Source organism: Pomacea canaliculata, linkage group LG9 (genome assembly GCF_003073045.1).
Source record: "Pomacea canaliculata isolate SZHN2017 linkage group LG9, ASM307304v1, whole genome shotgun sequence".
NCBI classification, from domain to species: Eukaryota; Metazoa; Mollusca; class Gastropoda; order Architaenioglossa; family Ampullariidae; genus Pomacea; species Pomacea canaliculata.
This window is the reverse complement of record NC_037598.1, coordinates 13580318-13643546: the sequence shown is the minus strand read 5'-3', so window position 1 is coordinate 13643546 and position 63229 is coordinate 13580318. Positions and strand designations below refer to the sequence as shown.

General features: G+C 40.1%; 4 protein-coding genes across 6 annotated transcripts; 1 reads left to right on the top strand and 3 right to left on the bottom strand.

The window, feature by feature from the left end:
* Window positions 1-15467: 15467 nt before the first annotated feature.
* On the bottom strand, window positions 15468-28624 carry LOC112572175 (FERM domain-containing protein 4A-like; the record flags this gene model as incomplete). The annotated part of the gene is given in 20 exon segments (XM_025251745.1): window positions 15468-15506; window positions 16017-16072; window positions 16438-16513; window positions 16895-17041; window positions 17362-17484; window positions 17880-18013; window positions 18284-18422; window positions 18651-18708; window positions 18710-18789; window positions 21335-21443; window positions 23736-23812; window positions 24146-24232; window positions 24655-24712; window positions 25093-25158; window positions 25427-25510; window positions 26288-26367; window positions 26561-26645; window positions 27267-27359; window positions 28085-28203; window positions 28601-28624. Coding segments are annotated over 20 exon segments (1734 nt in total), but the record flags the coding sequence as incomplete, so codon positions are not given.
* Window positions 28625-36364: 7740 nt separating this feature from the next.
* LOC112571452 lies at window positions 36365-38110 on the bottom strand. Its single transcript, XM_025250432.1, has one exon. The coding sequence runs from the start codon at window positions 37818-37820 to the stop codon at window positions 36906-36908; it is 915 nt and encodes a 304-aa protein (XP_025106217.1). The 5' UTR covers window positions 37821-38110; the 3' UTR covers window positions 36365-36905.
* Window positions 38111-39026: 916 nt separating this feature from the next.
* LOC112572747 (probable imidazolonepropionase) lies at window positions 39027-49265 on the bottom strand. The gene is given in 10 exon segments (XM_025252593.1): window positions 39027-39955; window positions 41505-41665; window positions 42302-42433; window positions 42435-42521; window positions 43482-43707; window positions 44439-44716; window positions 45676-45740; window positions 46193-46299; window positions 46556-46743; window positions 48939-49265. Coding segments are annotated over 9 exon segments (1311 nt in total). The 5' UTR covers window positions 46705-46743; window positions 48939-49265; the 3' UTR covers window positions 39027-39849.
* A 2680-nt stretch (window positions 49266-51945) lies between these two features.
* Window positions 51946-61723, top strand: LOC112571557 (universal stress protein YxiE-like). 3 transcript variants are annotated; one of them, XM_025250616.1, is made up of 5 exons: window positions 51946-52680; window positions 55355-55441; window positions 56177-56257; window positions 58620-58726; window positions 59820-61723. In XM_025250616.1, the coding sequence occupies exons 1-5, from the start codon at window positions 52596-52598 to the stop codon at window positions 60039-60041; spliced, it is 582 nt and encodes a 193-aa protein (XP_025106401.1). In that variant the 5' UTR covers window positions 51946-52595; the 3' UTR covers window positions 60042-61723. The 3 variants fall into 3 exon arrangements, with proteins under 3 accessions (XP_025106401.1, XP_025106402.1, XP_025106403.1); XM_025250617.1 differs by lacking the exon at window positions 56177-56257; XM_025250618.1 differs by lacking the exon at window positions 55355-55441 and having other exon boundaries at window positions 51952-52680.
* Window positions 61724-63229: the final 1506 nt, after the last annotated feature.

The window sequence follows — 63229 nt, the reverse complement described above, 5'->3', positions numbered from 1 at the left end:
CAATTGCTTACAGCCTGCTCATTGCTTTCTTTTTTTTGTGTAGAGTGAAACTCTAAGGCAGAAAAATTAGACAGCGACAGGCAGTGGCGTCTCAACCTGGTCTTTGGTTGAACTAAAGGAGTGGTTGTTGTCTCAAAGTGTGGTCCGGGGACCACTGATGTGGTCCGGAGGGGTCGCCGTATGCACGGCCCTTTGGCAAAGATGCGATGTAGGGTCGTGCCGTACGTGACGGAGTATAGACGTCAGGTGGTCCGCGGTGACAAGTTGTCAAATTCACAAGTGATGCAGTTAAGGTGATGCTTCCATCGTGATTAAAATGAACTTGACGATTTTAGATTACAAAGAACGAGGTAGATTTATGTAATCTTATACTAATTACTTTTACAAAGTACATTTAGTTTTTGAATTAAAAATGAAACAAATGCGGCAATTTAAATTTGAAATTCATGAGTACAGGCGACTAGATTTGTAGGCTTGGGTGGTGATCGCGTAGCTATAAAGCATTAGCGTAAAGTGCGCGGTCCGAGAAAATTTGAGACACTGAAATAGCACATGAAGATCCGAACAACTGGGCGATGGGGAAGAGAAACGACAGGAAGGCAGAATGAAGACATTAATTACTAATATTTGGCCTCTGCCAACACTCTGGTGGCTCCTCAAACATTCTCTTGCCCGCTGTGGTTTTGCCTATCCGATCAGCCCCGCACAACGGCCAGCGTGAGGACAAAGGAGCCAGGTTATTTTTTTCGCCACTAGCGCCCATGTACCTTTGTTTTCTGGTACTCGCAGTAAAACACGAGGCCTGAAAAGGACACCATACCGCAATTAAAGAGTTCGATGTGGAAATTAAGAATAGTTCTAGTTGGTGCTAGAGGGTGCAATGTGATTTGCAATGGACGCATGGGTTCATTTGTGTGTCTGTAGTATGGAGCTGTGTGCGTGTGCGCGCGCAGGGAGGGAGAAGAGAAAACGGGAAAGAAGAAATAAAAAAGTGAAAAGGTTTTGTGTGAGAGGTAGTGACTTAAATATGGGCACGACGGGGGGCCACATTGAAGGCAGGATGTATTGTTGTAGTGCTCAAAGAAATGCACTATACCCTTGGCAACACGTGATGCGTAGAGCCAGAACACTCACGGGTATCTCTTTCTGGAAGAAAGCCCGGGTCCGACCGCCTTTGAACACACAAAAATGTCAAATGAGTGGTCCAACCCACCTGATTGATCATGTGGATAAGGTTTAAAAAGGAAAACGAACAATAGTGATGAAAAAAGGTTTGGATTAATACAAGCCAAATAACCTCGTAGGAACATCTTCAAAAGCTAGCTGTCAGTCTGAGTCGTCTAATAGTTAGGTTTCACTTTTTCCTGTCGTACCAGTCGTCTTGAAAACTTGGTTGTCTTAGACCCTGTACATCCGTAGGTCACATGCGCATCTCTTTGCAACATGTGCGGTTTGTAACTGTATGCACAATATAGTACTTGCGTGAAAATAAATTGTTTTTAAACTCTTTTCACAAAAAAAGTAACGATACTAATTGGGGTCTTTTGTTAGCTTTTTTTTACTCTTTGCATAGTGCAATGGGAAGTAATCAAGTTTTCTTGCAGTTCCTCAAAATATTAAAAGAAACACTGAAGTTGTAGCTATGCATACAAATATGTAGTATTATGCAATAAATGTTTTGTAGGGCTTTTAAATAATTTACAATGCGATACTAAAAGATACACCACTGCTGTTAAAGGTGGTGAAAGCAGGAATAGAAACTTTCCTCCTAGAAGATTGTCGCTACGGGTCCGCTTATTTCTTGGGTAGAGCTATTTATTCAAATCAGCAACAAGCGAAGAACACATTTAAAACAATAGGAATTTAAAATTAGTCTTATCTCCCGATGATGACTGGTGGGTGAGTGATTGAGTAACGATCATACGGAATGAAGCGATTTTGACTATGATTATTGGTGGATTCATGATTATTTCGCTGATAATTTTTCTTTTTTGGTTCTTTTGTTGCTGATGATTGTTGTGATTCGTCAATACTTGGTAAAGCTCGCTCAGGTAATAAGGATATGTAATACTCTCACACTAGCTTTCCTTTTGGAATAAATGAAGAGTCTGCGCAAACTTCCCAAAGCGAGTCGTGATATCATACACCACTGAAACGAAGGCGTAACCGCGGGGTGATACCGGATTACGTAGATTGCAGGCGTGGCGGAATGAGAACCGAGGGATTACCTCGGAAGTGATGTAGCAAGAATAATTGAGGGATGGCATACTGTCTACACTGCGCTAACAATGGCAAACAACCTTCTGATGTGGTTGAAGCTGATGAAGTACTGTATTGTCAAGTCAAAGTCAAGATTTAATACTCCGAATGATGATTTTATCTACGTAGAGTAATAGACACTTATTATCGAATAAAAGCTAATTTTTAATAAATTTTAATAATATTATTGAATTGGCTGAAAAGCCATTATCTCCTCTCAAGAAGCAAAGTTATGAGTAGTTGTGAATGTCCTTATGTGATAGGATGATAACTGTGTATCGATGCCCAGGCAACAGTGATTGATGTATCAGGATATTGTGGTTAATCGGTTAGATAAGTTTTGATGTGTCGGATGATAAGATTAATAATAATCTTTGATGTTCAACCAGTCATCTAGTTGTTTGTCAGATAATACTTGATTGCTATCCAGAAAATCGTCACAGTACCCGTTCAGGTCGGCGTGACTTTTTGAGTCCTTTTTGTATTGCATCCACTGTCAGCGTAAATAAGTAAGATGTCATAACAAAAATTTTTCAGTGGTGCCGAGAGGTAACGACTTGCCTCCTCCCTCTTTTGCTCCTGATACGACAGACGAAAGCAACATAAATAAAAATAAAACTTATTTTAATGAAGGTCATTGAAACATGATAAGTTCACGTTTAAAACGTCGCTAACACTCCAAAGTGCGTTACACAATATTGGTGGAAGTATTTTTGGCAATATGGCATTCGTGTCCACAAGCCATGTGGTACCATACATTCACTACGACATGTGCAATGTCCAACAAAGAGATCCACGGACGTTTTGACCCTTCGCTCGGTGTAAAGCGAGAAATGGTTTCGATGTCTTATCATGGATCGGAAGGAATTTTAAGATTATTTCTTGTTTATAATTGGGGATTGAATGTTTTAATTCAGCAATCGTTGCTGCTCTGTGCAAGAGAACTTTCAGTAATCGCTGACGAGCCAGAATCGGTCTTTTAAACACCTCTTGGCCAGCCTCGAGTACCAAGAGCTGTACGGATGAAAACTAGAACAATATTTTCCCTCTTTTTAAAATCAATCATTTCTGAAAAATGAAGAGTTTAAAATAGTAAATGTCATATTTGACAGGAACGATTAGCTAACATTTGTGACATCATCAATCAGTACGGACTTACTTGATGGAAGGTGATTTTCCTCTTGCCGACGCTTATCGCATTAAAGGTCATAGTGGCACTGCAGACGTTACCATCCAGGGAAATAAACTACAAGAAGGCAATGATGAAATCTTTTAATAAACCCGCGCGGTCGAAAGATTTATGAAGTACATTTAGTTAACTACTGAATTCTAGTTACAATTACCGGGTGGGGGGGGGAAGGGTAAATACTTCTGAAAATAGAATATTTGGCGCACAGTATTCATGATTACCAGATAAAATGGAACCAACACAGTCATTCTTAATTAACTGCAAACGACAAGCAGTTACAGATGAAAGCTGTGGCGTTCGAGCGTAACAGCTTCAAGCAGGTTGGCGAGGCATCCAGAGTCTTTACCTAACTCTAACATGTCGAAAATCAGAACCCCGCAGAAGGATGGAAGGGTTCCCTTTCTCTCGACATTTCTCTTGTGTCTTATAAAAAAATAGATGAAAACGGCTCCCTTATTCTCTCGTTGGATCTGTTCCCTCGCCTACCAATTCTCTCTCGTCTTCTCGCGGATATTGCGCGCCACGCAACGCACTGCAACGATAGCTAAAGTAGCTTACCTCTGTAGGGCTTCTTGCACACTTGAGCTCGGGTCTGAAAATTTGTTAAGGAATGCATCCTGTAATACTTCAAAGGACTGTAAACTTATATAGCTACTACAATACAAATAATTTTTTTCTCTTGATCTTTTGTGAGCTCCATAAGAATAAACTGCGTACATACATTCATGTCACACCCCCTCAACACTGCACACTGAACCATGCCAGCGACAACTGTGCAGAGAAAAACGCCACCATGGATTATTGTTATTGTGCAACAATTTAAAAAAAAAAAAAAAAAAATAGGTTCGTTTGCAAGGTCCTGTTTTGAAGACTACTGTCACCCTAGTAAAAATACTTAGCGGAAATCACTCTTCTTGGTGATCCAGTTGCTTTTCCATCTGCGACATGGGAGGTAACATTCGCTTGAACGATTCTGCCAACGCGTCCGACGGTGGTCTCCTTCAAAGGAGCGTATAAATAGAAAAAAAAAAGATACCATTTTTTCTTCCACATAGACAATTTTCAGCTGGAGCATGATAGGACTCTGACTTCACTGTCGAAGAAACTGTAACAAAGGATGGATTGCTTGTGTCATTTTTGTCATATTTGCTGCATTCAGCAGCAAGGAATGGAACTTATGAAATTTTCACGAACCAAATGAGTAAGAGTAAGTCTGAAGACCGTCTGTTTACACCTTATAAACCAATGTTTACAGACTGCATGTTTCCTCTTTACTTGACCATTGACTAGAACTAATGCACGCTTGGATAAAGTCAACGCCTTTTTGTCAAATTACAAAAATGGTTTACAACCAAATCGAAATTACATTCACCCTTCCAACCTCTTGTACAGTCCAGCTCATTGTCCCGAACATCAACCGATTCTTGTATAGCTTACAAGCCTGGACTCTTGCTCTTCTTAACAAGACAAACAGGGACCAACGTTTGACCAAGATTGGTAAAAGTTTTATTTGAATGTCATGCAAAACAAACAAACAAACAAACAAACAAAAAAAAACAACCAACCAACCAACCAAACAAAGAAAGTAAGTTATGAAATTTCTTACAGATGAAAACCAACTCCTTACAACTGGGTGACGAAAATCATCGTCGTCCAGAGTTGATGTGAGGTCATCTGGATCCAAAATGGCGCCACCCTTGCTTTACGACCTCGTACACTTTTGTCTCTCCGCGCAGCCGACCCTCCCCGAGGACTCCCTGTAGTACTTGCGCAAGTTCCCTCCCCAACCACTGCAGACACCGCTCGTTGCCTTTCACGGCACGGCGAAACCAATCCCTCGCACACAACGACAGCTTCATTTCTCTTGATAATTAACTTGCTAGAAAACTGCAAATATACTTCTTTACGACCAAGTAGCATCGACAGTCCGTTCCCTTCGTTTTAAGATTCTTCAACTCTTGCTGTTCCTCGGACACAAACAAGACAGTACAGCTCCTTACAGACATGCGAGAGACGGTACAGAATGGTGCACCGGTGCGGAAGTTGTTATCAACGACAAAAGACGGGAGTTTTTATGTTAAGGATAAACACTTTCTGCGCAAATGCGGGGGGAAGAGAGCCTGTCACATGGGACAACCAGACGAACATCAGGCTACACACTATGGTCATCGATAAAACTACGATAAGGAACCCCTGAGTGGACTTTTTACCTGATTCATACAATTTTGGAGCTTACGAGGGTCAGTAACCTTTCCTTAGTTTAGAGCTTGAATTGTCTCCGGTATTTCTCTTTCACCGCTTTACTACCTTCTCGTCGTCTGGTACCGAAGTTTACCTAGTTAAGTTAATGACAAGAGGATGGTAATTAATAGTCGTAAGAAATGCCCCGTTTTCAGCCAACCGTTGTTAACAGGTGCTGCTTAACCTAATGAGAGAAAATATTTTAATAGTTTATTTAATCGCTGCTGCCTCTGGCAGAACAACCTGACAAACATCTTAAGCACCTGCGATCAGACACAATTCGGCGACTTTCTATACTACAGGAGTGTCTCGTGAACAGAAAAAAAAAAATATCGACAGCTGTTTGTACACATGACCGGCCGGTGCTCTCTTTTAGGGGAGGGGAGGCTACTGCTCTGTACTGTTCCACGTTTGGTCATCGCAATGTGTTGTCTTTGCAGATGACTGTTAGCAACACCTGAAGATGACAATCACTAGGCTAAGTGAAGACAAACCAATGTCAGGGTTAGGAGTTCAGTACTGAGTTGAAGAAATGAACGCAGAGCTAACCGGTTCCGGAAGACGTGAAGACGACGAATCCAGTTCACGCGTGTGATACTGAAGACACTCTGAAGGAACACCGACATTAGACACAAAAATGTCAAACTACCTTTCTGATGGGCTACATGTAACTAGTATGTAGTCTCTATAGACATCTACTATAGAAGAAAGCGTTATCTCATGTAAGAGGAATCAACATTTATGGCACAGAAACTTCAGACATTTTTACAGACAGGTGCCACTCGCTTTATCAGATTCAGCATGGCGGACATATAAGCTAATTGCAGCTCTAGACATTTTGACAAATCAATGTAAAATATAAGAGATTTTACTAATATTAGTGCATTGAAATATACCCTTAATTTCTGATGAAACTTGGCATCTTCTATACGGGGTATGCAAATTACCTGAAGCTTTCTGTCAGAACTGGGTCACCAAATAAATATCACGGGCTCGATGACGTATTTCAACGTGCCACAAAATATCGGTGTTCTGATCTCCATGGACTCTGGAATATACGCAGGTGATCTGACACATTTTAGTGTTTTCGAGTACTTTTGGGTAGATAACATGTTTATGCCTAAGTTTATGCCTAGAAAGTTGCCTTCTCTGTTTTCACACTCCACTTGCACACTTCTTGACACAGGTATAGTTCTCACAAGAGGCTCCCTGAACTTATCACATCTTTGCAATGAATTTATATACTCATGCTCTGTCTCACTCGCACACACATGAACAGCTTAGTGTTGAGCTCTATGGGACTTCAGCAAACAGGGATTAGGAACAGTCCAGCCGGGACAACACAAATATAGACACAAGTTTCTTGGTGGAGGAGACTGTTAAGGAAAAGGTCTCGTATCGCAAATTAGGCGAAACTCTAGAAAAAGTACTTACACAGTTACAGACCGCATGTCTGTGGATATTCTCACCAGAGAAAATAAGAGCGGTAGGTGGGGCAGCTTTTAGCTTATAGTTAGAGATGATTACAATAATTTTAATTATGCCGAGTTTATTCCAGATTCTTGGACGTGTAAACAATACTAAAAACAACAACAAAAGAATGTTCAAGACGCATCTTTCTGCTAGAGAAACCACAAAATGGAGATAGGAGGAGTTTACACTCAAACACACAATTATTAGAAGAATTCGATGTAACAATCTTATCTGAAACCACACCAGCTGTGTGTCTGTAGTTGTACAGAAATGCTTATGGAAAATAGTTCTTAAAAAGAAATTCATGCTTCTTTGCCATTTCTTAATGTAGATGGAATTTCCAAGCTAGAAGTTTTTCACGTCTTAATAGTGGTCTATGCTACCGTGCTTCCGTGAAAATAAGAACTAGCCCGAAACAACAACAAAAAAAAACAACAAAAAAAAAAAAACAAAAAAAAACAAACAAAAAAACCTCGAAATGAGTTTTCAGGATGCTCGTGATATAAACCTACCCAAGTATAATCCCTACTTAAGTTGTTACCCAGACGGACAGGATTCATTCGTCCATTAAAGCACACTGTGGACGTATTGAATGATAAAGTAATAATAGTAATATATAAATAATGTTGTGAGTTATGACGATGTTCCAGAAGATGATGGCATGAATGTAGCAGGCCTTCGCTCGAAACTGAAGATGCAGCATCACACATCCAGTCCTCGCATTCGCTTTGCTGCTTCTTGTCTTTGACGTTTAAAACCCAAGTACTGGCAGATTACCATGCCTTAAAGGTATTTAAAGGTGTGCCAAAACCTGTAACTGTAAGGTGTGGGGAGGGTGTTTGTCTTCGATAGTTGACAAAATTAAATATCCAATTCAAAATCCTCACAGAGCTATTAAGGAAAATGATGTTACACAAAAACAAACTGTCCAATATTTTTAGCAACCATACGAGCATATGAGACACAAGTAGAAGAGAACATCTTAAAACTTTTATTTTTTATTAATTCCCACAATAAGACGTGGAACGACATAATGTCCTATCCATTACATTCACAACACTCATGATAAATTCATGCTTATTTCAAGATGTATACCGTATATACTCTCATTCTTCGAATATTGTTATATCGACCCATACTTGTATAGGAAATGTCTGAAGCTGCTCATTAAGACAAATATTGCTTGTTCCATGCCAGTCTGGAATGTTACAAATCACTGCAAACCTGTGAAAGCACAAAGAATGCATGTTATAGGTTATCTGGCTTTTTTACCAGACCCTTCCAACACATAGCATACTACTGCATGCTATACTGACTAAAATAAAATTTGCTGATGAATATTTCACAAGAGATCCGCTAAAGAAACCTTAGTAACAGGCTATGATCAGACAAAACGTGTCAGTACTGACAAATGAATATGGGCTGTAGTACTGAAATGAACAAAGTTCTTTAAAGCAATCTTATAAAGGCAGCCTATAAAAAGAGACTACACATGCAAGCAAGAATTCTACGATAAAACAAGTGACCAAAAGACAAAATTATGCTAATCATGACAGCGTTCAACACAAAGGGCAAAATCGACTAAAGCGCCTTCTAGAACAGAGCTTTTATAGCCTTTTACTTTAGGCATTAATATCTAGGCTTTAAAATAGTTAACCAAACTTGAGGAAATCACAAAAAAACTGATTGCTAAGCTGCAGTGCAGCATGCAGAAATCACCATGGATGTGAACACACGCTCGTGCATGCACAACGTTAAAACAATGGAGAAATGTTCAAAATGCTATAAAATGCTCAATCTATCTGTAAGTATCTATCGGGTTGTACTGCTGTAAAATCAGAAATTATAAAGTTTGCAATCTGACATGTTGGTGATTTTGAAGAAAAAAAATGATGAGTGAGGAAGTGAGGAAGACATGATGGGGAACACAGGTAAATATGACTATAATATACTGGCACAGGAATTTATAAAACAGAACTACTGTTGTACTTGCATCACTTCAGTCAAGACCATTCCCAATTTTCACACCCAAACAACTTTTTAAAAGCCTGTAAAAAATATTGAATAAAATCTGTAACAGAAATGTATTCATTCCTAGCAATGGTTTTGCTCAGAAATAATGAAATAATTAACGCCCCACACACTGATTTCTCTCAAACATGCAATGGGCGTCCAATATACAAAACAGGATTTACTGAGGTACCAAAGTAGCTGACAAAGTGTCAGCAGTGGATTAGATAACATGACCCATTTCATTTTTAAAATCTTGTACCTCCATTATTGCTATATGCATTGTTACAGATGATAATATAATAAAATGAACTGACACGATCGTTTTTTAACAGTTGACCTATTTCAATCTGTAAACATTAACATTTTTGTCAACAGAAAGCCCTCCAGCCCATATTTTCGTTTCCAAAAGAACTTTTCTTGTGTTCTCTCCTTTCACTACAAACATTTTATACAGTTATTTCCCCAACAAACAGAAAACAGCTGAAAACTACAAAGTTAATACTATCAATGTATTTTATTTACAAATGGCACGTTAAAATCTCATACCAAGCTGAGTTTTGTTACCAGTTAGGTAACAAAATCTCTGATGCTTGTGACTAGTTTGCAAAAAGTGAGGCCATCAAACATCCTAAGTAAGCATGCCAACCAAAGCAAAATTCACATTCATTTTTGAGACAATCTCGTGACCTTTTAACATGAAACAGTAGCGAGTAGAAGTAGCCAGGGGGTGTCATGGAGAGATGCTGTTTTTGTGAGATTTCAGGAGAATAAGAGATTTCACTGTTTGCTCAGAGATCGGGCAGCAAAATCTCTTGCATCCACCAAACCACCTCTAACACACATACATGCTCTTATCCATGCACAAATATGCGCAACAGTGCATGACCGTGCATACCATGAACATAAAAGCAAAACAAAAACAGAAAAAGCAATGCTATATTGCTTATGAAGACCATGATGCCGCAATGACTGCGCAGGTGCCTCTTTTAGTGGTGGATGTATGTATTCTGGATACGAAACCTGACAAACCTGATTTAACTACCTTCTCAACACCATTTTTTGTTTGTTTAGGGCACAGTCACCACTCCCACTTCTCTTTAGGAAGTACAAGCTTTGAAACAGTTCACATAAATCTGACAAGACTAGAAAACAAGAAATCTAGCACTTTAGAAAGACCTCATTTAAATCAGGACTTTGACCAACCTAGGTGCACTACTTCCATCTGCAGCCGAAAGGATAATGGCAAAATTGCATGCAGCTTGAAAATAGGCACCAAGCTAGGGACATCATGATGCTTCAAATTTTTTTTTAAATTATAGCATCCACAAAAAAAAAGCTATATCCTTAATCTTGTCAAACAATTCCCCTGATTTATTAGCTACTACCGCCCAGGGCTTCTGCTTACGCAAAAAATTGCGTACAGTACGCATTAAAAGTTCGGAGGACCCTTTCAATTTTCGTCAATGGGGTCCCCTTCAAATTTGGGCGAAGAACAGGGACCCTTTAAGAATCTGAAAAAGGGGTCCCTGGGACCCCAAAGAATCTAGCCTTAGCAGAAGCCCTGACCGCCTAATCAGCCTTCCTTCTATTTCTTAGCTAATAATGTGCACATGGTCACGATTAGGGAGAATGATAGTCTGCTGATGTAGATGATTTCACATCCCAATCTGAGTTCACCAATGTAATGGAACAGGTGGAATTTTTACTACTGTCTTCTGTGTTATCTCCAAACTGATAAAAAATGATGAATGTGCAGTCTTATCTAGCTATGAAGTTCACAAAAAAATTGTCCTTATCGGAAGTTCTGGCTGATATATATATAAGTTATCCTGGAAAAAAAGACAAACCATAGTCATGGACACACACCCTGCTTCACAACACCACCAAAACAAATGCTGTTAACCAAATAGTGGCCATCTGTACATTGTAAGAAACAGCATAAAATGGAACAGCAGCAATTTTTTTTAAAAAAAGATATCCTATAATGCCTCCTCTGTATCAAACATTAACACATTTATTTACCACCTGCTGAAACAAAACTACGCCAGGTGAGTGGGGGGTTGGGGTAATAAATAAACCATCACCACTTTGTTTACAAAATCTCCACTGCCAGCAGCAAAGAAAGAGATGCTAAGGGATTCTTTTGTTGATGGCATCCATGCTGCTGTTCAGATCTTACAATGAACGAGAGGGCATAATGCACACTCCTAAAATTAACCACCAGACCTACTTGATGGCTTCTATTCAAAATAAAAGGGTTGAAAGGCTCTTGAAGTATTGAATAAGGCTGGCGGAAGTAAGACCTTTAGACGATCTAATCTTTCACATCAGTTTGTCAAATGAGACTGCCAAATGCTGACTTTTGGGTAGCTGAACGAGTGACAAGCTATTTTTGGCCAGGTAAGAGATTAACTGCCACCTGTTGAAAACAATTTTTGCAGTCTGGTGCTATTTGTATGGAGTATTTATAGATGCTCGCATTGCTGCACACCAGACTGGAATACATGTGTATGTATGGCTGTCGCTCATGTTTGATAGGATCTGCAAACTACAACAGGACATGACCATCATGCATTCGTCAGAGGTGATTAAAAAACCGCCAATAATGCTCTTTGTATTGCTCTGGTCCTTGCAACATAGCACAGAGGAGTATTATCTTTGTCTTTGTATGTGCTATAACACACTTAATTCAGGTCACTTGATCTCCAGGTAGCAAATGCAAGGCCAATTTTTCATATGAAGATGCTAGCCTAGAGTAGACTATTAGGCTAGCTTGGTACAGCTGATAGCTCTTTAGTATTAGTATTTTGTATGTACCACCACTATGACCTTCCATCATTAAAGGTATTTAAATGTCGACCAACACCAATAAAGCAGACATGATATTCAGCAAAATGTTATTGCAGCAGGTCAAAGAAAGAAAGAATTGAAAACTGCACTAAAAGATACCATTCTTCTTAATGGTACAAACACATTTAACTTTTCATAAAGTGTAGCTAATATTTTCTCCTCTTTTCTAACACCTCTCCATTGCAGCCCATTAAAAATAATAAGGTGCTTTTCTATATTATTTAATATTCAGCCACTAAACACACACATGCAAAGAAGGGGAGAGGAATGTAGACTACCTCCTCCACCACCCCCAAGAACACAGAACGACTGTTCTTTATCTTCTGTACCTCACCACATTAAATGAGTCAGACACTGTAGCATATATTAGTGGCATGCAAATTCTTGTCACAAATTCTCCAAGTGATTAGGCATGACTGGTCACTGATCAGCAAGCACTAAGTCCTCAGTTTCTCTTCCTGTACCTGTTGTGCGTATTTTCACCCCAAATTGGTGATACAAGCTGAGAATATTTTCTCAAAATTTACATCTCTGCATAGAATCCTTTACCTGAATCATTTCTTCTTTTATGCTGGTAGATCCTTTGCTCACTTTTGCTACATCAAACATGCAGCTTAGCCTGAAACTGAAGCCTGAAGCCACTAAACTGGTAATCGTGATGCTTGCCAAACTTCTCCTTCTGCTGCCATCTTTTCAGGAGAAAGATGATACTCAGCGATTCTTCTAGCACAGAAACTACCAGGGTCTCTTGCTGCAATACTCTACATGAAACACTGACAGCACAGAGGATGGAGATCAGCAATGTTCCCCATCTACTCACCAAAATTATAATAAAACACAAACTTCCCAAAAAAAGGAATAAGAGTAAGGTGCGGCATACCAAACATAATGAACAGACAAATGGTGCTGCCTATAATCCGTCCAACATGGCTACTCTACTCTCATTGGCACTGCACTTGAGCAGAACAAGGGATGTTTCTGAATCTGCTTGCATCGTAACATCATGGAAGCAGTGATCTTGACACAGACTAATCAGACACACCCAAAGGTGGTCTCACTCTAGTAAAATTAACAACTAAAGAACATTTTTGAAACACTGAAGCTGCTTAAAAGCACTGGTTTCAGAATATTACTTCACTGGTAAACATATTACAACCACTGCTTAAAAAACAAATAAGGGCATTGTTTATAAATATGAAGGACTGATATGTTTTCTAAATGACCGCCAGTGCCTCTGATGAATTTTTTGAATAATTTAACGGTCAAAGAGGATAAACAGAAGTATGGTGACTTTACTATTACAATACCCTGTTCTTTTTTATTTCAATCCTGCCTTAATCTAGACAATCCTAAGTTGTTTCTCTAACAGTATGTAAACACTTAAAGCAGTCACTATTCAACTACAAAGCCAGAGGATGGCACATAACCTTGCCCAGGTATTCAGCAATTTCACTTTAAGAACACATTGCACTTAGGAAAATATCAGACTGAAGCTCTTGTTTAACGATCAAGAATTTAAATGGATGCTGCCCACCAGCAGACAAACAAGTGACACTTGATGCGGGAAAAAAATTATAATAAACTGCATCTGAATAGAAGACCTTGCTATGGTCTAGCCCTTACTTCCACCCTGTTTGATTTTACTTCCTGGCCTCCGCCCTTAAATACAGTCTGATCTCTTACGGCTGACATGTCATAGGGGTGGGTGGCTGATAGTGCAGTGCTTAGCACTGGCTGCTGTGTGCACGTGCTGATCTCTGTAAGAAGAATGTGTCTGGCCTGTGGCAAAATGTAGAGATGGGCCTTGGCTCCTTACTGTCTGGAACTCTGATAAAGATGACGATGTCACTACATCTCGTGCGCTGTATCCAATGTAGGGGGGCTGCTCTCGAGCAGCAAGGGGGGTCTGAGTTTGATCTGCAGGAATGTAAGATCCTTGGTCAGGTTCATGCTTATGGAATTGGGGAGATGCTGGGTGGCTGTATACCAAGCTACCACCTTTACTTGGGCTGGCGAAAAAGGCAGTAGATGTGGCCGCCAGCCGCTGGGCATGGGAGAGAGAGGAGCCCGAGTGTGATGAGTACAGAGAGTGGGAATCGCTATCGGAAGAGTGAGAAGGTGTGCTGGCCCCAGAACTTCTGTCAAGATTTGTTGCCCCCATCAGCTGCCGCTGGTAGTTCTCAATAATGCGCTGTTTCCGCAGGCGTTCACTGTATTTGAAGAAATCAGAGATTTCGTATGGCTTGGTGACCTCCATGTGAGGCTGAAAGCGAGTCACAGTAACAAGAGTGCTCGGAGCAGGAGGGGGAGAACTAGGACTCTGCGGCTGAGATTGGCTGGGACTCATTGGGTGTTGTCGAGATTCTAAGTGCAGCACTGGGACTGGCTCGTACTTGCCACCGTAGGGGCTGGACAACTGCATCCTGGGGCTGGGAGTGAGAATGCTGATGGAAATGATGTGAGAGATGTAGCTGCTGCATCTGTTTTTGTTGAAGGGTTTATATCCCTTGACAGCCTAGCCTGCTGAGCTGTTTTCTGAAAGACGGGGGACTGTAGCTCTCAAAGGTATTCCCCGACACCCCCAGTTGGCACACATTGTTTCTGGAGAGCGTGCCAGTGAGGAAGGCACTGCATCGTGGTATGTATTTCCCTTCCAGTAACTGTTCTCAGGACCGTGGTGAGACTTCTCATGATAAACAGGCAACTTCTACTTTGCTGGGTGATTGTGAACTGCATTTCAAGTCGCCTGCTGTTGATGATACCCTGATTTCACATCTAGGAAAAGAGACCACTGCCAACCACATGATCTCTGCCAGTATCCTTGGCTCGACACTGTAAACCGTGCTGTCGTTTTCTTGCGGTCGAGACTGCCATAAGAATGGTCCCCTCTCTTGTAGGCTCTGTCCAGGCTGCCATGCTTGGATGGAAGTTGCAGTTGCTGTTCTGTGGCCTCACCGTATGAGTCTGTGATGGAAGATGAAGGAGACTTCAGCAAGTCATAACTCTCATATTTAGAGTCTGCTGCAATCCCAAGTTGTAAAGGTTGTTGGAAGACGAGTTCACACTGCTGCTGCCTGTACTCAGATCATCCTGAATGCTTCTTGTACTGGCAGGGCTCAGGGATGAGCTCGGGGACAGTGTATTACGCGAAGATGAGGAAGACATTGCTGGATAATGTGGGTGATATTGCACCCTGCTGTCAAACCCTGTGTTCTGGAGATACCCCGGAGGCAAATGTGGGCTGAAAATTACACAAAGAAACTTAATCCCTAGCAACACCAAGCATACATATACCTGCTTGTTATATTTTACCAAAGATGCAAGCGTATAATGCTAAAAATGAATTAGCAAAATGTGATGCAAAGCCTACCTCCCGTGTGAGGGACTGAGCAGACGGCTTTTGTTGAGACGGAGAAGCTGGCGCATCGACTGAGTATGTTTGATGATGCTTGTCTTGTACATAATGTCTGTGATGATCCCCCTTTAACAAAAACAAGAAAAGAAGTCATACATGTAATGCAACCTTCCAATCGATCATGACCAAACTGTTTCAGGTAAGGCCATTTATGTAGGTCCATTATCTCAAAAGATGAAAAAGGTTAGTGTTATTCTCTTTAATGACACCCTGTTGACTGACCCTTGTAGGTCCTCCAGATAGCCAGCATGCAGAACCTAATTCATATCTTGATTTGTATGGCCACACACTCATCACTATTTATTATTTGTTTGCTAATATGAAAACTACAGCAAAGGCTCAACTTTCGTTTCATCTTGCCAGTTCTGGAGGTGAGCTTTATTACTTCTTTTGGATTCATGGAATTTGTAAGTTTAGAAATTGTCAGCTGATCTTGTTCAAATAAGGGATAATAATAATAAAAAAAAAAGAAAAAAAAATGAAAAGAATGTTTTATGCAATCTATCACAGGGGCTTTGGAGTGTGGTGCTCATAAACATTCTATGGAAACAGAGGTCCAAGTTCACCACCACCTACCCCAATAATGTCATGGTCACCATATTTAGATTCACCGGATACAGCTTGGTTGTTTTCTGCAACAATTAACAAATACGTTTTCTGTGCTGGGAACAACACAGTTGTAGTTATGATCACGGTCAGATCTTATCATCATGCCTATCCCTGTGTATACCTATCTTATTCCTATTATTCCATGCAGGAACAACACTTACAAGAATTTTGTTTTTGCTGATACAAACAATTTTATGTTATTCCTGTATATTGAGGCATAGACTAATATAGTTACAGCTGTATCTATGTTTTACAACAAGAATGCTGGCTTGTTTTTTTTATGACAGTTTTAAGTAAAGGTGGAATTTTACTGTCTATTTGTCAGCAAAGAAACGCTATCTAAATGATGTTAGTGATGAAAGCAATGATAATGCAACATGAGTGATACCTTGTCTGTCATCTCTGGTCCTGGTCCTGCTGCTTTTTCTCCTGGCTTCTGTCAGCTTCTTTTCCATTTCTTTTAACTAAAACAAGAGAGATTTAAAAAACAAATGCTAATGCTCTCCTCTTTCAACCAGTTTTGTTAAAATGTAGAAGGCTGATGGGCAGAAGTGTCAATAAAAATAAAAAATTTTCATCTTAAATGATGTGCATTTGACCACAAAGTTCTAGTACTCTTTATCTATACCTATTTGTATTTATTTTCAAATCACAGGCTTCATTTAAGAAATTTCTGTTGAAATAAGTTAAATCCCTTAACAGTATTGTACATGTAACTAGCCCTGTTCATTCCTGAACACCACAAATAATACTCGCCAGCTATGTCCAGTATCTGAACATTGTTATATTCTGTTGCACATTTGTATACATGCTGTCTTGCGCAACAGACTCAAACACAAGCAAACCTTGGTGGAAGCTCGGCTGTATGCCTGTCGTCGTTGTTTGCGCACATACTTGCTGACCGACTTGTCATGGGCTAAACTGTGGGCAGCTGACGTTATCTTGCTCTGCAGCTCGTACTCCAATTCCAGTGTGGCAAGATGGTCCTCATTCTGCAGATTTAAGTAATTTTGTTTATCAAGCCTTCATGACAGCCCACTGTGATAGCAGTTCTACATGTTTAGCCTCAGCTTTGAAAGGGCAATTAGTTTTCACAAGCAAGTAACCTTCTCAAATTCATCTTGTTGCAAACAAACACATTTACTATTCTTATTCTTTAGAAGAGTTGGCAAGTATTACCCACAAATGACCCTAAGTAATAATCTCATTTTTTTTTCATTATGCTGAATAATTCCAGGCTTAATAATCTTATATGTGACAGCCATAAATATATTTCTATGAACTTATCACAACTGGATGATCTGAGTTTCACCTGGTCTTTCTTGTGAATTGTCTTTGGCGAAAGAGCAAATGATGTTCCAATACGCCGTCGAAATGTGGGAACTCGTTCACCTGCTTCTAACGGTGTTTCTTTTGGCAGCTCTCCAGTGAGCTCCTAAAGAAGCACAAGAAAGCAAACTTACTCATATTAAAATGTAAAAACAATTACAGTACAAAAATCACCACCACAATGTTAAGAGAAAAGTTGAACAAGTCCATACTGGTTATAAAAATTTCTCTTCTTAATGCTGAAGCTACATATTTTCTACTGAAAACAATGCATTTGAAGTTGTCAAAAAATATAACATTCAAATTTACAGCAGTTAACAAAAAATAATAGCTTACTAAGCTCTGGCATTTAAAAAAAAAATGGTTTTGGCTATACACAAAGGTGTCAGTCAGTCACGTGCATTTAACTATTAAGTCTGGAGGGTCTTCTTAATTTGTTTGAAGCATAGCAGTGAATGCTCTTTGTCCCTTCCAGAAAGCAAACCAGATTCAGTTTCTCACCCCTTCCTGAAAGCAAAGCAGCTTCAGTTCCTCAAGCTTGCTGCGCAAAGCCTCTTCAAGTGCTTCCTTCCTGGCCTTCAAAGCCTTGAACATTTCTCGCTCAGCCTTCTGAGACTCTAAGTTCTCCATGTTTACTGTATACCATTAAACACCACTCTCAGAAGACACGCAATCAAATCTCACAGGCTACATTATAACTTTGCCACAAAGACACCATTAAATGAACCCAAATAAAACACTAACTATGAGACAATCTGCACTATGATTCTTATTCATTATTAAGGGACCATCCTTCTCCTTTTTTCTTTCCACTTGCATTTTTCACCAGCCTTCATAAAAGTCTAAGGAAAATATACAAGCACTGATGAACAGAAAACACAGTAACAAGGAGAGAGCAAACTTACAATCAAATCTGGAGCCCCCAAGACTTGGCAATGATTGTGAACTGGCACTCCGGCTTAGATCCGAGTCAACAAGGGACGTGCTACTGCGACTGAGGTCTGCTGCAATCTCACTCATGCTACGAGCAGCTGTTAACGAGCTCTGTGGAAAATGTTTTGCTTGTTACAGTTTGCCAAAGTGCAAGCATTACAGTGATCATAAGATGCATGGTGAAGAATAAAAGCAGCAGTAACATGTGAGGCGACACCTAAATTACACAAAGAAATACCTGTCATATATAACTTAATATGCAAGAGAAGAAATTAATTCTCTCTCTTGCCTCCTTCCATTCAACATCCTTTAATCTTGCAACAGTTTCATAGTTACTACCTTGCTCTGCTTCCTGTCCAGGTAGAACTTGTGCTGGGCAACTGCCATAGACCAGATGCCTGGTCAGTTGTGGGCTGGAGGCCAGCCATGCATGCACATTGACACTACTGGTGCCAAACGTCCTGCGACTCACAGAAACCTGAAGGCAGGGCATGCACAGGCAGTGATCAGATATGCTGTGCTAAGGTCATGAAGTACAAGTAAAAAATATTTATCAAAACACAAAAAAAATTCAGGAAAAAGGTCTGGAAAAGTGTGTCTGTCCAGGGGTGGTTACAGCTGGAAGAAGGAATATAAATCACTCTACAAATACCCCGGAAGTGTTTTTTACAGATGTCAGTAAAAGGATGAAGAAAGTTTAGGGTTTTAAAACAAAAATCTGGTATAAGATGTAGCAGTGAGAACATAATTATACAATAAAAATAATAAATGTTTGTGAATATTATGTTACAATATACAACTTTAAGACAGTTAATGGGATTAAAAGTTTTATGCAAAAAAGCTGGCTGTGATAGGCTGTAAATATGGGACCACAGGACACTTAGTGTACAGATACTGTGAGGTTTTTTATGGCAAACCTTTCACTAAAGGTATAGAAGTTAATGGTCATTCTAGGATCTACCATGCATAGCCATTGTAACAGCAAGCATTTCATGGTTAAACTGTATTCTTTTTTTTTTTTAAAAAAAGACCACAGCCAGAAGCCAGTCATCGCTGAAGACTGCAGACATGCACTTACTGCACATATACACATGACACTGGCAAATTTAACGACAGCTGTTTGTAAACAGTGCTTCAAATAAAGACATACAAAAACAACCCCTTCTTCTCAAATATTCTATAACTCCATAACCTATTTAAAAAAAAAACAAACAGGGGAGACAGAAATAAAATAACAGATTGCACAACTAGCTTTCCCAAAGAATTTTACATCATGATGGATGATCAGTAAAGTACTAAAAAACAGTTTTTCTGACAACAGCATACTCTAAATAAACAGATATGAAGGGAAAAACTCAAGTCTTATATACTAAAATCTGTTCAGAGAATCACTTGTTGAAAGCTGTATCAAGGAAAAAACTTGAATGTGTGGAAGCTATAAAAGCTATGTCAGTTTACCACATAAATATTGTTTAACTCAATGTCTAAACATTTATCTTGTACCATGCAATTAAACAAAAAATTCATGTACTAAATCTGCTATTCTTTGAAATTTTTTATGCATACCTTTTAGAAGCAAACCACATAAGCCAACAGGTAAGCAATGTCTAGAGATACACTGCCACAATGACAAACTAAAATTAGTCATTTCACATGGCAGTGTTCCAGTGGCATTGTTATTCTTTGAACATTTTGAGTAAATAAAGCTGCATTCTATTAACACAAACCATTATTTCTTACACTGTGGTTTGTTTCTTTTAAACACCCACATGAATAGACACAAATCTACACCATATCTGAGTATACTATGCAGGCCTTAAAATATAAAACTTTTCTTCTTTGACTTTGCAAGATGACATGACTGTAGGTGTTTCACTAATTCTACATTGTCAGTTGTAGATCTCCTTCCCTAGCAGCTGAAGTTCTGACCACAAGTCTTCTTGGCTAGCACAGTCATGGTAGAGCAGAAGAAGCAGCAGTTCTACATAACGTCATCTGGTAAGTCTTGAGTATGATGTTGGAGAGCCAACACTGAACTGACTGAATCCTGAGAACCACTGCAACCATGACCTGTGGTCTCCAGAACTTGCTGACACTGCGCTAAAGTCTTCAATAGAGCTGCCTTCTTCCCTGCATTTGAGTCTCTGATGAATGCTGCGTGTGAGCTATGTGCATGAACATGCAGCATCCCTGCTGTAGCACAAAAGAATGAGGCCCTCTTGCAAAAAGTGGTTGTGAACCAGTGACAAATGCTTCACCACTGCTAAAGAGGCCATTGTTGCAAATTGTGTCGGTTATTGAACTGACAGCAATGTACACAGTAAAGTGAGAAATCTAGTAGTTGCATTTTAGCAGAGACCTTTCATACATGAAAATAATGATAGGTCTCAGAAATTGTATGTTTTCATCCACTGAAATTATTTTGCAAGAAAATACAAAGAAATAAAGGAAGAAGAAGCAGCATGTTGGTGAAGAAACAAAGGAGAAGCTGAAAAAAATAATAAAATACCCTCCTCAAATCTGCTGCATAAAAACAAAAGTTGAACTACAACTGAAAAACACGGTTGCAAAGCAACTGACAGCGAAAAGAATCAGTAGGAGAAAACTAATTGATAACAGTTGAAAGTACAGCCTTTTATAGACCAAAATTCAAGTAGCTAGCAAGATTAGCTATGCTCTCATTTAACTTTTGCTTTTTAAGAGAGGGAAGATCTACAACAGACTATGAAATGGATGGTGAAGCTCCTCTGGTCATGTCACTAAGTTAAGTCAAAGAAGAAATACTTTTTTACGGAGCAGATAAATTTGTCTGGGACCGACTTGGATTTGTTAATGTTTTCTGACATCAAAAGCTGTTATCTTCCATCTCTTCCTCGGTTATTTACTATTATTCCACAGCTAGTACACAAAACTAACACAAAAGACTACTCCAGTGCAGGCCTGTTATGAGTCTACTGCTATGGAATTGATCCAAGAAGGAGCTCTGATACCCAGAGTGTGCATTGGGGTGCAGTCTGGGGTACTTACTGAGTGGTGGGGTCTGTGATTGCATCGGACAGGTCGTCATATTGTTCAACGGGCTCACGAATGGCATCTTCATACAAGTTGAAACTGCTCAGTGTGTGCACGATACTAGAAGGGAGATGAGAGGATAGCTATGGTGAGGTCTTCCCAAACACTACGTATCAATCATCACTGAAGCCTACCTCAACAACTTGGACACATACATACAAAATCATCACCAAGGTTGACACAGAAAATCTGAACACACAGTCTTCTCACAAGGCCATAAACTGGCAGCACAAAAACATACACGGCATGCTCAAAGGTGAATAACATAACCAAATAAGCAGTGCCGGCAAAAAAAAAAAGGAACAATGCTCTTTAAGGCAGAGCTACAAATATTTAGTCATTATTGCACGCAGTGTACTCCAAGATAGTATTCTAAAAGAGGTCTCTTTTGTACAAAAATGCAAGCAGACTTTGTACAAAATGCAAGCAGGTGCCTCTTTGAACACAACACAAGCAGTGCTGCACACAAAACACACATATCTGCAGTATTCTGAAGACTTTGTCATACTCTCAGACAGATAAGGGGATGAAAACAATGATCAAGTTTTCAAAGTGACAAAAAAGAACACAGTTCCCAGAGACTTCTAATGACGCTCTCAAACTACTGCATGCACTTTTACAGATTGTTTTTTTCAAAGAACATGCTTCTCTAAAATCAAACATCCATTCTGTTCATTAATTCTTTTAAGCATCAACAAAATAATGGGGCCTTAAAAATTAAATATTTACCATAGTTTATTAAACTAAGCGAATTATGATTTAACCCTCTATCTCATTTTAAAAAAACATGCTGGAAGTGATTTGCTGTCAACACTTACTATTGGATTATAAGTGTATCACTTACTTTACTTGACACACTGAAGCACTTTCATACTTTGCAAATACTGTATGTGTACTAATGTATCATTTGTCATCTTATTATAAAACCCATACCTAGTTTTGTAAAGGGCCCATTTGATATAAAATCTGGACTACATTTTGTGCAGGCCATGCACAATGATGTTTTCAATATTGCAAAGATAAAGAATCTGAATATTGTATACAAAACTCATGTGTTTATCGGTGCTTAGTGGAGTAGACATGCCTAATCATGTATAGCATGAAGCAGTTATCGTGGAAACTAGCAAATTTCTCTAAACTGCTTTGGGAAATAATGAGTTGCTGGAGCACATTCTCTGGAGAAGAATGGAAAGGAACTGCATCAGTAAGAAGAGACTGGCACATTGTTGGTACAATGTTGGAAACCACAACATCATTTTAAGGGCACAGCCAGATAAAAAAGAAATGAACAGTTTTCTATGTACTCCTAAAAACAATCTTCACAAGAATATAACTCATCACCCAAAGATAAAGAAAAGGAATGCTGATATGCTAACAAGCTAAAAAATAAGCTAATTCAGGAAGCAGATCTTGGCTGGTACAAGAACAAGCACAAGCAAAGCAAGACTAAATCTATACAAAAATGACTTTGTACCTGCCCATCACTTTATGCATTTGGAATGCATAAAAAACAAATAATATAGGGTTCAGCAAATCAAATGATCAAGAAATGATGTTTGGCTGAAAGATTTATTAAATAAGATTCTAAAATGAAGTGCAGCTTCTCAAAGGGAATAGAAGTATGTTCAAAGGAAACCCAGTGTTTTGTGATTTTGCAGATTGTTTTTATAAAGGCAAGTGGAGTTTTGCAAGACAAAAAAATGACTTCTTTGTCATCATGCTCAGTTTTTTCAACATTACATGTGGCTCATATAAACCACAGAGACCATTGAGTGGCAAATGTCACTTTGCAAGAGATGCTGTTTTGTTTAAAATTTTTTAAAATTAAACAAGAGCTGAGATGGCAACCTTCTACACTTTGTTATTAAAAGCAGAAGTGTTTATAACCTACCACAATCCCCAAAGCCAAAAGCTCATGCAAGTAATTATAGAATTTTTTACAACTAATCTTGCAAACTTAATTTTCTTCAATGTGTTGTTAACATTTAAGTACAAATAAAAAATCAAATACACAACATGAATATTTACTTGTCCTCAACTCCAATACCGTAACTGAATTATGGTAGAACAAAGCTGACACAAATTAACCAACATTTATCTTTTTACTTTAATTGGCAAACCGAATATTAAATGCTACAGAAAGTGATCCATGGAATAACTAATTACTACATCATACATAATTCCACTTGATGACACACAAACTGAACAGGCTGATATTTCTCATGATTTTAAGTGTGTTTCAAGCACACAGCACCAACTGATTTTTTTAAAGCTTTGTTACACAGAGGATGTAGAGCAATAATATATATTTTTAATTAAGAATAATTTTACATGATTTTAAGTGCTTCTTACCGTTTGGGATCATGAACTTCTATTGAAAACTTTTTATCCCGATAATACAAGTTTTCTAAATGCTTCCAAGTGAAGAGCTATAAAAAGACAAAGATAACAAGCAATGATTAATATCAACAAGTCAAATACAAGCTAGTAAAAGCATTAAAAAGAAAACAGCATTTTCTGAAAATGGCTTAGCAATGAAGTCAACAATATTACAGCTCAGAAGATGCTGTGAATGTGAGCCTAGGTGCATACAAAGATGGAAATTACATCAAGTAATGTTAATTCAAAAATGAAAAATGCAGACTTCCCAGGAGAAAAATTTTTTCCCAGAATTAACCTACTTGGTTTCAATGGATTAGTGAGTGTATTTCTGAGCACCTCAAGATAATGTCAGAATGAAGACAGATAGAGAGGACACTTACCCTCCGTGGTGTTGTCTTATCATTTTTGTCATATACAGCTATTCCTTTGGGGCTAATGCCAAGCCACCATGGTATTTCTCTTTTGTCCTATGGCAAAATAAAAAAAAAAAACCCCCCTCCAATCAGTTTTCAACATAACTACAAACACCTATCTCTTTCATTTTAAACAGGAAGATGAGTCATGTAAGCTCTGCTCTAAATGTATACAACATACTATGCACACTCTTTTTCAAATGTAGTATTGCTGCAACTATTTTAAAGCATTCACATAATGTTAAAGGAATGAAGATTTAAAAGTATTGGTTATGTTATAGACCACCAAATGTGCAGCATGACACCTGAAAAAAAATTAGGCAAGAGAGTAAACAGAAAAAAAGCAACAAAAAAAAAAATAAATAAAAAAATAAATAAAAAGCCTCCATAACTAAAATGCAGCTTAATCTGTTTAATCCTGACATGAAAGATACTATGGAGCAGTGTAACTGGAAACAGAACATGAAGTTTCTTACCTTCACTTCATAGTAATGTATTCCATATGTGGGAAGTCTTTCTACAATTGTCATGTAGCTGTTAATGACAAAATTAAAATAAAAAATTCAAGGGTTAAAAACAAAACCCAAAACAACAAAGCAATCAAACAAACTGCAACAACTCCCCAAACAGTAGTCAAGTACAAAGTTACATGTATTTGCATAAAGAACAGAAGGATCAGCTGACAGCAAATGACCCTGCAATACTGTGATCCATTTATTGAACATAGATCATGTACTGAATGCTAGCTACATGGCAAAATAATATGTGCAAGTCTATAACTAAGGGGACTTTGGCTCAAATTATTTCGTACTATCTGAGATGAATTTGGCTAATAATCTGCACGCTGACAGAATACTCCAGGTTACAAAAGGCTAGAATACAAAGCTGTCATCAGCTTCATCTAAAACACTTACTTCACAATTGCGAGGCCTCTTGATGTTCCTAGGAGCTTTTTATAGTAACCAATGACTTTCTCTTCACTGGAAAAAAAAAATGTCAGGCTAATTATTATCTTCTAAGATTTACTGGACAAGATGACCATACAAGTGCCATTATTCATGACAACTTCTTCAGTTTCGCTCATGCTAATTGTAGATCTCCTCCATCAAGAGGACTTGTAGCTCTTATATGCTTACACCATATCAAGACTGGCAGACTTCAGACAAAACAGATAAAGAAAATAAAATAGTTGTGATAGCTGGGTTAAACAATATTTAAATATTCACATGCAACAGACCGCCACTTTACCAGTAACTGATTGATGGGTGTTCTTTTAGAGTGCGTGTTGGTATAACTGGTAGCCTTTTTAAGTGCTCCCTTGTTTCTTCATCACTGCAAGTAAAATCATTCAGATTTAAAATGCAGCATATTTTAAATCAATCCTTGCAAAAGATATGTGACATGCCAACACGAAATTTGTTCTAACTCTCACACACACACACACACAGATTTTATAGCAGAGGCCCGGAAAGATGATGATCATCTTTGTGAAGTTTCACATTTTTGTAAACGAATTCCTTGGTCATTAAACAGGGAAATATACTGTTGTGTCAACAAAGAAGTGAGAAATGATCTTAAAATACATTTTAACCAAGGTACCCCTACAGCAATCAGTCCTGGTTAGCACTTAAGAACACGAACAAGACATGGCAATATATATAAAAAACATATAGAGGATCTAAGATTTGGCTTATTGGAGGCAATTCGTTGCTTCCGCAAGTCTTTTTTTTCACATTTCAAAGTGCTGCGCAAAGTGAGAGAATGGTATAAAAAAAAAAAAGCATCTTTGAATTTTTTTAATATTGTTTTTATTTTTTTATGTGAGTAAGAACTCCAATGAAGTAACACTTTTCTTCCGCTGTTGTTTGTTTTACAAAATGGATAAGGTACTAAAAACTTACACGCAGCCTAAACTAGAGTACAGTGGCATGAGTCTTACTGTAAAACCCTGCCAAAGATCAAGTCTTTGGTCTGTGTCTTAGATAACTGAAGTGTAAGGTTCCATCTTGAAATGTAAAGCATGATTTTTTTTGATAACGACTGTCATAAATATGATCCCAACCTAAAAGGCCAAATATTTAATCTGTGTGACCCAATGTATTCTTTTACCTGGTAAAGTCTCCCTTGCATGCTTGTAAAACATGTGCTGCTAGCTCCAACACTGTTTCACTGTCGCACTCAATTTGCCCCTGAAAGTGAAAAAGAAAAAGAATGAAACAAATGGTGTGGCTTTCAAAATCAAAATACAGATGAACACACACATATGCATTAAGTGCACTTACATGCATATACTAAAATAACGGATAAGATGGTTTCACTTTTTTTTTTAAAACTGCAAACGATATATTTGTATGATTTAGGTGTGTCTATTACTGAACCTACCCTGAACACTGCTTGCCTAGCATTGAGGTAGAAAAGTTCCACTGTCTGGGAATCTGGCAGTATGCCAATAGTGTCCACATAGAATCTGCACAATCCAAAGCTCTGTTGTTTGCACTATGCAGTATCGCTCAATTAAAAGGAACAATCGACAAAAATAGTAACTTTAATTGTTAACTTTAACTATGATGAAAACTTTAAATATAGGAGCTTTCCAGTCAACAAACATGCAAAAATGGTGCACTAAGCTTAAAAAATATTGAAACTAGTGCTACTAATAGTAGTCTTTACTGCAGCGGTTCTCAACCTGTGGGGCGCGGCCCCCCAGGGGGGAGCGACATGCTTAGAAGCGGGGCGCGAAGGTGGTCATTTTTTTTAAAGTTTCTTATACCGGTATCAGTGAAATTAGCTTACATTGCTGGCTAAGGGGAGCGCGCAGACGTACTTTTGTTCGTCAGGGGGTAGTCACAAGTAAAAGGTTGAGAACCGCTGCTTTACTGTGTTTAACAATGCTCCTTGTTGCCCTCTGAGCCCTTACAAGCTTCACAACAGTATAAACTTTATGGTAGGCTTTGTGAAACAACATGGGATATAGGAATGACTGACACAAATACCTGTGCCCAGAAAGTTTTCTTGCTAATGCAGGTTATTTTAGAAAAATAAAATCCATTAACCAAATTAGTCAAAAACTGTAGAGAAATATACTAACCGGACAGAGAAATGTAACTGAAGAACTCCACTTTTCCTTGGGAAGTCATGATCCAAAACTTTCTTTTCTCCATGTAACCAGTTGAAATGTGATCTGCAAAAGTAACTGTTAATATGTATGCTACTATTTAGATGGGGAAGCAGATAACTTACTGGTTTAGAGTACTGGCATCCAAACCTGGAGGTGCACTAGTACGTTAATACCCTGTGGCACAGCGAATTAGCCCAAAGTCAACCTAGCTGTCAGAAATAGGAACCTGACTCCACTGAGGGATGGGGAAAGAGATGGGCACTGCCTTCACATAAATACCGACACCTAATAAAAAATAGGAGATGATTTTACCTTTATCTTACTTTAAAGTTTAAAGTTAAAAAAATTTAAAAAGAAACCTGATGCACTTCTAAAAAATAGGAGCCCACTCTGCTAAAAGAATATGCTGTCACACAATGCTACAGTTGGATCACTTATTTCATCTGCTGAGAACTGAGGGCTTTGAGACTTCTAATGCTTGTTTCATACACAAGTGACCTGCATAAAAATTATTGAAGAGGGTGGACATGGGGAAAATGCCTTATAAAATAACAGACTAACATGAAAAGACATTAAAATGGCTATCATAATGAGGCTAATGCCTCATGTACAGGTAAACAGTGAAATTCTGGCATAATTCACCTGGACATAATTAAGAAAACTTCATGAGCAATACAGATATATCTCATTAAGCCTAACCCTTTTTATAGAATCAAAAAGTGTCTCATTTTTAAAATGTCTGTTAATTTATTGATTGCAGCAATCAATCAGTAACTTATTTTACTCACGTTTCATCCAGAAAAGCTAGTCCAAAATAGTGTTTTTCTTGCAATTTGAAGTGGGATGCCACAAGATCCAGAAGTTCAAATGTGTAGAGTTTTGGCTGTGAAAAACACACAAAATGTTCCTATGTATTTAAAATGAAAACAGAAATTTCCCATCAGTTGGCAAAGTTACCAAGCAATTTCATTAATTACATTGACATTTTAGATGCAGAATAGCACACCTCTACATTTTACTGCACAGCTGTTTAAATGGTTAAGATACATCTCTATGTAGTTTTCTTACCTTTAATTTTTCTAAACAGTACCAAAAGGCCAAGACATTCATATGAAACATCAAAAATGATAATAAACTATTTACAATTTACTTGAACATGAATGCAGTTAAAAAACCACATCTAACTGGTGACTGAATAGGACAACATGAACTATACAGAATATGGTTCATCTTACTTTGCATTATTAATACATTAGAAACCGTATAAGCATAACAGCTTGTTTTACTAAATACAGAACTATTACCAACTGCACCCAGCAAACAGTCATAGCTACAAAGCACCCTGGGGGAGGGGGGGGAAGATATCATTTGCAGCATACATTGTTATCTGCCTATTTATGACTGCAGAATTTAAGACAGTGAGCCCCATACCTGTACAGAATGTCTAGCCGCCTCTCATCCAGAAGAATGATTTGTGTTTTGCGCCCTCATTCATCTGGAACAGAACAACAACAATTATATAAAAAAACGGAAAAACTAAAGTTACAGGTGGGCAGTGAGGGTGCCAAATGCAGATGCAGAGTACTTTAACTTGGGAGAATAAGATAGATGGCGAGAGGAGGAGCAGATATCAAGGCAAGGAGACATCAGAGGTGCATTAGGTGAGAGGAAGAGAACTTTTTAAAAAAATACAACCCAGCTAAGAAGAATCCTTAAAGCTTAAAATGTCATGTCTAATTAAAAACCCATGAAATCTGTTTTAGTTTTTGTTTAAGAAAAAGCCATGTTTTAAAATTTCTAACAACTAAAGGTTTAAGTAAGCCACATCTTAAGTTTGCGCAGCTAAGGTTTGGCACAAAAGCCAAGGTCTAGCAGTTCAGGAAGGAGTGGGTGGGGTGCAGAAACTAAGTGAGGTCTGCCTGGTCACCAGCTTAGAAATTTACTGAGTTTCTTTCGAACAATTTTGTGCTGTTCCAGCATCAAACAGCATGAGGATGGGAACAGAAAAAAAAAAATGAAAATGAGTGAAGTGGGTAACCCATCATAAAAAAGGAAATAAAATCTAAAACTGATCCCTGAGGAACATACATGGATAGATAATGTGCAATTCTTCCTCCATTGTTTTTGGACACAGAATGCAAAAATTATTCAAAAGTAGGATAGAGGAATGACTATAGAAGCATTTAGAAAGAATGACTCCATACACTTCATTTCTGTAATAACAAGCACAGGATATGAAGCATGAGCACGCTACTTATACATGTTTATCAGTGACATAATCAATATGAATGTTAGTCAATTATTAAAGCATATACCTATTAAACACATATAAACTGTAAATGAACAGTAATACAACCAGAGCAAGGACACTTCCTCTCATCTTCCTTCTCAAATCATTTTGTGATAAATTGTAGCAGGTGTTTGAAGCTCCTTGCTACAGTATAAAAATAAACCTGCAGAACTGATCACACCAGTTCAGTTTGTTACCCACATAACTCCCCTCAGTGTGAAGCACTACGAACAAAAAGACAGCCAAAAACAAAAGCTTTCAGCAGTCTTATATGTCATCCTTGGAACTGGTTTCATTTAGTATAACCACACTGTGTCCATGCATGAGGTTAACACTGTATGGCGCTGCATTTGGATCCTTCCTGTTTTTAAGTCCACTCATCAAGAGCTGTGAGGCCATTTCTTCTGGGCCTCTTCAGTTCTTTTCTCTGCCTTTGTGTGTCAGAGCTGTTGCTCTCAGGATACAAGACCGAAGACTGAATGAAATGTCTCTCAATTGCTTACATTGACCTGTTATTCAGGATGCCGACAAGCACTGGTAAGTTGATGCCTGTGATTATAAACTACACTCATGTATCAATGTCTGTTTCTGGAAGCAGCTTGCTAACTAGTATGATCACCTGCATTGTCAACAGCAAAGACAGAGCACAGTCTGCCTGTATGCAAGTAACCAGACTCTGAAGCAATTCTTTGGGTCTGGCTGGTGGACAAAACAAACGAAACATCTAACCACCTCCTTGATCACAATCTCTGGGTTGGCAAACAAAACGACAAACAGTTTTCAGCAAATTCAGACTCAAACAACTGTGGGAAGAGCTGTCATCCTACTAACAAGACATGTAGAATGACAGAAAACCAAAATAAGCCTGAACTAAATATTAGAAATGGCAAGAGCTCAGCATTGCCTTAAAGCAAAGAAGTACTTTTAGAAATCATAAATTTCCTAGGCCTTTATATATATATAAAATGTAGTATAAATATTGTATAAGTAACTATTGAGTAAACATCAGGAAATAAGCTGTTCAAATATCTACATTTCCACAAGCTAAAAAAAAAAACCCTACTTAAACAGCTATTCAGTAATGAATCAATTTGAATTAAATGAATGTTTATAAAAACTGACTAACATTTAACTGTGATAACTGACAGTCACATTCCAACATAAGAACAAAAAAAAATAGGGGGGGCCAACAGTGTTTGTTCTGACTATTTTCCTTCTTGGGTATCTTAAACCATTAAATGAAAACATATCTAAGCAATATTTCACTGAATCCACCAAATTTTGCAGAAAGGAGAAAAATGAAATGAAGAATCTTACAAACACCTTTCAAATACAGAAAAGCACAAATAATAGATCTTGAAGTGAAAAATTTATATCTCTTCTGATTTTGAGCAATATTAGACAATGAATAATCAAAAGCATTAGTTATTAAATAAAAGGTTGAACTATGATGTGAGTATTAAAAAAATAATGCAAATTATATGTTGATATTAAATAATCTGGCCTAAATAGTCGACAGCTTAAACCAGCAAATTTGGAGCAACAAACACCAAAGCCATGAGATCACATTAACTGATCTGAATGGTAAAGTTCCTCTTTTAATTTATTGTCAAACAAAACCAGCACCCTAACTTCCTTATGTCAAATGCTGGATGGCACAAGGTTCACCATACTAGAAGGAAAATTAGTACCTTTTAGAAGGTCAAGATCTGAAATTTTTAACCACCAGAGAACTAGCCTTTTAATGACACATAGCATTTTTGCAGAAAGTTCTCTTTTTGTGCACAGCACTCTAGAACATCTAAAAAAAACTGCTACATAATTAGCAAAAAATTGCAAAGAGTCAAAGTTGTCAACTGCACTGACTACAACGCCTAAAGTATCATTTACTGAGTATATAGCAAGGCTGAATTATTCATAGCCATTTATAATCAGTAATTAGTATATTACTTACTTGCATAAATGTTCAAAAATATTGTTAAGATAAGGCTATATGTATATTTTTATTCATGTCCAGTGCATTTTTTTTTTTTGGAGGAGAGGAAGATGGTGGTACAGGCTTTTTCTACAGGCATGACAAATTGTAATTCCCTTTGCCAAGTGCAGCTTTCAATAACTTGCAATTTTTCCAGCAGCATCACATTTGTTACTTTTTAAGGATGCAGGAATAGTCATTGAAGATTACAAAGATTCAAACTTGTTTCTTTCATGTAACTTTTAAGAGATGGATAAGCAAAACATTACTATTTCTACAAGCAGATGTCCTTTAAATCATTAACACAGATTTTCTAAAATTGTCACACAGACCATACAATACACTTATAACATCTTGAAAGCAGGATAAGTGTGGTCACACCAACTCACCATTGTTGCTAACAGGCTTTTGATTAAAATGTTAACCACTGGTGATAAGGAAGAAATTGAGGTCAAAAGGTGCTTGACCCTTTTCTCACTTAATTAAAAGGATCTCAACCTTACTTTGCAATAACAATGATGTTATTAATTAAAAAATTCTAAATCAAAATATGCAGCAAATTTGTCATTACTCACTGATAAGAATATCATTCTTTTAGAATACAGTTTAAAGTCTCTTTTCTTTTGGCAATAAAAATATCTCTGTATCAATATCCTTTTAAAAACCATTTATATAAAGTAATCCAGACAAATGTACTTTTAAAAGACAGGCTAGTCTAGATTTTAACAGTAACAAAAGTTATAATTTAGTGGACATACAAAGTGGACCTTCTGGTCTGTAGAGACTGGATAATAATGGCAACAGATATGCACAAAAAGATATTAAAGTCATGATAGTGATACTGGTAAACTTATCATGATGGAAATTAGGGGGGTGGGTGGAAGTAAAGAAAACAACAGGCTACCATCCTCTCCAGCATTGTAATAGACATCGTCATCATCATCATTTACTTCATTATACTTATTTAGACATCTGAAACCTACTAAAAGGACGGGACAAGAGAAACTTATTGTTTTTTATTTTGCTTTTTAATATGATGCAAGAAAATATTTCATAAAATCCTCATGTCAATGAAAATAAAATTCAAAACGACATGTTAGACCACTCCACTGACTGGAAGCGATAAGCGTCTCCTTTCATTCCACTCTCAGACGGAAATGCCAACTAAACTTAATTTTGAATTACATGTTATGGCAAAAGTCACAATAAGTAGCGTGAGAATTTATGAGGTTGGTATGAAGATTAATTAGTGGAAATTATTCCCGCTAATAACAGCAATTCATAAATTGAAATTTCTCTGTTCAAAGATACGCCGCTACGGACTTCGTTTCAGTAAAAATAATCACCCACTTACCTTCACATTCAGATATCCTGACACCTATAGTTATTAGGCTGGTTATGAACATGGTCGTGAAAGACGAAATCGGCCAGCTAATACTGAAATGACCGTGAAATTTTCACAGGATTGGATCTTAAGGACCTTTTGTTGGTTTGACATCGAGACTTTTCTTATTCACTTCCGGTTGTTCGCACATGCGCTTGCCGAATAGTGGGCTTGCGATCGCCACTAGCCTTAACAGACTGTTCTAAAATATATATCCCGAGGTGAAAATGAATGAAATATACGTATTAAATCGTCAATTTTACAAGTGATGTGTCATTAGTCTGCTCATGCAGCTGGAGCAACTGAAAACCTTCAGGTCAGGGCCAGCCAACGCAAGCATTCCAAGCATTCCTCCCGAGTAACCGCGCCTGTCTTCGTCACGAGAACAAGAGAAATGATCCACTGGCGCTCACATTTCTGCTGTTTTGTATCTGGGTGGATAAAAATGCTTATGTGTATACTCATTGCAAATATAACGAAACTCGGTGCAGCAGTTGATTTTTAAAATGTAATTTTCTTTGTGGAGGCATATCAGGGAGCGGTTGGAAGGACGTGCGCCACCGTAGCCACTCCTTGAATGCTGACAGCACAGAAACTGTGATGCAAAATTTAACTCCACCCCACCACACACACACACGCACAAATAAAAACACGATGGTATTTTGAGATACGGCAATTTGCAACCATCAGTAGTAAAGTTCATCAGAATCCCATGCAGTTTCCTTGGGTCTCATCTGAAATTCGGTTTGTACAAAAGCTTTAAAAAGAGAGACAAACATCGGCGTGAAAAAAAGAAAACCCTCCCTGTGTAGACATTGTCACTGGGGAACAAATATGGAGGGTTACAATTACGGCCGGTCTTTATCTGGCGGCATCAGTTTCAGAAAGATCAGGCCAGGGTATTAATGCTCGCCGTCCCGGATCAAATAATGCCATAGAAGAATAAGAGACTTGAAGCACGACCACGACTGACGGATGACACAGGAAAGTTACACATAAGCCTTTCATATTAACTGCAGCTTACTAAGCGTAACTATAACGTGGTTGCATGTCGGTATCACTCATTAACCTGTTTGATTAAGAGATAGGCCTTTCTGATCATCCCAATGAAATGTTTGAATTAGTGATGCTTGAGAAACATTCTTTTATGCAAAGAAGGACGCATCTGTCTTGCGACATGTCGGCATTGATAAAGACAAACGCGTTTCCAGTTATCGTCTTTGCGTAAATACACGCTTTTGCCAGTGTTGGACGTACGACGAGCAGAAGCGAGTTATCTCAGCTCGTTATCTCATGGACGTGATAATAGTTTGTGGTTATCTCGATCGTCTCCACACAAACCCCGCCTCTCTCCTCTCGTTGTGGTTGGTTGGTTGGTTGATTTTCATTTTGGCAGAAAAGTGCTTCCACCTAAAGGTGATTTTGCACTACAAAAGAGATGATGGTGGTAGTGTGTGAGTGGGGAGGGCTAAAAGGCATCCGGTGAAAACCCTCCGTAGCCAACACTGCGAAACATCAGACTGTCTCGAGTCGAGATCCGAACCCATGATCTCAGAGCGCAGTTGTAACAAACGAACATTCTGGCACTTGCACAACTGGCTAGCATGCCCAGTACTCCTCTCTACTGCACCTATATGTATATTTTATACCTTCTTTATATCACCACCTTCGCTTCTCGCCTAGAAGTCTTTTTTTTTTTAAACGGATGGCGAGTTGAGACTGGGCGTTGTTCGTCAAATGGCATTTGTTTATTTTTTAAGTTTCTTGGGTCCTATATAAAACCAGCTAAAGACAGTGGTCGGAAACGTAACTGCACTCGAAAAAAGAACAGATTGAGTAGTTGCACAAAGAGGAATAATAAGATATATTGTGGTGGTGGCAGTGATGGTGATGATGGCAGTGGAAACAAGAAAAAGTTTTGTCTGATACATACACAATTATTTTAAAATTCAAACGGCAATAACACAACGACTTTCCACCCAGCTGAAAAAAATAAATGTCAACAAATTAACACCCATCTACCCACCCAAAGACTAACTAACGGGTAGTTTTACTGATCAACTTTCCGTTTACGCAGACAATTCACGCCCACAATAGCTACAGTACACATACACCCTCTTTTGTAGATCCTCTCAAAATAAACGTCAGCTCGTGTATGTCACATAGCACATTTATTTGTTATTTGATGCAGCAATTTTTGTCGGAATCTTGAGGAGGATATAAACCAGGTTCGCCTTTCAGACTGATCTCCTTGACAGTCGGAATGCAACCATTAAACAAACGGTTGATGATGTAGATATAAAAATCAGAATAACATCGTATTAGGTTGCCATAAATGACAACATCTATTTCATATACTGCCACACATCTTCCCCTAGACTACAGGATTTTGTAGTAACATAAATCATTCGTACTTTTCTGTCTGTCCTCCTAATCACCAGGGGCTGGATGTACAGCACTTATCTATGAACTCTAAGCAGACAGCTAAAGTGCTCATAAAACTTCTGTTAAGCTGACTTTTTCTTTTCACCAGCCAAGCCTCTGCTATCCTAAACATTTCATAACCACTTAAAAATGCCAGCGGAGACACACACACACAGACATGCACGTATGAACTCGCGCACAAAGCTTGGAACAGTTTCGAGTTTTCCAAGCACGCACACATACACATGAGGAACCATGCAGAGCACTGACAAATTATTTCAGTACAGCAATGTTCTCAACTCTTCTCGTTTACCTTACAGACCTACCTCTGTGGCTGTTAGACCGAGCTACTCCTCACTTTTCAGGAGCGTACATCACATGCAAGTGCTCAATTTACTAATGAAGATTTACGTGTGAGTTAACTTTTCCGCCCTCCTTCTTTACAACACATGTCATGACATGGTGGATAAGTGTGGTATTTTAAAGATTTATCGTCGACATTACAGTGAAGTCTTCAGTTCCACCATTACTTTGCTTGGCTTTAAATTCAAAACATGGTCTTGCATTAGATGTACATGAGTTCAAATGTTCAGATGTCAAGCATAAGCTGGGTGTATATCAGCTACATCATAAAACAACCTCGGGAGTAGAGAGCTCTATGTAAGGATCTTCCTTCTCGGTGGGGTGTATGTCAAGCAGTCAACAAATGTCCGTTTACAACTGCTGTAAGATTTTTACCGACAGCACTCCTGAAAGGAACTTCGAATTTTATGTTGCAAAAGAAGCTTTAACAGACTTTAATGTTTGATGTAATGTCAAGAAACTTGACAGAAACTTTTAAATGGAATATTGGTGTATCACTTCTTTGCCGGCTCGCACACTTTCTGAATGACAGACTTGCTTGCTTTCATCTGCTGCCCAAGGTTACTACATTTTATTTCAACACAGATGTTTTTCCTCTCAGCTGGTAATGAATGACACAAATCTAGTCTGTATGATGTTTACACAGGTGTATTTTCGATAAGATGGTGACATAGCATACTGTTCAACAACTGTTGACAAAAAATGTCTCACATAAATCTCATCACTAGAAGAAAAATGTTTTAGTTTGAAAGTTCCAATGTTTTTAGATAAGAACTACACGCCAGCTCCCTCCTCTGTTCGTTATGTCAGTAAAACATATAGCTGTAAATTGTAACAACAAATTCTTGCATTATGTCCTACGCAAGATATTAGAGCTGTCAAACCGGATGTTAAAAACAGAGACCTTGGATAGGAGTCAATTCTAAATCTTCTAAAGTTCAGAGATAGTCATGAAAGGAATGGGGAACGAAACATCGGAGTCACGTCGGTATTTGTCGTGCAACCAGTGATAAGGCATCGACACACACTTCAGAAACTTCCGGTTAGCTCAGACAGTACTGAGTAAGCAGCACAATGGAAAGATGGATGAATTTTGCGTAGAAGTGACTGTACACGTTGATGCAGTCCTTAATTAGTAACTTTGAACGGCCCAGTAATTCTGAGCAATGAAGACTAGGGATGCACTTGTAGGGTCATCATCTGTCCCCGGTTACTCGCCGACAGTTGTCGATGGGCTACGTGGCCAGGTCGTGACTTGTTGACTGCATCACACGTTCCAGTCAGAAACTTACCGGACCCAAGAAGGTTACTGCTGTGGCTACATCGAGCATTGTCCTCGATGACGACAACATCAGCGGACGACCGGAGACCGTACCTGGACGCGAGACTTGCACGAGGGCGACTTGCAATGGCAGCTGGACTCCGCGATCGGGACCAGAAACAGTTCGAATTCTCGGAAGGAGAACGCTGCAGACCGCTGATGCGGGGGCGACCCTTGGTCCGAGGTCGGGACGCCTGTGTCTCGAAGGTTGATCGTCCTTGCTGCTGATGACACGATTCCAGTGGACTGACTTCTGCTAGCCGCACGACTTCCGCGCTTGCGCTGATAAGCGGCGTGCGGCTTGCAGGCGGCATTCGAGCGGATCGTGCTGTCGAATGCACGGGAAGTCCCTGCACCAACCGCTCGACTTTGCGCCGCTGCTCGTGGTAGTGGCTGTAGACAGGCGTCCTTGAACCCAAAGACCAGCTACAGACTTCCGGTGCACGAGTTGGTCGACCGAGGACGGTATTCAACGAGCTCTCTCGTGTTGTCGGTTGACTAGTGTCGTTTCCGCTGGACGGCAGCTGAAGTTCGTTCGTACCCCGAGAGGCCGCGGTGTGGTCGGTGCTGGGAGAGGTGGGATCCGCAGCGTTGTCTTGGTAGAAGGGTAGGTCATCCATGACGGTTTGGCAGAGGCTACCCGCCATTATGTGCTTGGCTACCTCGTCACACCACTGCTCTATGCGCTTGCGTTTGAAGGCCGGCAACGTTGCGCTGCTCATAGTAGACCTGGGGAGAGCGTACGAAGTCTTGTACATCACAGCCATCGTCAACCTCTGCAACTGCACCAACTACCAACGGCAACAGAGCAAGTAAAAAAGTGCGTTCTGCTGTACTAGTACCGGATGTTTACATCCATTTCCAGAACCAAAAAGAACGCTGCCATGATGTAGAAGATTAATATCCCAACGACACCCACGTCGTCCATATCAGTTCAGTTTTCTTCTTTTACCACCAGGGAATTTTTGAACCAAGTGACACAACATTTATTGAATAATTGGCCCAAACCGATTTCGCTGGGCAGCAATTATTATTCCATTTTCTCAACTTGAAAACAAAGTAAAAAGAAACAGTTGTTTTATTTCCTAAAAAACTGCGCAACAAACTTGTTCGCGGTCTCTTTCGGTCAATACTCGGCGTTGTTGACCCTGGTATTACTCCTGCGAAAAGTTCAAAAGTTGAACCTAGACAATCCATCAATGGGTAAAAAAAAAAAAAAAAAAAAAACCCACCCAGAGACAGGTTTCGTGTTTGGCAACACAGCGTCGATTGTAAGCCTACTTCTCACAGTTCACAAAATCACACACACGCGTGTGGAAAGTGGCGCTGTCACACACACGCACACACATAGCAAAAGTATCGCCGTATCCAAAAGGAATAAATATATTGTAGTCATGGAAGATGAACAAATCCTTTCAGGATTTCAATGTCGTTGAAGAACGTCTTTAAAAAGTAACGGACACTCATTCGTCGAGTTCTATTCTCAAAGATGGCTGACGGACTTTGATTGACAGGGCACCGTGTCTCCAACTACGGTCCGAAGCCGTGATTCCGAAAGGTTCGATGTTCAGTTTATTTTAACCCGTGAGCAGCAGTCGTTCCGTATTGAGTGGAGAGGATCAATAAGCCGATAAGCTCGTGGCACACGAAAAACCAGAGATATTTTAGAGTCAGTTGCTGAGTGCAGACATAAGTGCTGGCTTACAACACAACTGGCTTTGCGTGCAATAAAAACACCGAGGCGCTAACACTTGGGAGGGCGTACTCCAGTTCAGCTCCAGCATGGCAATAGACAGAAGGTTGAAAAAACTAGGGTTGGCGTGTTGCTATGAGAGAGTTAAGTTGGTGATTTTTTTTTTTGTCACACGGGACACTTTAAAGTCAAATGCTCCCAACTGGTCTAGATATATACACCGAATAAAACTAATAACAACAACAAATAATAACACAATAATCACAACTAGAAAATTCTCTCAAAGAAAATGATCCCAAACTTTTATTTTGTTTCTGGCAGTTATAATTTTACAATAATTCTTTATTTTGATTTTGGTCTGTCTGGGCGAATAACTTCCCATTTTAACCTTCCGTTCATTCGCACCCTTCTGCAGGAAGTATTTAAAAGATGCACAGATGAACAAGCGGGTTAACAGTAAGTACTTCTGCTGGCAGAAAAGGATGCGAAGTTCCTAGATGGAGAGAACAAATGAGGACTACTGCACCAAATGATCATTGCGGTTCGCAAAGGGTGACGACCAGTGACGAAGATGAGCCAAATATTCGAATGTTTAAATGCAGAATGTATTTGTTTTTTGCACATGCGGCACTCCTATGTCATTTATGTATAGAATGTCTTAGGTACTCTCAAAATGTATATATTTACGAGCACGCTGCCATCACCGAATGCCTTTGTTTTTGTGTAGCACATTAAAAAATACAGAACAGAAAAAACTAGAGAGTTGTCAAGTTTAATGAGAAATCACTGCTTGATTGAGGCACTCTCTCTACAAAACCAAGAACTAACCAAAAAGTTTACAACACTTATCCTTCTCACAATCAGACGACAGAGTACGATAAGAAAACTGTGCTTTATCTCGGCGGCCTACCACTGCCTACACGAAAGAAAACAATTTTCCAGCAGGGGATATCTGATACTTTAGGTACACTGTAAGCTAGAATGAAATTAGCTTTTTTGATGTTTTAGGTAAAATGATCTGGCAGCACACAGCGGGCACTAATGAGGCAGTATGAGATGGCAAGATGTTTCGGGTGGGTGTAGAAAGCACACGCACTTAGTGTTTAGCTCTCGTCGATTGAAGGGGTTGAATGCACGATGTCACCATGCCACACCACGTGCTTAATCACACTGTTGTGGTCACCCATCTGGTAAATCAAGTGTTCCCATCTGTAACAAAAGGACTTCCATTAGTCTCTTTTACTTCTCCCTGTGTGTGTGTGTGAAGAAGGAGAGAGAACAAACTGTGAAAGAGTGACTGAGAGAGACTGCAGAATGAGGAGGGAGAGAGAGATGAGCTCGACCTGAGAGGCCATACTGATAAGACATTACATCGACCAGTTCTATTTTTCGTTCACTAATTTCACAAACATGTTGGAGCAAAGCTCGGGGCATCAGACTACATTCCTCGAGCTGATGACCTCTGAACAAGAGTTTCTTCTCTTTACAGTCAAGGTTCACAATAGAAATCGCCTGCATTTTGGACTTGTGCATTGACCTGCGTCTATTTGGTTTTGTTTTGTTTTTTCCTTCGTTCGTCACGACGAGGTTAAATAGCATTCTGGCACGATAGGTACTTCACAGACACGCTACCCCAATAAATGGTCGGACCTGAACGAGGACTGACTCATCAGGGTGTTTGTCGAAACAGTCGAAAGGACCACTCTTCCGCTAATAGCCAAGCTCAAGCCCTGACGATTGCAAACACAATCTTTGGCTTTAAGTTACTGTGAATACAGACGTGAATGTTAAACATTAATCATGACTAAAATTCAGCCCATTGATGACATTAATAAACACACAGTTGTCATTATATGCGTTGTGAATTTTTGTATTTTTTTGCAAAATAGAAAACCGCTTGTATATTTGACCTAAATTCTAATTAATGACTTCATTGAAGATCGCAGTCAATGAAAGAAATGCCAATGAGGGGTGCGCCAATCAGCAATCCTGCTTTTGCTGCGATGCAAAAAATAATGATTTGGGTTTTTTCACCCAAAAAGTAGAAGAGAACTATGACAGTAAATACATGTGTTTTGCAATTAGTACAGAATTTTCCCCTCATATTTCGGGGAATAAACGGAACCCAGTTGTTTAAAAATAATCTTTACCTCAGGTTAGACACGAGTGGAGACACAAAAAGAAGTACAAAGACCACACACACACAAACACAAAGAAAGAGAGAAGGAGGAAAAGAAGAAAAAAAAGAAGACAAAGGAAAGAAAGATAAAGCTCTGCACATCACACTTTTTATGCCACAAATATTCTGTCACTTTACTTTCTGGACATACAGAAAGGAAGAGCAAAAATCAGTTATATAACTATTTTAATATGGCTTCAGGATAGCCCAACATTTTTGATTGAAATATGCATTTAGTATTTATTGAAAGAACGTCGTGCGGCGTCAGAACAGACGGTTTTTAAAAAAAATAAAAATGACTACAATGACAATATGGGGATTATATAGAAAACCCACAGCAAAATCGTAGGTAGGTTAATATGTAAGGTTTCAACTTACAATAATTTTATAATAATTATAGTCCCTAATGCACACATTTATTTATTTACTGATACCAGCCTGGACCTTCGGAGGTGAAACCAGTGATTCAAGGGCCACAAATCTTTGTTGGGTGTCTCGATGGAGTTATCGAAAGACGCTGCTTTGCTATATCCGTCGTTAATTAAGATATACATTACCTGGGAGCTTCATGGAAATTACCTGGGGTTATCAAGGATCAAAAAGTTGGCAAGTTTCCCAATCTCCAGCGACCCGTGCATGTCAGAGCGGCCCAAAGCAGCTGCCGCGTTGAGCGTGGCGGCCACCAGAACTTCCGGCATGGACATGCGCAGTGTGACGCAGGCCAGATTCATCACCAGCGGCTACGAAAATAGTTTAGTAAAAACAAAACAGAATCCGAAGTGGTTTGCGAGCACACACGTGCGCACTATCTCTTTCTTTCTCTCTTTCTATTTGTAGTTTTCCCCAATAAATTATTTGTCAAGCACTTCCAGCAAAAACTTACGAATTCTTTTGCTATAAATATAAAGTCATTAACAATCCATTTTTTTTAATAAAAAAATTTCGGTTTTTGAGGAATGGGACTGTTCCTGCACTTCACTTTCCTGGCAACACATGTTCAAGGTAAATTCCAAGTAAACTATATGTGGCAAATATAAACAACGATTAGAGGGCTGTTAATGAAAAACTTAGAAAAAAAGAACAGCGTAGACAAAGAAAAATTATGGCTGGTAAATGTACTATGTACAGAAGGATAACTGTTTGCTGTTTATGTTGTACTTCTGTTCTGCAGCTGAGTCTAGTGAATAATGTCAGTGTCAGTGTCACATCTGGAGAGCAGGAGCACGTACCGGAGGCGAGACAAAGACTCATTATCCTCAATGTCTTGGGGACAAGAGGGGAAGGGCAGACAAATAAAACTGACGGAGGAGGGTAAAAGAAATACATTAGGACGGGAATTATATTCACAGATATACAGCGATTAAAAGTGGAATTACCATGGCCAGACAATGAGCGTTAGGATTGAAGTCTGACCCAAGAGCTACCGGCACGCCCTCTTGTATCAATGCGCGCGCTGGTGGTGGCTTGAGGCGAAGGTTAAAGGCCGTGGTGGGCAACAGCACGCCCAACGGTACCTGCTCGAGCCATGGCCCTCATGCCCTCCTCCGACACTTCCTCCAAGTGACTGATTGCCAGGGCACCGATCTCTGCTCCCATCTTGAAACAGAAAATGATTATCGTAATTATAATCACCAAGAATTGTGAATTCGCTATCATTTTCTTGTCGTCGCAACTAAAGTAATGGTTAAAAATTTTAACATCTATTCACAAAACATACATCAGATGATTTACAGAAAAATTGCAGTCAGGGAAACTGATGTTGCTCTTATTCATCATTGTGTTTCTAAAGCAGTCCTACATGGAAACAAGTATGCATGCGAACGGTATTACCAGGAGACTTGGAGCAAACGCTGCATAAAAGAGTCTTTTTATGGACCAAGACAGAATAGGGACAAGAGTGTTACCCGTTGCCCCTGGTTTCACTGCTCGTTTGTGAGAAAATCTCGTTTTATGGCGCGAGTTAAAGCATGCGAAGATAGTAGTGCCCCGGATATCATCAAGAAAAGAGTTCTTAGACGTCAGCTGGTGCTTGCGAATCGTGCAGATGCTGCACATCTGCTCTCGAGGATGCTGCCAAAGGATACATGGAAGCTGTGTCAGAGAAAGAGGCTAAGGGGCAGACAACGCTCGTTAGAGATGATGTCGCCCTGAGCACGAGAGTGAGTTTGGAGAGACGGATGGTGGATTTTGTTTTTGCATGCAGAAGTTGCACGAGGGACAGAGAAATCTCAGCCATTCAAACTGCACTTTTGCCGAGAAATTAGGTAGAAATGTAGCTGGGGGCCGCTTGTATGGTACAGTGACACGTGCGTTCACCATTGTGTTTGATTTATTGTAAAGGTTTATTTTTTTTCAGATAGATAACTTGCATTTTTTTATACGGGAGAAATGGAGGAACTCTATAGCTGGATGGTCTATACACCTACAGTATTTTTTTAAAGTATATTTTTGTGAGCTTCGGTTAATATCTGTGTTTCCTGTTTGTCTTGGGGTAAAGCGAATTCAGTTGTCTTCCTTCCCAGGCACTCCGGATCGCATTTTTATGAAAATTTTTACCTCTGCGGAGTTGAGGCGATGTAGCTCCTCGCCGTGAAAATTGATGTTGAGGCCAGCAGCCTTGCCAGCCAGCAGGATCTCGCGAGACTGCTGCACGCTGAACACGCCCTCCTCACAGAACACGTCAATATTGTGCACGTGCAGCTCGCCCACTGAAGTCAGCGCTTGGATTCGCGGGAGCTGTTCTTGAAGGACCCTGCGGGTGGCCTCTTCGGGGGTGATGTCTCTGAGGTTAAAAAAAAAAAAAAAGTGGGCACGTCAGTTGCTTCCTCTCGGCAGGTCATTGATGTTGTTTTGTCGAACGTGAAGGGTGGGAGTATAATTGGTGTTTTACAAATAAACAAGAAGAAAGGTGTTACGGTCAAAGAAGAACTGTTTCCTGGACAAGATCTGAAGCTACACCTGATCTTGATTGTATTGGTGGTAAGTGATTGCCTATTGCGTCACCAGACCGCCGAACAAACATCACAGAATGAAATATTTATTTCATCCCGAAACTGGCGAGGAGTTTACACTACCAGTCGTGGAGAGATTTGATGGAGCGCAGCAGAGGTGAACAGGAATGAAATATTAACTTTACATGAAATATGACTATGGACCCAACTGAGGAGGGCTGCCCCAAACAGGGTCCATTGGCGAGTTGCTGCCCATGATCCTTGATGAATAAACTAAAACTAATGAGGCCTCGTCCCACGATATTTCATCTCGACATATGCATTGACATCAGATTCAATACTTACTTTACGACAAGAGATAGGTAGGTCAGGTTAGAAAATAAACATATAGAAAGGAAAAAAAGGGAGCAAATGCAAAAAAAAAAAAAATGCAAATATGCTTGTTAAAAGCGTGAAATTCATCATCATCATCCTCATCATCATCATCACCACCACCATCACCACTATGTTCTTTCACTGCTTTCACATCAACGATGTGGGAGCTTCTGGAGATCTCACCCACCGGGGCACAGCATGGGCTCCGCAGAAGGTGCACGAAATGTCGATAGGCAGACTACGTCGTGCTCGTTCGATCACGCGCAGCATTTTTACTTCCGAGTCAGTGTCAAGGCCGTAGCCGCTCTTGACCTCCACCAGGGTCGTGCCGGACCGGAGCATCTTGAGCAGCCTCTTGCGCAGCAGCTCGTAGAGGTCGTCTTCGGTGGCTCGGCGGGTGTGCTCGACCGTGAAGTAAATGCCACCACCGGCTTTGTGGACGTCCATGTAGCTTGCTCCGGCTAGCTGAAAACGGCACGACTCTGATATAGGAGATGGGAGGAGAGAGAGAGAAAGTGGGAGTGGGAGAAGAAGGAGGAAACAAGAAAAAAAAGGAAAGAAACAGGAGAAGAAAAATATCAGAGGAAGAAGGAACAACAGAAGACGAACATGACGATGACGACGACGACAACAATGATGACAACGAAGAAGAAGAAACAGAAGAAGATGAATGAAAACAGAAAAGGCATAAACATTTTCTCATACACTGCAAGTGCATATTTCATGGGAGTCAAGATCCCAACCGCCAGCTTGTTCTCGTCTACCACCCAGTTAAGAAAGTAGCTCTCTCATTTCAAAATCCTTCTGTATTTACCTCTGTGACCTCCCACTTAAAGTTAGAGAAGGAAGACAAGACACGGGTGCAGCAAGCTGTCAGAGCGGGCGCCAAGGAGGAAGTCGATGCAGAGTGCCTCTCAAGTGCACCGAGGTCACTTTCGATTCTCCAAATTTCCTTCAACACATCTGTGCTGCCTTTGATGCAGGTGGATACGAATCCTTACTGGTGTATACGGTGCAAAACTTTTTTTTTTAATCACTGGCTTGAGCTTAGTGTGAAGTGATTTTCTCAAAATGTGGAACAATACCTCACACGTATCTCAAGATATATATTTGGGCAAATAGTGTTTTGTACTGAATTCTCTCCTACCATTAGAAAATCTCAAAAAAGAAAAATCCTTTAAAGCAAATCTTAATCATGAAAATTTCTTATCCCTTTCCAAATGGTTTTAGGGAGTTAGGGGCCATGACAGTGATCGTATCAAAATCGTCCAAGCAACAGCCCCCAACCACCACAAAATAAAAAAGAAACAATAAACGAAAAACAATAAAGAAATAAAGAAGAAAAAAAAGGAAAGAAAGAAAGAAGGAAAGAAAGAAAAAACAAACAAAAACATTGAGAAGAAGTTGCCGTCAGCCTGACTGACCTTCATTGCAAATTCATGCACCCTATCTCCGGCCCACACCGCGTGTGTATGCGCATCCACGAGGCCTGTAACAGTTGCACGTGTAGCAGTTTGTAAAGCTTGGCTCACCTGTAACACTCACCGCGGGAAGCTAATGACCTCTTACACAACACACTCCATAAACTGGAACTAAAGAGGTGTAACAATGCTCGCGAGACAGATTTAAACAAAGGATGTGGCACAGGAAAAATAAAGAAATGAAGAAGCATTCAGACAGGTCCGAAGGCGGACATAAAATACGGACATTTGGATAGATGGATGGACGTACAAAAGATGTCACGTGGCGGTTCCACACGGTGAAAAGTCGTTGCGTTCTTGAAAGTTCACTCGCTTAAAGTTCATTTTAAATGACTGAAATACTGTTCACATAACCACAACAATATGACATCATTCAACTGCTACCACTTCCTTCCTTCTGGAGAGAGTTTACATTCTTCGGCGAGGCGAGACAGGATATGTGTTCAAAAGGGTGAAGTACCGGGAATGATGCACTTTCCGCTGGCGTCAATGACTTGATCGATGACGTCACCGTTGTATTTTTCTTCTATTTCGTTGGTTGGACCTATGTCCAGGATCAGTCCATCGCTGTATTGGAATTAAAGGAGAGACTTTCAAGCATAAGAAAATATTTATCTAAACAAATGTGATTAAGTCTGAGCGCGCCTGCACGCGCGCTCCCATTCGCACAATTTTTATTCTTCATTATTCTTCATTAGGATAGCATGGAGAAAAGATGTGTGTGTGAGAGAGAGAAAGAAAGGAGGGAATGTGGATGGTAAGCAGAATGCGGACAGGCAGAAGTGCTTATCTTTTTCTTGGCTAATGTGATTTACATAGTTACCTCCCCACCATGATGGAGTAGTCTCCCTCTTCCTGCAGGATGTTAAGGTGCTGCATGTCGGCAGCGCACTTGACTGTCTGGCGCGTGCTGCTCACCTGCACGACCTGCCGAGCGTGCTTGACGAGAAGTCTGTGACGTGACCCCGCCATTTGTTTATATGACTCTTGCAGTTCCAATACTGTCTTGCTCTTTTCACACACACAGCACAGCAAAAAAAAGATCAACGTGATGGAATTAGAGCGAGTGTTTTGTAAAGATAAAACACATAGAAAAAAAAATTAAAGAAGGCATTCAACAAGTCTGGATCGCGCCAATTATAGTTTTATGAGTCACCAGACGACAGGAAATAGGAAATTAAAAGTAGAGTCCTTTTGTTACTAATGTAAGCCCCATTTTCTTTCATAAGCTTGGAAGTTCGCTAAGTGCATCATAATTTGCACTGTTAGCGGTATATTGACGTCGTCGTCGTTGTAATCATCATCAACATCATCATCATCATCACCGCCACCACCACCACCACCACAGTTATTATACTGCTGCTTTGGCCAACATTGTTCAAATCATGCGCACAATAATATTTTATGGGAAGTCGACGTTAGACTTTCAGTAAAGTCAATAAAATTTATTTAGAAGAATGATCATGGACGTGTCGAGGTGCGTGTTTTCTCTTTACTATTTTACTGTATTACTGTTTTACACTTTACTGTATTCTGAAAGCTGCTGTCAATGAAACCCAAAAGACATGTGTGACTTAGTACAGCTTTTCAATTTTTGCGACTGTTAAATTCTTAAATTTAATCTAAACTTTCCAGTGGTGCCCTTCACAATTTTGAGTGGAAGTGAGAGACGTAGATGTGTTATGTGGGCGTGTGTGTGTGTTCTTGTGTACTCGTACGTGTATGTGTGTGAGGACGCAAGAGTGTGTGTGGTTGTGTGTGTGCTGATGAAACCAGGAGTCTCAGCGAAAAACCACTGAGTTAGAGAGCTGCTTTTACCAACTAAAAACCAGTTTTGATACAACAGCATTTTTATGGAGCAGAAAAAAAGTGGGACTTGTTAACCTCATTCCACTGTAATGTAATCGTAGCCGATATCTAATTATTATCGCTGTCCGTACCGTTCATGGAGTAAGCTGCTCTCACGAGCACTTTATCACGTAGAATCGTCTGCATCCAACAATTGACACATATACCGCGTGAATCCATGGACTTAAAGATCTAGTGGAGTGCAAATTGTTTTGTAAGACTGAGTAAATCTCAGTACTAAACGCTGTTTCCCTAAATGTATGTCAGTGCCTTCACACACGCCTGCCAAAAACTCATCATGCACAGATAGAGATCACACATGTGACGTCATGTTTGTACACAGATATCCCTGATTATCATATGGTCTCAGCTTTGGAGGTAGTAAGTATATTCATGCACAATCATTATGTCCTGTTGACCTCTTTCTGTGCATGGTGATGTTTGTATAGCTGTGTCTCAAGAACGGATGGGGGAACATTCACTCAGATTGAAGGAGCTTTAGCCAGCCATTAGAAAAAGAAAATACTGTTCTACTAGACCTTTAAAGTAATAGTTGGTAACCCTGATATATATCCAGCCTGTCGTATGCTGTCACATAAAATGATGCAAAAACCACTGTAACGCCCCATACAGTTATGTATGACTCAGAGAGATTAGTCACACAGCACATGGTCCAACATGACTCAGAGAACCACGCAGCTGTGAATGAATGAAAAATTGTGTAAACAGATACATGGCAATACCACCCTGCAGCTGGCACAGGATATTTCCTGCTCCACGTGACTGCACGAAAACACAAAACGATCGTGACTTAAAAAAAATTGCTTCTGCATGACAGCACGACATGGACATTTCATCGGCTTCACCTTACAAGCCTTTTTTAAGAGGTAGCTAGAAGATTTTGACTAAAAAACTGAAATGTCGAATGCAATTCATTTCATCGCAAGCCTGTTGATAGGGCAGCTGGTGCCAGTAGCTTGATTTAATAACGATGTCCCCCAGAGCCTCCATGTCAATTGCTGATGCTCAGTAAGAGAAGGTGAAGAAAAAAATTTAAAACTCGTTTTTAGTATACAAAGATAGCTGGTATGTGTCCAGGTAGTGGCTTTAATACTAACTAGGACACAAACACACACGTGTCATACACACCAGATATGATAAGACTAGATGACTAGGCGAGACAACTAGAAAAATATAAAATAAATAACAAATGTGATGAACAGGAATCTCCTTTCCTTGGTGCCCTAAGCTTAGTTTGTTTAATGGCTAACGAGGGTACCCATGCAGATATAAAGTTCACTGAACGGATTGAGTTTGAGTACTGTTCACTGTACACCCTACACAGCATAGGTACGTACCTTTGTGAAATCGCGAGCAGGTGACTGCGGATGCAGAGGGCGAGGGTCGATGCTAGAGGTGACCAAACGACTTCACTTTGCGAGGTGTAGGACTGAGTTCTTACAATCGCTCAGCCTATCAGTAGATAAAAGGTACAATAAAACGATGACCTGTTAACAGCTGGCGTTATCTTATCCATTTCTGTTTTAGGTCAGAATTTTCACCTTTTTGACCTCTTGCTTTCAAGGCTGTTGGCGTGGTCGTACATTCAGATCAGCGATGGTCTGTCTCAACTGTAAGACTATGTCCATATGTACTTGCAACTCAAAATGTAACACGCACGGACAAACGCACGCACGCACGAATACATTTTGGACACAGTAAATAATACACTGTAAAGGCTATTCTTAACTCGACAAATATGGACGAATGTTTGACCGTGTATGGCAAAGTTTCTATGAAGCTATCATGTCCTATATTCCTCCATATCTTAGAAAAGCCTTAAAAATACTAGTCCTGTTGTTTTTCATTAGGTTAGTTTGATGGAATAGCCTTTCATTTCTCTGGCGAACTGGTTTTTTTTTTTTTTCTCATGATCGCCCCTCCTTGAGCATTTGGGAGTCTCGGGTCACGCAACAGGACCCGAGGTACACACAATCGAATTACTTTGCCTCTGGTAAATCAGCATGAAGCCGTAATCTCATACACGTAGGTTCACGTAAAGACGTAACTCAAGGAACGTAGTGAGACGGCTTTAAGTTATTTGAAGCATTGCCTCCCTTAGTACCGTGGAGTATGCCAAGAACCAGAGCGGAACTCATCATACTACTTATTATAAATTATACTTATAAGGACAAGGTCTGGTAAGAGATACTGCAGGTCTTCGTGCAGTAATTTTGCAGTGGATTCCGCAGAAACGGAAGTGAAAGAAGCCATTGCATGTCGTATTTAATTTCAGACCGCACGATGCCGACCGCCAAACACGATCTTTCCTGTGTTATTTTTTTAGTGTCAGCTTATAAAACAGTGTTATTCCACAACGACTAAGTGATGTTAGGGCAAAGGTCATCTGAAAACTCAACAAACTGACTCTTCATACAAGAACATAACTCACACTTAAGTAAACAAATGCTTTTTTTTTTTTTTGCTACTGCTTGGGTTTTGGATGTTTATTTCTCCATGTGTGGCGACTGCTGGACCTGGGTACTCAGGATCTGGTGACAGTTTCCTTTTACACTCAAGCTTTTATTTTCATAAGATAGACAGCCTGCAGTAACCATCTCGGACCGTGTTTACACTTTTACTTCATGTTTGGAAACAGACCAGTCCACACGGGAACTGCAGAGTAAATATTTATTTCTGTTTCGCTCTGCAGGTAATGGCTGTTGTTCTTGCAGGTTGTTAAATGCGAGCTAGTGTGACACCACGAGGGTTTACGCAGATTGCTTTCATGTTTGCAGAATTAGTTGTTAGGAGAGGGATGTTCTCTAATGTTAGCTAGGGAGAGGGTGCACCGATTAAAACCGAACAAAACGTATCAACAAGAACTGAAGGTGTCTGCAAGGAAGATCTGATTCAGTATTGGTTGAGGGTTTCATCAGAACGTGTTCAAGTAAGTAGTAGAGAAGCTTCTTATTTACATCTGGGTTAAGTTTATTAATGCTTATTTTGAAAATTCCTCGCGAAACCGTGTCCATGCTTTTCATTAGTTCAGCACTCGCTATGGCCATTCTACTGGTGTGGGAAAAGGACACGAGAACACTCATACCACCCATAACATTCATAGCCCAGACCTGCTTTTCTGTGAGATCATTGCTTATTTTTCTCCTTGTTTACTCCCAACAGAGCATTTAACGTGCGTTCTGCGTGCAGTGTAATTTACTGACATGTTTACAAATTTGTAATGGTAAACATGTCAACCCTTAACACTAGTGTAGAATTGGATTCCAACTCGTATTTCGTCGTGGTCTTGCTGTGCTCACTTCCACATTTCATTGCCTCTAATCATTGTGCTTCAGATACGGAAAACATCCTTTCTAACAGACTTTGACAGAGTGCAGTTAATTCTCAAACAAAAATCGAGCTCGTTGTCTCTCTATCTGAGCGTGTCCATAAGAGCGATAGAGAGATGCTCAAAATTCTAAAACAAAGGAACTCAGATTTCTATTTTTCTTTTCGTTCCAGCAAAGCCAGGAGAACCGAACAGCAATGGCATAATTTATTGATATCTTAATTGTTAGCTGTCGAACAGACGGCCACCATAAAGTTTCATCAGCGAGTTCGCGCCCTTGTAGCAACCAAACACACCCTGTCATGGCAGCTCCATAAACACAGGGTCAGCTAAGGACAACACAGTCGAGTGTTTTAACAGAATCATCAGTAAGATGTTGTTTGATGGCAATTGTTAAACGAGTACAGCTCCCATCCCTAAAAAACCCACAAACAACAGCACGTGAATGGTTTGGGACATATCCATGCGCATACACACCCACAAACACAAGTACTCACATATCTCTCTTACACAAACACATAGAAGCAGATTGAAAAAAGAGATGGGTGAACAAAGAAGATTAGATTTATTATGTAATGTGCAGGGTGTACATGACAGTGAAGCTGTAAAACTACCTAATGCAGTTACCATAACCGCAGAGGGTTGCTTGGGATTTATGTCTGTCTGTGTGTGTGCACGCACCAGAGAGACTGCGTGTTTATGAATGTGTAGGGAGATGAGATCGATGTTTCCCATAAACACCGTTGAAGCTAAATCCTTCTTCGATCTCACTTCAACACCTTTTATAGCAGACACCCCGATCTGGTACAGATTCACCTCATCACTGGGTTCCACATCTTCTCTTCACCTGCCACATAACAACGCGTCTTGCTTGTTAGCGGCTGATACACAGTCCTACACTGCGTGTTGTTTGTAAATAATCAACACAGACACTCAGGGGACAAGTAGTTCAAGGCTGTTCCCTGCACAGCTGTGTGTTGTCACCACCACCTGGCTTCAGTGTCGAAGGTCTAACATCCTGTTGCGGCAGGTAGGGCACAACGTAGGGGCAGACAGAACTGATCATCTCCCTCATGTTTACGCGAAGAAAATTGTGCACCCGAACAAAAGGCTGGTTAGTTGTGTGAGAGAGGACCAAGGAGGTATAGTCAACATAACTGCGCAATTTTTTTTTTAAACTTCCCCGAAAAGAACTTCCGTAGCTGACATAAACAAAGCGCGGATAAGCAAACCCTCCGCGCACTGACCTCCCCTGCTAAGGAGTCATGTGACACGGAATACGCACCGATCAACACGTCTCTCACTTTCACCTCCAGCGCCTGACATATGGAGATTGGGAAAGTGAACTGCACAAAAGAACTGATAAAGCCTTCCACTCGGTACACCTGTGCTGCAAGGTGCAAGCAGTACATTTCACGTGAAGTCGTGACACCACTACACGGCGCCACTCGCCATCAACACCCAGCACCGCGCGCCTCCACGATCGCAGTTGTCGTTGGGATGTTGTAGCCCCCCGTCTGCTGCCTCGACACACCAGTCGACGCGCGCGCTCGCTGCAGCTGCCCGCCAAAAGTACGAAAGCGCGGTTTTCTCCTCCCGGGGTTCGTTCGTCCTGACGTCCATTCCTGTCTGTTAGAGTTGTCTGCCTTGACCCACGTTCATCGACATGGCCGCCGAAGAGGGCAGCAGCGGCGGGCGAAAGGTTCTGATCGCTATGGACGGTAGCGAACATTCCTTCTACGCGTTCGATTGTAAGTCTGTCTTTCATAATGTTTACGCATGTCTTTTCTCGAAATGAAAAAAAATATAAAAAAAAACAAAAAATAAAAACTAAACTTTATAGATGTTAATCTCGCAGGGAGTGTTCATTATTTATCATTTATGTCATATTGCTACAGTGGACATAATTACACTGTTTTATTTGTTAGAAATTTCTCTCGCTCTTTTTGAATCTTTCTTTCATTCTCTCTCTCTCACCCACAGATAGAATATTTCATCTCTGAAACTCCCAGGTTTCTTGCAGCTTATTATGACTTTAGCTATAAATATCAGTATAGAACTCGACATGGTATTAACATCACCCATTATAAAATAGTATAAGCTATTATAAGGATTGGTATTGAACAGACTACACAGCAGGAAGTTAATAGCACAGATGACCTTAGCGTTAATTACCTTCTAACTGCATGTGATTAGTCATATATTTAGCTATTATTATGGGGAAGTGGAAAAGAATTAGGCTGTAATATTAAAGTTAGCATGATTTGGTAATATCTGTAGTCACAACACAGTTCCCAGCAAGCTGTCCTGTTTCAGGGTTAATATACAAAAATAACGCGGGTCGTAATATGAGACTGAGTGCTGCTCGCAGGTGGTCCCCACGTGGCTATCCGCTAATGTTCATTTAGCATATACAGAGCGGAAAGCAGATTGCCGAGGCAGCAAAAGTTGATAATGTTTTTTTAAAGTATTCTCTCGAGCCCTCGACCAGAGAGGGGTACATAGAGATAACACTCACACGGCGTGGAAGCCTACATAGACACACCGCCCTGCTGAGCCCAGCCACTCTCGCCGCATTTTTTTAAAAACGAAATAACAGTGATAAATAGCCTACTGATGGTAAGCTAACCTTTTGTGAATAGCAGAGTTTTCATCCCTTCCTATTGTCCTGATACATCTCTAGCGAAAGTTTATCTTTTTCCTTGTGATAGTCTGTGTAGTTTTCCCAGTGTCGTACTAAGAAGTGAACACTGATAAAATGCTACTCAAGATAAAAGATCAACGTGTATTGACTGGGGAAGGTAGTCCTCTAATATCAGCTCATACCTTCCCTGATAAATCCGGCTGCTGGGTCGGATAGGCAGGTAAAGTCTTCCCGTCACATCCCTGCACCGGCAACTTTCTGCTCCCTAAGGGTGTAATCGTAAAGGAAGCATATATCCGAATTGTGGTTTTGCTTTATTTCCGCTCATTAGGAAACCCGGTGAAGCCATAACTGTGAACCTCTTCCGGTCCTTAACTAGTCCTGAGGTAGTCTCACCACTGCTCGAAACAAGCAGCCTTTCCTACGGCGCCTTCCCCATTCTAATTTTATATTGTCTGCTAACGGTATAAATTTGCATTGGTTTTTTTTTTTCAACCCGATCAGGAAAGAGATATACAAATATGCAGTTTTAACCTTCCCGTCCTGCCTGCAAGTTTTGTGACTTTAGACATATATGGGACACTGGATTGAGATAAACGAGCGGTAGTTCAAACAAAACACGGCTAGACTAACGGCCCTTGAACATGTAGACAATATACCGTCAACCACAGACCTTCAGTAAGTGATATAATGTTTTCTGATGGACTGTCCTCGATTTTCATAATGATATAGAGGCGAGAAGGCCACGTAGGGAAGCAATAATTATTGCATCAAACGAAGCAGAAATATAGAAAGAGACCCTGATCGCTACCAAACAGGGTGTGTTCGGTTGTGACCCCATCAACGCAACCTCAACCGCAGAGAAAATTGTCTCAGTGCATTTTCTCACTCCCTGCCGTGGCCCTAATTTTCTCCCAGTGAGAGCCCTTGATGCTCTTCCTAAGTGTTTGTGTTTTTTGTGCATCACGTACTAGGGAGTTTTAAAATAAAATCATTGTGAATGAGCTTTAGTTGTCAATATGGTTGGTTGGCATTATCTTTCTTTGCCGCCAATGATGCACTTATTATTTCTCTTATATTTTCATCTCCCCACTTCGTCCCGCGGCCTTTCTCTGGTTGTGGGGTTATGAAATTAACTGTAAATAATTGATAATTTATGGTACCCTATGTACAGGGTCATAAAACAGACTCTAAATAATCGGTAACATTAATGAGAATCCCGCAGGCTTAAGAATTTGTTTAGGATGCACTTGAGCATCCGGCAAAAGTAAGACATTCGTGCAGTCGCATATTCTCATCAGGTAAATTAGAGGTTTGAAGGAGCCAGCAAGGACGATAACAAATAGGGGTTTCACTCTTCAGAGTATGTGAAAAAGAGTAGGTCAATAGTTTAAATAGACACTAGTTTAGCAGACTGATTGCTTTTTCGACCAATCGGTCCCATCGATTTTGGTATAAAATCCTAATGACTGAGGTGATTGACTGGATTCCTTAGCTTGGAAACCCTTCAGTGCGATAATTATAGGGAAGAGTTGGTGACTGAGTGAATGGGCGAGAGAAGTAGAACGAGTGTGTAGCAATACACTTGCAAACAAATAATAGAAGATTTTTTGTCCCTATACTTTGCATCAGTGGCTAACAAATCCAGTTTTCAGAGTTTACTTTTCTAACTCTTCATTTTTTTGTTCTTTTCACAATGTGTAATTTTCTACTGTAGACATTTTTTTCGAACGTGCCAGCGTTTTGGGTGTGCTGTGTGTGCAGATGACCTTTCATTTCAGGGTATATGCAGTTTATCTACACACAGGACACTGAAGTGATTGTCGCCCATAGCGGCAACTGTAACCGCCACCGTCCCTTTCAGCTGTGTATGTCTGCTTATCGCCGCCTGAGGCTGGGTTTTTTTTTTCTCTTGTGCTGCTCAGCTTCCTAATTCATCTTCAACCCGATTCCTTATTGTTTTTAGCTTGCTGATGAACATAACAGATTGTATTTGCATCCATGTGTTACTGTTCCATCTTTGTAACTGTATTTGTTGATTTGGAGTGTGTGAACGAATCATTTTAATCTTAGATATTATGAAAGAATGACGATTGAAAGAAACTACATTTTTTTTTATCAAAGCTGAGTGTGTTTGGTCTTTCTTAAGTACTAATTTCTTTTCCTTTATTTCCTTTAGGCATGCGACAGGTTTAGTGACATAGTGTTAGATGTAATCTAGTGTTTCAGTGTCAAATGTCTTGCCTTTATGTGCTTTTTTGGTAATCGTTGCATGACATGTTTTCATGTGTAATCTATGTGTATCCTGCTTTAGTTATCGTTTTCCAGATTATCAACATTACATGTCGTTATGCTTGAACATACATATGAACATGTTTGTCTATGTTGTAACAATGCATTTACTTAAATATTGTTTAAAACTGTTTTTATGCAAAGATGAGTTGTTTCTTCCCTAAAGAATACGACTGCTTCTGCAGGCAGAATCTGAAAGGAAAAAACAACAACAACAACAACAACAACAACAACAACAACAACAACAAAACAACCGTGGTCTTTGACCAATTGTGCTGTTACTTGTAATGTGTGTGCCTGGTGGGTTGCAGGGTACATGGCCAACATGCACAGAGATGGCGTAGAGGTCTTGATAGCTCACTGCCCAGACTACAGCTCCCTCTTGCATGCACGTAGGTATCACCTGATGCCTTCCATTTCTCTCATCGTCTTTCATGAGACTTTTCTGTGCGGTGTATACACTTTTACAGACGCGTATACAATCTTACTTTAAGAGATCCTACTATTTTTTCATTACTTTCCATTAGCCTCTCGAGTTCGTTTGTGGCCCTTGGCTTTTACAAAAGCTAAGTTTGAGAGAAAGTTTGTAACATAAATAGCTTTCGGCGCACCTGTGTATATGCTCTCAGGCAAAATTGATGTGTTCTAGGAGAGTAGCATCTGCTTTAAAGCATTCAAATGGGATTCGTTGTTATCAGTTTCACTGCGTTGCACAGCTGAGCTCAGGATTTAGTTTGCCATAAAGTCTACAGTAAAGGACAACAGTTCCACGAAACGATAGTTTGGTGCAACGAAGTTGACAGAGTTCATGGACGGAGACGTGCACAACCAGTTTGTATTGTCAAAAGACCCGAAACCAGCAAGGTATACCTCCTACCATCCTTCCCTGCCATCCTTTGCTGCCTTCCACGATTCTTTCCTTGTTTCTTTATTCAGGTACCTGTTCTTGTGTGACGGCTGTTGGAAACTAGGTCCGCCGATATATTAATGTACAATATAATTTTGTGCCCATTTTTGTGTGATTGCTATTGGAAACTAGGTCCACCGGTATTTCAGAGCTTTGCAAAGGCTATATCTTGACCTGAGGCCAACCTTTTCACAACAGTGTACTTGGAAAATTTATTAACGGTAGTTCATTTATATGTGAGCTATATATCCGAGAGAACATTGACATGAATTATTTCGAAATTTGTTTTCTTAGTTTTAATACGAGACTGATTTTGAGATATGCAAAGCTGTACCAACGTTTTCAAAACATTTCACTTTCTTTATTTTGTTCATGATTGTCTTGTGCTCAATCGATTTACTGTGTTCCATGATTTGTACTCTCTTCTCTCGAGCTACATTTGTCAGACACCCGTTTGAAGGGCACGCTATGTCCGAGCCGATGGCGTGGAGCTAGTCCCACATGGTCTCGTGGCGAGCGCACGCGAGATGACGGAGTGTAGTGTTCTTTGTCAGCATCCTGGGTTTGCATTCACGTCAAGCCTCGAACCCACTTCAGGGCCAGCCTCTTCGATCGCCTGTCCTGCATGTCAAAACATATTTACCAGCCATAGTCACAACAGCTGGCAACGGCAAGACCTATCGTGGTCATGACAAGCGCACATATAGTCATATACGGGAACGAGGCCATCGGTTAAAACGGGTTGTAGGTAGTTCACTCAACATGAATTCCAACTTCAGCAGCACTAGTCTCTGAATATATTTATTCGGATATGTTTCTAAGTGCCCTTCCCTTGCTTTTCCCAGAAAAAAATGTCTAATGATTTCTCATAACAAAGAAGTGTAAAGCCAAGTCATATCAAGTTGCCGGAACACAATTCGCCATCAAGCGGTCCAAGAGGTTTTGGAGAGAGCTATAGGGACTCTCCACCGCGAGGAGCTGCTGAGATGCATTAGTCGTCGATAACACAACACCACTTCACAAGGGACAGAAAATGGACTGTTTTTTCAAAATTACCGGAAAAAGAAATTCCATTTTGTGACATTTCCGTTGAAAATAGGAGACAGACGGTGTTTACTACTATCTCAAAGTGTGCGTGCCTTGCAAATCGATTCTGGAGAAACATGAGTGTCTGAAAATAGCGACTTGACCGAGAGGGACGGAAACAAATAGGCAAAAAGAATCTGCAGACGATCTGATGCTAACGATCCCTCAATTTCATTTCTTGAAATGGCTTCAACATATGGATTGTGTTTTGTTTTGCTTGATTTGTCATTAATTAGATTGGGGTTCAGAACTAGTCGCCAGTGCATGAATGACCTAGCATGTGTGTATGTGTACAATGGCAGTGCTAGTACACCTGAGTGTGCTTGTGTGCGTGTCCTTGTTTGTGATGTAAGAAAATTCAGCATCCTTGGTCGTAGCCTGATTAAGGCAGGTCTCAAACGTGGTGGCAAGATCGCACTTCACTTTAGTAGTTGTAGTGACAACAACTCTATTCTCATTTAATATATGAGCAAGCAATACTTCCAAAGAAAATATATTAAAGCATGAAAATGAAGTATTGTATCAGACTATTGTAATTTACTTTCGTTCTCTCAATTCCTTGACTAGTAGACACTAGAAAACATTTTGCTTTAAAATTACGAACATATTTTACTTCAAAACATCCAGAGCTAGTAAACAGTCAAGAACCACATTGTAATTTTTCATTCAATCATTTAATGCTTAGTGTAGTGTGATCTAGATTTACGTTTTCACTACTTGTCGTACAGTTAGAGTTCAAAGTTCCTGTTTCCTTGTCTCAGCCGTCATGTCCAGTGACCCAGCGATGATCAGCCGCATGATACATCAAGAAGAAGAGGAAGTGAACTCCATCGTCAGCAAGATCAAGGATAAGCTGACACAGCATGGGGTACGCAGCTGCAGCTTCCGGAGTTTGGTTGAACGAAAGACCGAGGATGCGAACCTTTCATCCCGAAGGGCGTTCAGATCGTATGATGTGGACCAAGCAGTCGACATAATCGAGACTGCCCTCGATCTTAGTTGTTTGCACCGACATGAGCATGGCTAGCTAAACACGAAATCGCCACACTTATACTCTTTAATATCTTTTTAGTTTAGGCAGTAAGGTCTGGTGACATTTACAGGGGGAAATCGTCTATAAATTTGATCGGCATCGCATGTTTTAGCGAGTTGGATTACCAAGATGGTCTGATAAGGTCACAGCCCCTTTAAAATACGCCATGGCAACATGCAAGAAATGGTTTGGATAAATCACTTTTCATGAAGTTAAAAAGAGATTGATGGAATATAGACATGCACATCTGGGGCTCAACGCACGACGTTTGGCTCGCCACTAAGTAGTGCACAACCGTTAAAAGCCAGTTAAGCTGCATATATTAATTTTATGACCATTTTAGCTTACAGCTAAGCTTTATTCTAGGTTTAGAGCAGCAGTCTGATAAGCGGCTTAAAGTTTGCGACAGTTTTAACAACTCGCAGTATAAATAGGAACGATGAGAGAAGTATTTCTGCTTGACACCAGCATAGTGTTGAAGTTTTCCGTTAGCTTGCTGTTGCTACAAGCCACCTGGTAGTGAAGTCTGTGTACAGGGATGAGCAAGTTATGGTTAATACTATGTCTGCTCCCCCTTTTGCCGTTGACATCTTAAAGTGTGTGTCTCCATTTACCATTAATGATAATTTGATCTGACTCTGTGTCCTGCCATCAGGTGATTACCAAGTCACTTTGTGAATCTGTTTGTGTTGAAAAATTGTTCCTCAATTACAAGGTCGTTTTATCCTCCAAAAATCCCACACACTATCTGCTACCATTGTTATAATTTTATACTTTCCTTTTCCATGGTTCCTTGCTTCCTACTCTAGCACATTCAAATCTCTCTGTACTATTATTAGATTGTAGATAGGGAAGTTTTCCTTTGCTACATGTAAACTGTTGTAGAAATCTTTGAAAAAAAAGGACTAATAATAGTCATCCTTGACAGGTCAAAGGGAAATTACTACGCCTGAGCGGCGAGGCGGGTCACTCCATCGTCAAGACAGCGGAGATGGAGGGAGTGTCATGCATCGTGACAGGCACCCGAGGGCAGGGGAAGGTGCGCCGCACGCTCCTGGGCTCTGTCAGTGACTACATCCTGAACCACGCTCACGTTCCTGTCCTCATCTGTCGTCACAAGGAGGTGGCCGGCAGCAGCGACAGTCAGTAGTGACCAGACCTGGCGAGGGCTGCAGCCGAGAGTGACGTCACCGTGCATGTGACGCGTTAGCCGGTTGTGAAAGTGACGACATCGGTCACGTGAGGAACGTTTGGGGGGAGAGATGACCTCGCAATCCGGGACTGAATGCCCGAGGTGCTCGCAGAGCAAAGAAAGTAATCAATATTGATATTATTTCAGGTGCCATCTGTTGATTTCGTGGTCCATTCTTAGAGAAGTGATTATACTCAGTTTTTGTTTCTTGTGATTTTTTATATTTTTCTTGCATCACCAATAACTTGTAAGTGTACTGATCTTTCACTATGATTACTTGCGTTCTTTATGTTAATGTTTGGACCTAGGATCCCCTTAAATAACAAGGGGTTCCCTGGAACCGTAGTTATGAAGTGAGGGTAAGTCGTTGCCTTGAGGCAAGGTGGGGAACTCAAAAGCAAGTATCTCATTTCGGAAGTTCTAAAGCCGTGTCCAGACCCTGCACATGTTGTTTTACTCTTGTAGATATAAAGCAGCATCAAAGTTTGGGGTGCTCGGGGGAAACATGAAGTTGTGTACACATGGTCTGGACACCGCATTGTAAATACGAAAACAAGACGCTTTTCCCTTGAGTTCCCGAGTTTTGCTTCGAGGAAAAGACTTGCTCTCGCATTATAACTACAGCCTCAGAGGGTAAGGACGTGGTGAGTTGGAAAATTAATGACTACCATGAATGGTACCACGTACGACACACTTTACCAGGCAGAACACTTTGGAGTGGGAAACAAGAGTTCAGCAAACTTCCTGATTTTGTTTGTGGCCGGTAAATCCATGTCTGCATACGCCTGACAAGCCACAGGCGTGGACTGTCCTAGAATTGGAACACATAATTTAAATAAACATAGAGTGATTGAATAAAGAGTTGATTTTCTGGCTACACTATAGTAACATAACTCATTGTGAATATGCCACAGTTTATTCTAGTACTACCATATCATGTAGTAGGATATTCAAAACGCAAAAATAAAAGCAAAACTTTAACATCCCTGACAAACTCTTGAGATCTTTCAAAATGAGTACTGTAAGAAAAAGAGAGAGATGTCGATGCTCCAAGCAGTTACCCTTCAGTTCGTAATTATAGTGTAGTCGAGTGCAAAAGTAATTGTGATTGCTGTTGTTGTTGCCATTGAGGGCGACGGTGGTCGTGATGACGAAGTAGCACGGAATGCAAATAACAACGAGAATGGGGAAACAACATTACTAGGACTTTATCCGGGAAGACAGAAAACACCAAACCCGCAGAAACTACGCAGTAAAGAGCCGAGACGGATACGATGTCGAGTACAAACCCTATTGGGATGGCACAGATTCCACTCCCTGCAGAAGCGGACTTAATGATGCTGATCAAATCACACTTCAGTTTAGAGGAAGCCATAATGGTTCTCTGCAAATGAAGCGTCTTCTCTTCAAGGATTCCATAGTAAAGGTTGTCTGCAGTTTTGGGACATGAATCTAGGTTCCTCTTACCTTGCGGTGACCTATAGAAGTTTTCACCGGAAGGAAGTGGAATGAGTTTTCCCATTACAAAAGTCGCGTGTATTAATATTTTAACATGGTTGGCAAGTTTTATATATTTAATTAACGTGCCACGCGAGTAAAGAAAATTGTTAATTTTTGAGATGGTAGAAGAGAAGAAAAAACGTGTGTGTGTGTGTTTTTTACGAGCGGATCTCTAGACTGTGTGGATCTGTTTTTTAAAAATGCTGAATAGTTGTAATCTTCGTGTGAGCAGCCAGTCCCTAAATGTGCTTACATCCAGTCTTATCAGTCCTTGCAAATCGACATTAACATGTAAGAAGCCGGTCACTAAAATGTGTGACAAGAAGAAATATCTGGCAGCTCATCGCTGTTTAGTGAGTTGCTGGTTTGTAAACAAACTGTGCGAAATATCGGTATAAACACGATGTCACCCACGACTGAGTCCGTGCAATACAAAACACAGTACTTCGACAAAAACAGCCCTCTTTCACGTGGTCACAGCCGGCTGCACGTGAGAAGGAAAATTGTGACCCAATGATGTTTGTTGAAATGGAAGTTTGAGTAGGTGCATAGGCACTCACCCACATAAGGCAATCACACACACACAAATGTTCCCGCATATTCAAACCTGAAAAACAAGCACATATATCCGTCTAGATGCTTCCATGGTACACTTTTGCCAACATGAGTTGCACCTTGTTGCAGTGGTGTTAGGGGGAGCTTTAGCCTGACACACAACTTGTGGTGGCGTGACTGTGGGTGGGCGTCACGTCGATGCACGGGTACTTCGTCCGTCAACCAGTTCTTCGTCTGTCTTCTTCGCCATTAAGCGTTTCCTGCTCTCAGAGGCCATGCGAGGCTTTTCTGGATGTGGCGAGTGAAGAGGAATATGCGGACCACAGTCTCATCTGCATGAAGACTACATCCTGCTCCCTAGAGGATGGTGGTCGCGACGTATTTGTGTAAAAAGAAGACGCAGTAACATGGACGCCCCTTTGTGTTATTTGATCATGTCTGTCGTTGTTTTCAGACTAGATTATTAAATCTGTCCACTTAATTGTGTTTGTGTCCAATCGACATCGGCTAAGATAATGTGAACCAGGAAAAGTGGAATGGAGAGACAACCATCATCGGATTCACTATTTCGTTTTCTTGAAACTTACATTGGTCTTGCTAATTTAACTATTTCAAATGTCGCTATTTTCATTGCTAATTATTTATAATGAGTTTCTCTCTCTCCCCCCTCTCTTTCTCTCGGAATGCCATCGGTGTTATAAGCCATCTGGAGGTATTAGCCCATTTCAATTTTGTTTTTAGTAAATTTATGAGTATTTGTGGATTACAAATAAATACAGAATGGTTTTGAAACGTCTTCCCCAATCTGCATAAACATGTCAGGCGCTATATCATATTTTTCGTTTTTAGATCAAGTATCCTACACCTGTACGACCATGTACACAATTATCTTTTTAAATTTGTGAATACAATTAAAGGTTCTTCAGATTTCGTGAAGAAAAGTTGTAAAAGGGATGAAAGCTTCACTGTGTGCGTGTGTGTGCGCATGTGCCGATGTATGTACAGCAGCGGTTCTCAACCTGTGGGGCGCGACCCCCTGGGGGGTCGCGACGTGCCTACAAGGGGGTCGCGAAGGTGGTCATTTTTTAAAA

Excerpts from the sequence above, each read along its gene's own strand:
- LOC112571452 (XM_025250432.1), bottom strand. The coding sequence starts at position 37,820 with ATGGCTGTGATGTACAAGACTTCGTACGCTCTCCCCAGGTCTACTATG.
- LOC112571557 (XM_025250616.1), top strand. The coding sequence starts at position 52,596 with ATGGCCGCCGAAGAGGGCAGCAGCGGCGGGCGAAAGGTTCTGATCGCT. Across the intron at positions 55,442-56,176 it reads CCACCGTCCCTTTCAGCTGT|GGTACATGGCCAACATGCAC; the intron begins GTATGTCTGCTT and ends GGTGGGTTGCAG. Across the intron at positions 58,727-59,819 it reads ATAAGCTGACACAGCATGGG|GTCAAAGGGAAATTACTACG; the intron begins GTACGCAGCTGC and ends CATCCTTGACAG.